The sequence below is a fragment of the Salvia hispanica genome, chromosome 5 (assembly GCF_029641045.1).
Source record: "Salvia hispanica isolate PSC_SH4W2 chromosome 5, Shi_PSC_v1, whole genome shotgun sequence".
Taxonomy (NCBI): domain Eukaryota; kingdom Viridiplantae; phylum Streptophyta; class Magnoliopsida; order Lamiales; family Lamiaceae; genus Salvia; species Salvia hispanica.
Genome location: NC_142696.1, coordinates 8,808,808 through 8,879,421, shown reverse-complemented (window position 1 = coordinate 8,879,421; position 70,614 = coordinate 8,808,808). Strand labels below are relative to the sequence as shown.

The 70,614-nt window shown below is 36.2% G+C and overlaps 8 protein-coding genes across 12 annotated transcripts; 7 read left to right on the top strand and 1 right to left on the bottom strand.

Annotated features, from left to right (window-relative positions):
- Positions 1 to 2,689: 2,689 nt before the first annotated feature.
- On the top strand, positions 2,690 to 6,789 carry LOC125186963 (NADH dehydrogenase [ubiquinone] 1 alpha subcomplex subunit 9, mitochondrial-like). Its single transcript, XM_048083454.2, has 12 exons — positions 2,690 to 2,849; positions 2,958 to 3,054; positions 3,250 to 3,314; positions 3,424 to 3,509; positions 3,601 to 3,685; positions 3,765 to 3,835; positions 4,770 to 4,901; positions 5,205 to 5,320; positions 5,404 to 5,527; positions 5,668 to 5,736; positions 6,174 to 6,294; positions 6,382 to 6,789. Exons 1-12 carry the CDS (start codon positions 2,780 to 2,782, stop codon positions 6,516 to 6,518), a joined length of 1,173 nt encoding a protein of 390 aa, XP_047939411.1. The 5' UTR covers positions 2,690 to 2,779; the 3' UTR covers positions 6,519 to 6,789.
- A 5,851-nt stretch (positions 6,790 to 12,640) lies between these two features.
- LOC125187095 (uncharacterized) lies at positions 12,641 to 15,836 on the top strand. Its single transcript, XM_048083613.2, has 2 exons — positions 12,641 to 15,254; positions 15,337 to 15,836. Exons 1-2 carry the CDS (start codon positions 12,650 to 12,652, stop codon positions 15,705 to 15,707), a joined length of 2,976 nt encoding a protein of 991 aa, XP_047939570.2. The 5' UTR covers positions 12,641 to 12,649; the 3' UTR covers positions 15,708 to 15,836.
- A 1,635-nt stretch (positions 15,837 to 17,471) lies between these two features.
- LOC125190647 (nuclear transport factor 2-like) lies at positions 17,472 to 23,733 on the bottom strand. The gene is made up of 9 exons (XM_048087997.2): positions 23,572 to 23,733; positions 23,318 to 23,452; positions 21,041 to 21,347; positions 20,061 to 20,365; positions 19,346 to 19,517; positions 19,010 to 19,131; positions 18,869 to 18,934; positions 18,298 to 18,376; positions 17,472 to 18,030 (listed from the first exon to the last, which is right to left on the bottom strand). The coding sequence occupies exons 1-9, from the start codon at positions 23,608 to 23,610 to the stop codon at positions 17,978 to 17,980; spliced, it is 1,278 nt and encodes a 425-aa protein (XP_047943954.1). The 5' UTR covers positions 23,611 to 23,733; the 3' UTR covers positions 17,472 to 17,977.
- Positions 23,734 to 39,143: 15,410 nt separating this feature from the next.
- LOC125188754 (putative inactive histone-lysine N-methyltransferase SUVR2) lies at positions 39,144 to 46,611 on the top strand. Of its 5 annotated transcripts, none has more exons than XM_048085795.2 (10): positions 39,144 to 39,327; positions 40,299 to 40,543; positions 40,833 to 40,868; positions 40,986 to 41,589; positions 42,904 to 44,111; positions 44,240 to 44,505; positions 44,921 to 44,987; positions 45,095 to 45,145; positions 45,870 to 45,963; positions 46,194 to 46,611. In XM_048085795.2, exons 2-10 carry the CDS (start codon positions 40,352 to 40,354, stop codon positions 46,205 to 46,207), a joined length of 2,532 nt encoding a protein of 843 aa, XP_047941752.2. In that variant the 5' UTR covers positions 39,144 to 39,327; positions 40,299 to 40,351; the 3' UTR covers positions 46,208 to 46,611. The 5 variants fall into 5 exon arrangements, with proteins under 5 accessions (XP_047941752.2, XP_047941750.2, XP_088914991.1 ...); XM_048085793.2 differs by having other exon boundaries at positions 40,296 to 40,543; XM_089058865.1 differs by having other exon boundaries at positions 39,144 to 40,543; positions 42,904 to 43,689; positions 43,873 to 44,111.
- Positions 46,612 to 49,763: 3,152 nt separating this feature from the next.
- On the top strand, positions 49,764 to 51,316 carry LOC125189120 (large ribosomal subunit protein uL14). The gene is made up of 4 exons (XM_048086339.2): positions 49,764 to 49,867; positions 49,937 to 50,221; positions 50,878 to 50,919; positions 51,007 to 51,316. Exons 1-4 carry the CDS (start codon positions 49,855 to 49,857, stop codon positions 51,087 to 51,089), a joined length of 423 nt encoding a protein of 140 aa, XP_047942296.1. The 5' UTR covers positions 49,764 to 49,854; the 3' UTR covers positions 51,090 to 51,316.
- A 4,254-nt stretch (positions 51,317 to 55,570) lies between these two features.
- LOC125189119 (heterogeneous nuclear ribonucleoprotein 1-like) lies at positions 55,571 to 59,143 on the top strand. The gene is made up of 2 exons (XM_048086338.2): positions 55,571 to 55,915; positions 57,934 to 59,143. Exons 1-2 carry the CDS (start codon positions 55,688 to 55,690, stop codon positions 58,897 to 58,899), a joined length of 1,194 nt encoding a protein of 397 aa, XP_047942295.1. The 5' UTR covers positions 55,571 to 55,687; the 3' UTR covers positions 58,900 to 59,143.
- On the top strand, positions 59,132 to 62,087 carry LOC125189118 (protein NRT1/ PTR FAMILY 5.2-like). The gene is made up of 5 exons (XM_048086335.2): positions 59,132 to 59,323; positions 59,925 to 60,051; positions 60,136 to 60,353; positions 60,420 to 60,991; positions 61,227 to 62,087. The coding sequence occupies exons 1-5, from the start codon at positions 59,132 to 59,134 to the stop codon at positions 62,059 to 62,061; spliced, it is 1,944 nt and encodes a 647-aa protein (XP_047942292.1). The 3' UTR covers positions 62,062 to 62,087.
- Positions 62,088 to 67,392: 5,305 nt separating this feature from the next.
- On the top strand, positions 67,393 to 70,432 carry LOC125190664 (protein NRT1/ PTR FAMILY 5.2-like). The gene is made up of 4 exons (XM_048088014.2): positions 67,393 to 67,725; positions 67,921 to 68,138; positions 68,222 to 68,793; positions 69,409 to 70,432. The coding sequence occupies exons 1-4, from the start codon at positions 67,596 to 67,598 to the stop codon at positions 70,247 to 70,249; spliced, it is 1,761 nt and encodes a 586-aa protein (XP_047943971.1). The 5' UTR covers positions 67,393 to 67,595; the 3' UTR covers positions 70,250 to 70,432.
- Positions 70,433 to 70,614: the final 182 nt, after the last annotated feature.

Below are 70,614 nucleotides of genomic sequence, written 5' to 3'. Positions count from 1 at the left end.
ATATGGAAGAGAATAAACAAAGGATCAAATAATATAATAAAATAATCCCTTCTCCCAATAATAGGAGATTTTCGAAAATCTCCTTGATACAATCATGGGGGCCGAAAATTTATGAAATAAATTAGGAATATTCGGACTTTGGATTTAATTCGGATAATTATCCCAAGTAAATAATTAAATCCAAGAAAATAGGATTTCTCCTCCAATAATGATATGGGTCGAAATTTCCAAATAAATAAATAGTGCTCCTATTTAATTCTCACTCATCCCTTAGGAAAAATAATTCACCACAATATTATTTCACCACACATCAAAATATTCACATATTCGAATTTCACCTCCACTTCACATTTTCCAACGACTTTGACCATTCCACGGCCCCGTCATATTTTCCACATCTTTGACTTTTCAACGCCACGTCATATATTTGACTATTCAAACAAATCTCAATTCCACAACGCAACTAGGTCACAAAGCAATCATGCAATTAATTCACTCATCAATAATACCATAGCACTAAAGGCATTTAATGCAAAAAATTTATAACCCGAAAATTAGGGTTTGAAAAAATGGGGCGTTACATAAACCCTAGAAAATGTCCCTTCTTAAAGTCTCATTAGTCACGACCACCTGCATTTATTAACCGGCGGTCGTGACACGGCAGGTCGCCGGCTTCGTGTTGGAGCCAATGTGTTCGGGGTTTCTCGGTGCGATGGCAGAGAGTCGCCTGCTTCCAACTTGGCGAGTTTTGGGATTACGTAGGTCGCCGGCTTCGCGCTGCCCCAATCCGGCGAGTCGATAGGAGGTATGGGCATGCATAACCGGCAGGTCGCAGTCTTCGTACGGGTACCAAGCTGGCGGGTTGTTACTTCTGTTCGGGAGTGAGTTTTTGCACGCCGGGGGTCACCGGCTTCATCTGAGCTCAAATCTAGCGAGTTGTTGGAGCTGTGCAATGAAGAAGTCGACCTTCTACCCTCTTGGAACAGCACAGCAGCTCCACTTTCTCTAGCTTTCGTGTAGATATGTAGGCAACCATTGATTCTTGTTGTGTGGTAAGGAGAATTTGCATGGTGACACTGAACTGTTGAGGCGGTGGATGACAGGATGAGAGCTTCCACATGCATGAATTAAGGCATAAGCTCCATTTTCGTTCCATTTCATCTCCTACATTTTGGTTAGGATGGTTTCATTTTTTATTGATAAATTCCTAAAAGGAACTAGTGTTTATATTATATGAATCCATAAGTCAATTATCATTATTTAAAAATTTGGATTCATCTTCAATGATACCAGTTTTTTTTATAAAGAAAAATAGGAAAAATCTGATACCAAAATTTTTTTAGTTAAATTCGTTGTACAAAACATCTTAGCCCGAGGAGCATGTTTTATAATTAATTCTTAATACTAGTATTGCATTGCAAAATAGTGTACGCTAATTTTCTACATTCGACATTGTGTAATTATAAACACTAGTTTAAATCCGCATGTTTTTTCATTCACAACATAAATTCAATTGAGTAATTATCAACATTAGTTTAAATTCGCATATTTTTTCTATCACAACATAAATTCAATTGAGTAATTATCAACATTAGTTTAAATTCGCATATTTTTTCATTCACAGCATAAATTTCAATTGAGTAATTATCAACATTAGTTTAAATTCGCATATTTTTTCATACACAACATAAATTTCAATTTAGTAATTATCAACATTAGTTTAAATTCGCATATTTTTTCATTCACAACATAAATTCAATTGAGTAACCTGTACACAAAATCTCAACTATATATACCTACTACTACTGCTGCTATATTTATACAATTATTAAGTCAGTATTTCTTGTAAGAAGGGTTAAAATTATGTTGTAAGAAAGTATTAATACTCCATCCATTCTTGTAAGAAGGGTTAAAATTATGTTGTAAAAAAGTATTAATACTCCATCCATTCTTTTAAGTGTCCACTTTAGCTATTTTCGTCCGTCCCTTATTAATTGTCCACTTTCATTTTTACCATAAATGATATTTCCTCTGTCGCATGAAAAAATGTCTCACTTTCCTTTTTAATTTATCCCACTAAAGATGTTACATTTCCATTTTTAGAAAAAGTTCTCTCTCACAATAATATAAATATTATATTTTCTCCTACCACCTAACACACAAAATAAGACCTCCTAAAATCTTGTGTCGTCCCACAAGTGTCCCGGTGCCGTGCAATAGGTAGCCGCGACCCAGTCGTGTCCTCGGGCAGGAACCGCGGCTTCCTATTGTGGACATTCTATGTAAGTCTCACATTCTACTAACTTATTTCATTTCCATTTTATTATAAAACTAATACTCCCTCCGTCCACAAAAAATAGAGCACAGTTACCATTTTTAGTTGTTCACAAAAAGTAGAACACAATCATTTATAGAAAGTTTTCAATAAATAATAACCCGTTTTCAATAAATAATAACCCTACACATCATTCCACTAACACTATTTTTCATTTACTTTTTCTCCTTTTCTCTATATACAAATTGCTTTATTTTTTGTGGATGAATGGAGTATATAAAAATAGGTCCATATTCCATAATTATTTTTCGATTTACTTCCTTTTACTATATTTTAATAAAACTCATGCTAAAATTAAAATGGATAATTATTGGAAGAGGCAGGGAGTACTTATGCTGTAAAAGTTATTTAGAGAAAATAATTTCTACTCCTACTAAACAGCGATAGAATCCGTTGGAACTCCCATTTCGTCGCTCGTCTTTCAACTCCGGCTTGGAAGTAAAGATGCAGTCCGTTTACCGGCGTTTGCGCCACCACCACTTCCACCAGTCACCTGCACAATTCACCCATCGGTGTAAGTTTCTCCTCCGAATATATGCGCCATCATACTCGTTATAGGTCCAGATATATACCTTAAATAACAAATTGAGCTAATTCATGAATGTGATTCATCGATTTTCAGTTAATGGAGCAAATGATTCGAGGTCCGCTTCTACTCTTGCCACCAAAGGCGTGGGGCATCTAGTTCGCAAGGGCACTGGTGGAAGATCATCCGTTAGGTAATTTGGTTTTTCAAATCCCTAATTTTACTTGCACCTGATTGTTTTCTGGTTGTCATTCTATGGATTCTACATTTTCAATTCTGTTCTCCGTGCAGATTATTACTAGATTTAGACTATTAAATTTCCATCTAGTTTTAGTTTTCTCTAATTTTGGCAAATTGATTCAAGTTGGACTATATTGGTGTTTGGCAGTGGCATTGTTGCGACGGTGTTTGGTGCTACCGGATTTCTTGGGCGATATTTAGTGCAACAGCTCGGTTTGATGCCTCGCATTGTTTTAACTTAAATCGGTTACTGCACTGTGCTACTTTTGAAGATTAAATTTTGATTTTGAGTTGCTTTTATGTTTTCTATTTATTTTGTTAGCTAAGATGGGTTCCCAAGTGCTAGTTCCTTTTCGAGGTTCTGAGGATTCTCAACGACACCTTAAATTGATGGGTGATTTGGGTCAGGTGACTGGCTTCTTGCATCGACTTTCGTATCCAAGACATTGAAGTTTGTTTTACTTAAAAACTGAGATTTTGAACTTTCCACGTTATGCAGATTGTTCCCATGAAATATAATCCAAGAGATGAAAATTCCATCAAGGCAGTCATGGCAAAGGCCAATGTTGTCATTAACCTTATTGGTATGATAATAAGATCATGTGACAACATATAATCTTTTCCTTTTCTATTATTTTATGTGTTCAATGTTTTTATGAACAGGAAGGGAGTACGAGACCAGAAATTTTGGTTTCGAGGAAGTGAACCATCATATGGCCGAGAAGCTTGCCGTGGTATGTTGTATTGCTATATTTTTTTACTCCAATAATTTTCACTTCATCACGGCACTTGTTCAACTTATAGTTCCAGCATGTAGTATATTCAAACTATAGGGTAATTACATCATTCATACGGAATGTTTCTTCATTGTTTCATGTTGGTACAAAAAGTTTGAGGTTTGCATAAATAAATAAATAAATAATACAAAAAGATTCATTTTAATTCAAAACTTTCTGTACCAACATGATTACATGAAACAATGTTGAAACATTTTGTGCCTCACGTAAGCTAAAAGTTGACATTGTCTAAACACAATTGCCGGAATGTATTAAATTGAAATGTGGATGAAACTTTTTGCATTATTAATGCAAACTTCAAACTTTGTGTACCAATTGAAACAACGATGAAACATTTTATATGGATAATAGAGTAGGCCACTATTAGGTTTTCATGTCCCCCCTTTTATTACCTCTGGAATTAGTTCCTCCTGGCTGAGGTTAAACTGGATTTAGGACATACTAGTCTGTTGCGTTAAGTACTCAAGTCAGTTTCTTTGGAGTTCTATAAAAACTGAGAAGCTCTAGAAGGGGCTATTAGAAAGTTCATAGAAACTGTTGCTATGCACCGTGTTGCTCATCTTCATTCTCAAAGTCGGAATCTAACTAATATACTTGTTCATAGAAAAGCTGCTGAAAGCTTTAGATACCTGTATGTGTATAAGTTGGTCTTCTTGATAGTTCAAAAGAACTACCTTTACTATTCTTTGTTAAATGAATGTACTCATGTAGTGGAAATGTCTCTTCCCGGGGAAAAGGTTTCACTATTTCTCTCTTAGTGAGAAAATGCTTTTGAAGCACATTTCTGATTTCCACTTCTATTCTTCAGCATTATTGCGGATTGTTTCTTAGGGACAAACTGATATAATGATGATGCATCATACACACACAGATTGCAAAAGAACATGGCGGTATCATGAGATACATCCAAGTTTCAGGCTTGGGAGTATCTCCATCATCTCCATCTAGACTGCTTAGAGCTAAAGCAGCTGCTGAAGAAGCTACTTTACGAGAACTACCTGAGGTTAGTTTTGCACTATCTGTTCTTGTTTCACATGGATTTAGAGAATTCCCTGTTTACTCTTCCTCTCTAGATAGATCATTAGAATCTTCGAAGCAAAGTTCGAAGATAACGGCCTCATTGTTATAGAATTTAGATGCTTGTAAGATTATGTATTGGCTCTCAGAAGTATGTAACCAATCATGATCATATTTTGCTTCTGCAGTAACTCTGATGTTTTTTATTTCTGTGGCTGTAAATGAGGCGCTTTTAACTTACTAACTGTATTATTGCTTTATTTTATTCATAGATCTACTTATTTGTCAGGTCACAGTTATGAGACCTGCTGTGATGATTGGGACAGAGGATAGAATATTAAACCCATGGGCACACTTTGCTAAAAAGTACAGCTTTCTCCCACTTATAGGGGGTGGATCAACTAAGTATGCACTAAAACTATATTTTGAATTTTTGGATGATTCCTAAATCGTTATGCCAATATCTTATATCATCGTGCCGTTTGCAGAATTCAGCCTGTATATGTAGTGGATGTTGCTTCTGCCATTATTGCGGCCTTAAAAGATGATGGATCCAGCATGGGCAAGACTTATGAACTTGGTGGACCAGAAATTTATACCATACATGAATTAGTATGTCATTGAACCTACCTCTTCAACCCCCCAACCCACAAAAGAATAAAGAACAAATAGTGATGTAGTTTGGAAAATCAGTCATTCCCCTTCTTTACTTTTACCTAGAAATAATAATAATGAATTTTGCATGTCTGCAGGCAGAACTTATGTATGACACCATTCGTGAATGGCCTCGCTATGTCACAGTTCCTTTTCCTGTTGCTAAGGCAAGTCCTTCACACACATCATTACGTACATCTCTGTTGTAGATATTATGTAATTAAAACTCATCTCTTAACACCTCTTGCTGGAGCTATCTAAATGAGCACTTGTTTTTCAACTTCCAATCTAGACCATTTGCTAGGAGATGTTAATAATGGAAAGTTTACAAGAGAGAATTTAATGCAGTCATCCACCCTACATTGGCAATTATGGTCTGTATCAGGCCTGTTTCTCTACTTGTATGCCTAATTTTAGGCATCCAATTTTGGTTATTGAATGAAGATGCGACAAATTTATATGCTCCCCTAAGAAGTTCATTTTTGAAATTGAACTTCTAGTGTCAGCACTTCAAGTAGTTTTGTTCTGGATTATGTTACACTCTTTTATGTACTTCCATACTCGCATTCAATCTTACAATTGTTTATGACATGTTTGGTTTCAGGTACTTGCAACTCCCCGCGAGTTATTGCTGAACAAAGTTCCGTTCCCAATGCCTGTCCCTACCATATTCAATCTCGATCAAATTGAAGCCCTTTCCACTGATACAGTGGTTTCAGACGATGGTAAGCGTCTTTCTAATTGTTGTGTAACTTCTTCTAAAGTTGAGTTCTAATAATACATGTTTCATCTCACTCTATTTTGTGCTCCAGCTTTGACATTCGAGGATCTGGGAATCACGCCACGCAAGCTGAAGGGTTACCCAACCGAGTTTCTTATACAATACCGTAAAGGTGGACCACAGTACGGTTCAACGGTTAGCGAGAAAGTATCGCGGTCATGGGATTGAGGTTGAGCCGTTTTATCCGACATTTAAGGTAGGGATGTTGTTGCCTGCATTCCTGCTCCATTCTCTATGATAATGAATGCAAATTTGTGTCACCTCATTGTGGTGGTGGTGGTGATGGAGAATGCGAAATAGTTGAAACTTGTTAAGTTGGTTTAAGCCTTAATAAACGAATGAGATCAACCTCGTTGAAAAGTGGATTCTTCAATGGATATTGCTAATTTGTTTTTAGCAAGATTATATTTTTTTCAAGGCAAAACAAACACATTTTTTATTCGAGCACACCGGAACTAGAAAGTTGACATGTGATTTTTGGTACCGCCATGATTACTGTAGGATTAAAATTTTGATGTCAGCTATCGCCTTATTTGTGGCTTAAGGTTGTAACTTGTAGGTTTTCAATTTGACTCTTTGTATATCTCCAAAGTCTTTACTAGGCTCCTGAAAGCATTCTAAAATGTGAAATTTCAGATAAAAGAATTAAATTCGCAGTCGAAAAAAAAAACGAGACACTGAAATTTTTTAGAATAAAGGATTTTTGCATTTTTTTTTTCTCTTCTTTAGGCAGAATATATAAATAATTATTTATATAATTAATTTACATAACATATCACAATCGAATGTTTTTCCCCTAATTAATCAATATAATGATTAATTTTTTCATGAATTGAGCAATCATATTTAATAATTAAAAATAAAAATAAAATGAATTATTGAAAAAGATGGAGCCTCTCATATCCTATACATTTTTAGTTATTTAATGAAATATTTTTCTCATTTTTTTCTCTTTTTTAGAAAGTATACATATGTACTCCCTCCGTCCGCGAATAGGAGTCCCGGTTGAGTTGGGTGCGGGCTTTAAGAAAAGTTTGAGTGTAATAATTTAAGTGTGTGATAGTGGAATGTGGGACCCATTTATATTATTATTTGCTTTATTCTTTGGAATAATGAAATCTAACATTAAGAGAGAAATTGCAATCAAAGTGGATTAAAATTAATTGCAGCTTCTAAATTAAGGGAAAAGTGGGGTCATTTTTTATACTCCCAAGATAAAATGTCTAACCGGGACTCCTAATGGCGGACGGAGGGAGTACATTTTTAATTATTTAATCAAATAATTTAGTCAATTCATATTATTTAGGAAAATAATACTCCTCTCATCCCATAATAAGATCATGTTTGGTTGTCAGGATTCTGTCTGGGAAAGTGATCTATTCCTTAAATTTTAAATTCATGTGTCTGTTTCAGTTTTTAATCAAACTGGGAAAGTAATCAGAATCCAAAAACAGGGAAAGTTAGTACAACTTTCCAGGATTCTGAATCCTAACTTTTCTTAGGTATTCTATTTCCCAGATCTAGGATTCTTACATATTTAAGCAATATAGTATAGTTTTATTATTATTATTATTATTATTAGACTAAAGGTCCTTTTTGGTCCTTAACATATGGCGATTTTTTTATTTTGGTCCATAACATTATCTTTTGAATTATTTGGTCTTTTTGTTATGAAAGATATTTTTGGAAATTTCCATTAAATAGTACTACCAAACATGTGATTATTTTTTTCTTCTCTTCTTTCCTTTTTCTCCATTTTCTTCTTTCTTTTTAGTATTTTATCTTCCTTTCTTCTTCTTTTTTTCTCCTTAGTTTATGTTTCCTCTTTTTTCTTTTCTCTTATTTTTTCTTCTTTCTTTTTAGTGTTTTATACATACATCTAATTGCATTCATAATATAAATCAAGAACAAAACACCTAATTAAATTAATTATTTAAAATAATTAAATCAATTAAATATTTTTAATTAAATTATTTTATACTCATTTTAGGGTTGAAACATCTAACTAAAAATATTCAACTCTTAATATCATTATGAATACAATTCACAATTTTAAATTTTTATTGAAACTATATTGATTAGTTATTAATTTAATCTAAAATAATAATAATTATTATTATTATATAATATTTTGTGATTCATAATTTGAATAATTATATTATAATTATTTATTAATTTCAACTAGTTTTTAGTATTACAACAATAATATTATTACAATAATTAAATATAATTATAACTATAATTATAATTAAGTATATTTGAATGGTATTAAAAAATAAATTAATTATTAATTTAAAATAAGACTATTAATATTGATTAATAATAATAATATAAAGAGTGAGAAGAATGAGAGAAGATATTATAAATTATAATATCACTTTTGGTACTTAGTTTTGTGTATGTCCAAAATAACCTCAATGACACAAATGGAAAAAATGTATTTGTTCAGAGGGCATTTTGGGGTGAAAATTGCATCAGGTACCAAAAATGTGATTTATAGATTACCAAAAACGATATAAAATAAAGATCATGTATCATTTATGTGCGAAAGTGAAAGATCATGTACCATTTATATAGTTCACTCTTAATAATATGGTTATCTTAAATGGGTCAAATGAAGCATTAGTTAGTCACAATAATAATGAATAAGGTACATAATTTATTTATTATGCTTAATGAATCTATAGTCGAACATAAGCAATACTTGAGGTCATAAAAGATCTCTGTTTTTAGGGAGTTTCTCATGCGCATCATTGACATAAAGAAGTTTTAAGAACTTTGCAATATACAATTATTTAAGAAGGAAATATATGTGTCATTATTGCTGGCTCCTTGCATGTTCGTTTGTTGTGTTTAAAATTATTGGGGATGTATCAAAGATCTCCGTTCCAGATGATTTCGTAGGATGATTTTATCAAGCATAATTTCGCAAAATAGTGTATATCTAATTCTAGGTATGCTACTACAGATTACAGAATACCTTTTATTGTCCTTTTTGTAGACGATATGCCACGTAGAAGCTCAAATTTGGTACTCCCCTGTTACGGCTAAAATGACACATTTTTAATTGGCATGAGAATTTGAAAATTGTTGATTAATAATTAATATGATTAATTGGAGAGAGAAAGGGTGAACGTAAATATCTGTAAGCCTACGGGGTCTATATTGCATCGTCTGTTGATTAAGGGAGAAAACATAATAGTACTACGAACATTTCCTGTAAAATACTGTACTATAAGAAAACGATAATCATTTATTCATTCAACTTCAAAATTTAAGAAAATGAAAGTGAGTTCAGATAGCTAGCTAGTATATTTAGATGAATCACTGTTTTAAATTTGTTTCAAATCAAGCTCTTTTGATGTGTACCAGTAGTCAGTCCCCCTGTGGGTCACAAAAGCCATTTAATCCCCCATTAACAATAATAATAATAATATTTTATTAAATAAACTCCAAATAGTATTATATACGTTGATATAATTACATTACGAACTAAAGGGCCCCACACAAGCATGTGCAACAGCCCTCATCCATATATGATACCCTCCTTATATATTTTGTCTTTAATTAATTACCATTATTAAATGCTATTATCATGATTTCACAAAAAAATGTTATTGTCATAATAATTATCACTAGATTTAACATCATTAAGATGAACCTACAAAATTAGTGGCTGCCATATGAAGTTATTTTGTAATCATATGTGAATATAATTTTGTCCCAACCCTTTTCTTCCTCAACATTTAACAATGTTTATTTTTGTTTGGACAAATAAAATATGTTGATAAACGAGATAATCGCGGTAGGGGTGGCAAAATGGGTAGCGGGTAACGGGTAATTTCCATCTTGACCCGTTACCCGCCAGGTATCAGATATCCACTACCCGACGATAACGGGAAATGGAGCGGGATTGGGTAGTGTGTTTTAGAGTTTTGCGGATAACGGGTATACTCGCTACCCGCGCGGGTATACCCGTTAATCCCAATAATACCCGCTATCATTAGTACTAGTCATATATCATCTTTTAATACTCCATCGCGCGGGTATACCCGTTAATCCCAATAATACCGCTATCATTAGTACTAGTCATATATCATCTTTTAATACTCCATCCGTTCCATATTAATAGAGACGATTCAAATAGTTAAAGTAGAGAAAAAGTATAGTAAGAGAGATCATAATGTGGAGAAGTTTATTTATATTACTATTATTTTTTCTAAAATGAGTGAAGAAAATGAAACGTCTCTATTAAGGCGAAACAGAGTACTTTATATAATCTAAGAGTTCTTTTGAAACATTTTCATATTCCAACAAACATACAATTGAAAACTCACTGGAACTAGCTATAGAGTGTCCCCACACTTTTATTCTCAATTTATTCAAAGTTTACCATCGATATTAATAAAGTAAATTAGGGAACATTGACGGCTATTATGTTTTTCAAATATTTTATTAGGATGTCGAGTCGGGTATACGGGTACCCACAATGTCGTGTACGGGATACCCGACACGGGTATCGGGTAATCCCGGTATGTCGCGGGGCGGGTATTGAGACAATAAATTTGGCTAAAATCGGGTACGAGTACCCGACTTTCAGGGTGCGGATATCCGCGGGTAACTCGTTTCGCCATCCCTAGTCACAATAGATAATAAATATGTAGATAAATGAGATAGTCACAATCACAATAGATGGCGTGTTCTATTCGCAGACATAACATATTGTCCCTTAAAATAGAAATTTCGTGACAATGTGGATTTTAATGCAAAATTACTAAAATAAAATAGAAATAAAATACAAAATTATTGAAGTATTGTTAATAATAAAAATAATTCACCTCGTAAAAGATAAATATTTATCAAAATAAAAATATATTAATTTTGTAGAACGAATTAAAATAACAAACAAGATTATTATTTGAAGACGTAGGGAGTATACGGAAAAACATAAGAACTAGAGAGAGAATGATTATACTCAATTTTCCAACCTTTCTCTCTCTCAAACATACACAAGCACTCACTAAACTAATAGTGAACAATAATAGTAGTGAGGAGGGGATGTAAATTCACATGGTATCCATGATTCTCCCACTTTGGTTAGCCAAATTAGTGACACTCCACTCTTTTTATTTTAATCTCTTCTCACATGTTTGCATGTGAAATTCAGGAATTTTATGCTTTTATTCCAACTTCATCAATAACCAACCTTCATTTTTCCTTGTTCCTTCTTTTTTATTGGGGGAAATTTGTTCTTCTTGTCTGCACTTAAGTAGGATATTTGTCATTCTTGGAAGATGCATCATCTGCACATATTATTTTTGCATATGTTCCATTTCCATTCCCTAATTACCATCAAAATATGAGACACACATCTGTGCATTATTTACGGCAATTATAGTATCATTTTGATTAACAAAGTCTAAATAAAAGATCCCATGTAAAAGTTACGGAATCTTGATTGAAATTCTAATTTACCTGTACGTTTACTATAATCCTGTTCACTTTAATAGAACAATTTGCCAACCATATCTGACGGTGCGATTTCTATCATTTAATATTTCATTTTAGCCTTATCAATTTGTAAAAAATCCATATTTCAATAATTTTTTAATCACAATTTTTATAAATGAATATATAAAAATATAGTTCATATTTTGCTATTTTTCACACATTTTTCTTTCAATTTCTTAAATTTGTGTTGAGTCAAAGTAAGACATTTAACATGATGGAATACCTATTACCTAATTGGAGTATTATGTGTAAACGATTTATGTATAATTTATCACTATCGTAAACTTAAAATACAACATTCATAATTGACCTATGAGTTATAATAATTACCATCTCACAGAACCACCCCTAACTGAAATTAAAGTTAAACACACACAACTTCTGCCTTTACTGGACTTGATTTTGTGTCATAATCTTGCAGTGAAAAGTTACTAAATCTAGGTAAATTCGTCCACGTTAGTTGTACTTAACACTATAAAATAAAGAAACAGCCACATATGATAAATTTCATCAAGTTTGACTGCCAATAATTAATCCCAAAAAAAAAAACTAGGAGAAGTTACAGCAAGAACAACACATTCTTTCCATGTTTCATGTCGGAAGAAAAGCCAAAATTTCTTGTCACTTTTAAGTTTTAACAGCCTGTTGCAGAACCCAAGATCTCACGAGGTTGTAATAAAACTAAATAAAAAAGTACCCACCATTTGAATAATCGCATTCAATGATTTGATCACTATCTTGTTAATATAGAGCAAAATGATGAAAAAGTGATCCAAATCAAAATCAACATGATCAAATCAAAACACAAGCTCTTGCCACTACTCTTTCTCTTGTTCTCTTGCAACTATATCTCCTCCTTCTCCACCGACAATGATGCATCTCTTCTTCTCGACATCAAAGCTACTCTCATTGATCCACTGGATAGTCTAAGAGATTGGAAATTACCCGAAAACGATGTCGTCTCAACTCACTGCAGATGGAGTGGAGTGGGCTGCAGCTACAATGGCTTGGTTGAGAGTCTCAATCTCTCCAACATGAATCTCTCCGGTAATCTCCCTGACTCAATCCACGGCCTGACCGGCTTGCGCCATCTCAATCTCAGCTGCAACGCCTTCGCGTTGCCATTGCACATTTCCTTCTCCAATCTCAGTACTCTCGAGACCATCGACCTGAGCCAGAACTATTTCATTGGCGCATTCCCACTCGGCCTTGGGCTGGCGAGGAGGCTGGCATACGTGAATGCATCGGGGAACAACTTCTCGGGCCCTCTCCCAGTCGACATTGGCAATGCCACGTCGCTTGTGAGCCTTGACCTCAGAGGGAACTTCTTCCAAGGCTCCATTCCTCGAAGCTACGGGAAGCTGGCGAGCTTGAAGTTTCTCGGCCTCTCCGGGAATAATCTCACCGGGAAGATACCAGCCGAGGTAGGACAGCTGTCCTCGCTCGAAACCATGATCCTTGGATACAATGCGTTTGATGGTCAGATACCTTCAGAACTCGGAAATCTTACTAGTCTCAAATATTTAGACATTGCCATTGCCAACTTAAGCGGCCCGATTCCACCCGAAATCGGGCGCTTGATCAACCTCACCACAGTATTCCTGTACCAGAACAATCTGGAAGGGAGAATTCCGGCTGAGCTGACTAAATTGGGAGGAATTCAGTTTCTAGACATGTCTGAAAACATGTTGTCTGGAGAGATTCCGGGAGAGATCGCGCAACTGAAGAATCTGCAGCTGCTGAATCTGATGGGGAACAAACTATCCGGCTCTGTTCCGCCCGGCATTGCCGGATTAGATCAGCTCCAAGTGCTAGAGCTCTGGAACAACTCCCTCTCGGGTGCTCTACCCCCTGATCTCGGGGAAAAGGCGCCTCTCGAGTGGCTCGACCTCTCATCTAATATGCTCTCGGGTTCAATCCCGGCCTCCCTATGCAATGCAGGCAAACTGACGAAGCTCATTCTGTTCAACAACGCCTTCTCCGGTCCCATCCCCGACACTCTGGCCAGGTGCGGGTCGTTGGTTCGTGTCAGGATGCACAACAACCGCTTCTCTGGGGCCATCCCGGCTGGCTTCGGGAGACTAGCCAGGCTGCAGAGGCTGGAGCTCGCCAACAACAGCCTCATCGGCCAGATTCCATCCGATCTCTCTGCTTCTTCCTCGCTTTCCTTCATTGATCTCTCCAGAAACCAACTCCGATCCCCGGTTCTATCTTCCATCCTCTCGATCCCAACGCTCCAAAGCTTCATCGCGTCGCGGAACAGCTTGTTTGGAGAGATCCCGAATCTGTTCCAGGACTGCCGTGAGCTGTCAGTCCTGGATCTTTCCTTCAATAGCTTCACTGGCGACATTCCGTTAAGCATTGCCTCGTGCGAGAAGCTAGTGACTCTGAATCTCCGAAACAATGGCCTCACGGGCTCCATCCCGCTCCAGATCGCATCCATGCCTACCTTATCAGTGCTCGATCTATCAAACAATTCTCTCACCGGAGGAATCCCCGATAATCTCGGGAACTCACCGGCTTTAGAATCGATGAATCTGTCCTACAACAAGCTCGAGGGCATCGTTCCGTCCAATGGCATGCTCAGAACGATCAGCCCCGACGATCTCGCAGGCAACCCCGGCCTATGCGGAGGCGTGCTCCCTCCCTGCTCGCACTCCATAGCAAGCAGGGAGCGAGGCGTTCGTGCAAAGCATATAATCGGAGGATGGATAGTTGGAATTTCGACCTTTTTCCTCTTGGTAATGGCGGGAGTGGGAGCTCGGTATTTGTATCGAAAATGGCGGGAAGGGAACTGTTTTGATGATGAGGAGAAGAGCACAAGTGGTGAATGGCCTTGGAGGCTGATGGCTTTCCAGAGGGTGGGATTCAACAGCAACGACATCCTCTCCTGCATCAACGAGTGCAATGTGATAGGGATGGGGGCGGCGGGGACGGTGTACAGGGCCGAGATACCGAGGCTGAGCACGACGGTGGCGGTGAAGAAGCTGTGGATGGGAGGGGACGACGTGGTCGGGGAGGTGAGCATGCTGGCGAGGCTGAGGCACAGGAACATCGTGAGGCTGGTGGGGTTCCTTCACAATGACAGCGACGCGATGATAATATGCGAGTTTGCCAAGAATGGGAACCTGGGAGAGGCGTTGCACGGGAAGCAGGGGCTGCTGGTGGATTGGGTGTCGAGGTACAACGTGGCGCTTGGGGTGGCGCAGGGGCTGGCGTACCTACACCACGACTGCCATCCCCCGTTGATCCACCGCGATGTGAAGTCGAGCAACATCCTTCTGGACGAGCACCTTGAGGCCAGGGTGGCTGACTTTGGGCTGGCCAAGATGGTCTTGACAAAGAATGAGACGGTCTCCATGGTCGCAGGCTCGTACGGTTACATAGCCCCTGGTTAGTTAGTTAGTTAGTTTGATCATAGATAGATAGATTCAAGTATATAACTAATTGAAGCTAACTCTGTCATGTGTGTTAGAATACGGATACACGCTGAAAGTGGACGAGAAGAGCGATGTGTACAGCTATGGAGTGGTTCTGATGGAACTGGTGACGGGGAAGAGGCCGTTAGAGGCAGAGTTCGGAGAATCGGTGGATATTGTGGGATGGATGAGAAGGAAGCAGCGGTTAGAGGAGGCTCTAGATCCGAGTGTGGGGAACACGAAGCACGTTCAAGAGGAGATGATGTTAGTGCTGCGGATTGCTCTTCTTTGCACGGCAAAGCTTCCCAAAGACAGGCCTACCATGAGAGATGTGTTGGGCATGCTGGCAGAGGCCAAGCCTCGAAGGAAAAGCTCAGGAGGTAACAAGGAAAATCCAATCTTCACCACCACATCACCTCACCTGTAGATGGACTGTTTCACCTTTTATTTTTTATTTTTATACTACTGGTCTCTATCTTTATGGTGGAAGGAAAGAAAAGGAAGGGAGGGAGTAACAATGACAAAATCATGCATTTTTTTTCAGGAATTAGCCTCCCAAGATTGAGGCCTTTTTAAAACTTACAAAAAAGGATAAATGCAAATTTCAAACGCATCTCCGTTTAATGAAATGATAATGTTTTGTTCATATGAGGAATTAAACGGTTTCACATCTTTAAAACGGCAGAAGGCTTTGGCATCACTCCCAACATAACAGATCACAAGGCAATTTTCGAACAAACTGTTCTTCATCTTCTCTTCATGCGATTTTCGTTGTTTTTCATCCTCGGTGAATTTTTTGTCTAAAATAATAAAGAAATTATGCAAGATGCTGACCTGATAGATTTTATGTAATTTATGAAAAAAGTTGGTTGTCGATTAACGTTCTATATTGGAGTACTCCCCCCATCCCACAAAAATATAAACATTTGGGACGGCACGGAAAATAAATGCACAATTAGCAAAGAGAGATTAAAAAAAAATTAACTATAGTATTGTTAATGGAAAATAAGACCCACCTTATTAAAGAAAAAGAAGTTACCAAGAAAAGGAGGAGGATATTTTTAAGAAACATCCTAAAATAAAAAATATCTTTATTTTTATGAGACACTGAGAAAGTAGGATTTAGAGGGAACATCTTTTTTTGTCCACGAACTTTACCAAAGTATCATTTTAGGTCCGTGAACTTTGAAAATATCATTTGAGGTCCATCAACTATGGATTAATATCATTTGAAGTACTTTTTTACTATTTCCAAGTTTTTGGACGAAAATACCCTCAATATCTTTAAGGGTATATATATTTAATAAACTTATCATACACTCATATTTTTTATAAATATCTTTATTATATATTTTTGATGAATTTTCTAGATATAATTTGACTTTTAATATTATCACTTAATTTTGTGACATGCAAGAAAAGATTATTATTCAATTTTTTATTATTAAAGAAAAGTTCTTTATTCAATTTTAATATAAAAAATTGAAGAAGCAATTTTACTTGCATGTCACAAAATTAAGTGACAATATTGAAGGTCAAATTATATTGTAAAGATATTTATAAAAAATATGAGTATATGATAAGTTTATTAAAAATATATACCCTTTAAGGTATTGACTATCGAGGATATTTTCGTCCAGAAAAACTTGGAAATAGTAAAAAAGTACTTCAAATGATATTAACCCATAGTTGATGGACCTCAAATGATATTTTCAAAGTTCACGGACCTAAAATGATACTTTGGCAAAGTTCGTGGACCTAAAAAAGATGTTCCCAAGAAAAGGAGGATATTTTTAAGAAACATCCTAAAATAAAAGAATATCTTTATTTTTATGAGACACTGAGAGAGTAGGATTTAAAATGTTTCAAAATAGCAAATCAAGAAGAAAAGTACTCCCTACGTCCCACAAAAGATGTCACACTTGTGGGACAGCACGGGATTTTAGAAGGTTTTTTTTTGTGTGTTAAATTAAGAGAGAAAATATAATTTTTATATTCATGTGAGAGAACTTTTTCCAAAAAGAGAATGTGACATCCTTTGTGAGACAAACAAAAAAGGAAAGTGTGACATCTTTTTTGGGACGGAGGGACCACAAAATTGTCAACCATGCCTAGGAACATTTCAGTCGAAAAAAATGCACAAATACTAAAAACAAACAAAACAGACTTTCCATGATATTTTCCAAGGACGTGCAAAAGTCAAAATTCAAGACCATTTATGTAGATCACTTCAAAAATAAGATGGGGTTAATGTGTACAAATAACATGGGAAATGGTAGCAAGTGCATACAATGGAGCAACCAATTTGTGTGTCAACTATTTCCACTGGTTTTCATGTAGATAGAAACTTCAACGAGCTTCAGGTAACTTACAAATACTGATAAAAACATACCTAAGGCGCACCGGTGCAAAATGGACCCCCCACCCCCCAAAATTGGAAGATGAAGCAACCAAGAGGACGAAAACAAACCCATAAATGTGAGAAAATTTGAACCCGAAGGCCACTCATAAGATCTCTCAAAATAAGTTCACTTGAAAGAAAAAAAAAGGACACCAACCAAAAGGAAGCATTTGCTTCAGCAATAAAACTGAGTCATGTCAACATGCAAACCACTTTTGTTATTGGATGACGCAATCACTTCTACATCATGTGCACCGGGAGCCACCAGTTCTCTTTTAATATCGGTGGCACTTCGCTCACCTACCGGAACTCCTTCCACCACGCCCACCTCTGCCTCGTGTCCCACTCCCTGAACAAGAAAATTTTAATCCAGGAATAGTGTCAGCAAGTTGAATCCATATATCTTTTGAGGTTAACAAGTGCTCAACATTCCATATTTTTTGGAGCCTAGAAGTTTCTTGAATGAAGTGAGATGAATTCAACAGAAAGGTTACCAGGCAGAACTCAATATGAGGGCAAATGGAGGAAGGAAAGACGGGGGAACATGATTATAAAATAAAAGCAATTATGGGGCATATCAAATTTGTAGTTAAAATTAGCAGGGAGAGATGTATACTTCCACCACGAGCAGGGCCACTGTTTGGTCTTCTCTCCTCAACATATACTTTCCTTCCACCCAATTGAATAGGAGAAGCCTGTCAAAAACAATTTCAAGAGACAAGATACACAGTTAATTCAAACTAATAAGAAACAGAGTGTTAACCACATTTCTATTTTTTTATTAGTTTACAGAAAAGTCAGGGCTCATGTATGAATACCAGCATAATGAAGTTCTGCTATAACCAGAAACAGATTATATTTTTATTTGAAGTTATAAATTTTAACCAAATTAAAGTTTATGTAAACATATCCAAAAGCAAAACACCTCCAAACAGTAATTACGACAGTCAGAGCATGGTAACAGTCCACATGCCTTTGGTACTTGTTTAAGCTCCACATTCCCCATATTTATAGCTTAAAAAATCTAATTTGTCAAACACCGAATTGCTAAGTAGGGGAGCGCTCCTAAAATGCCCTCAAAATTGCATGACTGAAAAAATTTCCACCTTGATCGCCATACACTGGATAAATGAATTTGTTCTATTATTCTTCTTCAAAACTCAAATGTACTATAATAAATTATATACCTTGAGAGCATTTCGAACACTCTGAATATCTTCAAACTCAACAAACGCATAGCACACACCAGTATCCTGTACACCAAGATATCTTCAGAGATTCCACAACTAAATTAAGTTAAATACAATATTATAGGAAAGGAAGAATACCATGCGGTTCCTCAAGAAGATTCCATCATGCTTGATTCTCCCAAAATTCTCAAACTCTTGCTGAAGATCAAGACTTGTTACTGAAGATGGCAAATTTCTTACATATACAGATTTTGGTTCCCCTGACAAAGTAAATGACATCAAATGGAATGAGCCAGGGAATCAATTCAAAAGATAAGCAGTCCAAACATTCATAAGGAAAAATGTTTAGCAAATATTATAAGCCATATTGCCTGGTCGATCATCCGTCAATGCACCTCCTAGTTAGATATTTAGGCTTTTGGTATGTAAAAATGGTTTCATTAGCACTAATAAAACGAAATTTCCAGCTCTGACCTTCTTGTACCGGTAAGGATTCTTCCGTTACGTCCACACCAGATGAAGGAGGAGTTGAGATTCGCTGCTGCACCACAGGCTGTGAAATATGGTTCCAGTCTGCAATAGGTGGTCTTGGCATGTAAGCTGGTTGCGAAACTGGTGGTGGTTGAGCTCTTCCTTTAACCCGTAACTTATAATCCAAATAATGGTCAACAATTAGAAAGAGTTATTACAAGAAACTGAATTAAAAGATGGAAGCAGGAAAATTTTGAACAAGAACATTTACTAGGAAAAATAGTAACACTATAAGTGGATGTATATGTTAAGCCTCAATTCTCAAAATGAGAAAACCCACCAGAAGGTGAAGAAGATTGACATATATCAAATTTCTAAGCTTAAAATAAGCAAAGATTAGTGTCACCTGACTGAGATATTAAAAGTGCTAAGTGTACAATTGTAAAATTGTTCTTATTAGACTTGCAGGAATAGTAAGTGTGGAACACAGCCACATAATCAAAGTGTAAGCTGATCTTACTCAATGCTCGACTAATGCCTAGTTTTCATGGTCAATAATCGTGTAGCAATTTCACATTGAAGATTTGCATCCAAGTTGCTATCAGGTAGGACAACTGAGTCACATTCTTGGACCTTTGATACTAAGGAAATTTACGATAGCTTAAATATAGCATTTGACTATAATTTTAGATGTAGCAAAGTAAAAAACGAAACGTACTATAGAAGCATAGGTGAGTTTCTCTGGTTCTCCAATAGGATCCTCCACAGAAAGCTGAGGTTCTTGCAAAGTAGTTGGTGGATTTTGAAGAACATGACGTATTTCTTCAATAGGAGATTCCTCTTCAAGTCTGTCAACTTCAAGCTCTGGCCCCTGCTCCAGCTCTGGTTCCAGCTCTTGAGCAGTATCCTGTCGAAGATGCTCCTCGTAACTGTACTCTAGAGCTGGCTCAACGCCTTCAACATGAACAGAGTTACCGTAATCGCCTATCTCCTCCTCCAATGCATAATCAGAAACTGTTGTAGCTGTTGAACACATTGTATCAGACTATTGATAACACATCTAGACTTGAGCTACAAAAACATGTTGGGCACCAAAATGTGCAAAGACTTTCCCATCATGAAGTCCAGAAGTTTCCATATATAACCAATGTAATGAGAAAAAAAAAACCACATGGAGTAACTGATTTAAAAAGCTTATGTTTTTCAGAATTAAGACTTTTACGCCATGTATCAAATCTAACACGGAACACCTACTTTCAGGAAGAGAACTGTGAGGTCATGTGAATATCAATCTTTGGGCCAATGTAGCATTAGCGTAGGTTAAAATTGAACATGCATCTGTATCATACACTTAATACGCGTAATCTTGCTTAAAAGGATGCACGAATAATTATTTTCAAACTACATAATATGAGAAAAAAACTGAGTACAAACTTCCAGCGCTACTTTGAATGAAGAACATGGGAGGTTTTAACTTTGGTGAATGGATACAATTGTGTCTAGGTATGTTCATACTACAATTGTAGTAACAAAATCACTTTACAGCGGTTTAGACAATATCTAATCCAAATGATGTCTTGAGTTTTGGTCCAAACACCAACCATAAAAAATTTTAACAAACAAAAGAACCTCTGCTGTGCCACTTAGTGATAAGGATGATATTTATAAAATGAAAAGACCATGTGCAGTCAATTATACCATGTGGGTCAGGAAGATGAGATGAAATAGTTGGGTGATAATCAACATGCTGTTCCTGTACTGGAGCTGATGGTTGGTGCGTCACCTCATCATCGGCAAAATGGAACATATCATTCAAAACAAAGTAACCTTTCTCTTGAGGAGCAAGGAAAAAAGTCTGCACAAACTTTCTCCAGTAATTGAAGTCTCTTGACTTGACAGAGCCAGTAACAACTACAAGAACACCTCCATTCCATGATTCAAGTGACTTTATTGTCTTTATCTCAATTCCGGAAAAATTAAGAGACATAAGCACTTCATGAATTGTCTGCAGGAAGAGAGACACTTTTGCATTAGTAATTACTAATAAACTAGACACAGATCATGTAATCATTGAATAAAATCCAGAAACGCTCCATTTAGGGCTGCATTCAGGTACTTGACCCGAACCCAAAAAATCCAAAATATATCACCCGATACCCGACCTGCATATGCTCGGGGTACCCTAATACCTGATGTGGGTGACCGAACCCGACTAATCATGTACCAGTAAACCCTTAATTTTTTTTTTCATTTTCTTTTGTTATACTCCCTCTTTATCACATTTTTCCATTTTCGTCCGTCCAACAAAATTTGTCATATTTCACTTTATACACCATTTTTGGTAATGGACCCCATATTCCACTAAGTCAATCCCACGTACATTTTATTATAAAACTAATACTCTCTCCGTCCCATAAAAGTTGAGACAAAACTTTCGGGTACAGTGATTAAGAATTTATATTAAATAAATAGGAGAGATGAAAAAAGTATGAAAGATAAGAGAGAGTAAAGTAAATGATGGAATAAAATAAGAGTGATTAGATGTTTTGTCTTTAGTTAAAAAAGGAAATGACTCAACTTTGTTGGGACGGACTAAAAAGGAATACGACTCAACTTTTATGGGACGGAGGGAGTATATAATAGTAGGACTCACATTCCACTAACTTTTTCAACTCACATTCCATTACATTTCTTACAACCCGTGCCCGGTCCAAGTGTGACAAAATTAATGGGACGGAGGGAGTGTTAAGTTATATTGCAATGATTATAATAGTTATAAAAATTAACAAAATACATATGGTGCAAACTTCAATTTTAATTAGTGATTTAATTTTATCCCCGTTCCATGTTAATAGAGTTATTTTTCTATTTCGGGAAGTTTCAAGTTAATTGAGTCATTTCTATTTTTGGCAAAAAGTAATTCTCCCTTTTACTTTATTCTCTCTTACTTTTTTCACCATTCATTTAACACACTATTCTTAAACTCCGTGCCAAAAAGAAATGCCTTTATTAACAAGGAACAGAGGGTATATACTAACATTAGACACTAGGTAATTTTCATATAAAGAGGTTAAGTTTTTTTAATATTACTAGTATTTGTTATGATTATGTACTGATTAATTAGACATGGACATCAAAACAATACAAGCTTCCATCGTTACCTGATAAAACATAATGAAACAATTACGCGTGCAAACATGAAAGATGGCGACACAATAAATGTGAAAATATCCACCGCAACACACATGTAAAAATCGCCCAACAATCTGGCCAGCATAGCCAAAAACAACAGAAAGAGGGTGTAGGTGGCGGTGAATAGGGATGGTGGTGAAGAAAACTTCAAGCTGAAGAGTGGGATATGAAGACACTATTAAAAAAAGAGATTAAATAAAATAACTCTATGGGGCTACCCTAGATAAAAACACACACTTATAAGCACAAGCTCATAATCGGGTACCCGAAACCCAAAAATCTCTCACACCAATTACCCGAACACGTAATTTTGGGTATTGGACCCGAATCGGGACCCGACAACCGAATTAGCAGTCCTAGCTCCAACAGACAAATCCAAAGCATAAGTAAGGGAGTATTAAAGATTAGATAACAGTGCTCACAGTGAACAAATAGACAGCAGCTGCGAGTGAAAATGTTTTTTTTCTCTGAAACTAAAAGACACTTAAAAAATAGGGGAGAGAACATGTTCAATTACTTTTCACATAACAAATTAGCACTAAGCAGCTTAAGCCACAGCGAAGAAGCACATAAGATTGAAGAACCACTGGATCTGTTTCAGCATTATGCTTCCAAATAAAAAATCTATGATCCATGGAATGAGATCCACATCACAGTTGAATATCAACATAGAAATGCATAACGGAAAGGCGAAAAATTACTTTTGTAGTTAATAAACAACTAAGCAGATTTAATCGCTCGCAACATAGATTAAGATCTGCAAGGCGTAAAAACGGCGCATACCATCACATCAGATGCAGACTCGCTGATTTCCCCATCAACTCGCATCATGGAGCTCGAATCATTGTAAAACTGGTGCACATACTCCCGCTGGTGCTGAAACACCTGATAGTACTGCTGAACGAAGTACGAACCGACCTGGAGATTTCCGAAAACAACAATTAAATAAAAAAGGCATAAAAAAACAGTGAAGAGATGAAGTCACAATTACTCGCGAAGCATGCAAAACAAATCCGAAAACCGAAAGTTGGAAGTACCTGCGATGCAGTAACCTGAGCTGAGTACTGGTTCACCATTCTCCGATTCAATCGGCCGACGGCGATGCTAAACCCTAGATCGAGGTTTTACGATTAGAGTTGCTCGCGTTTATTTGAATAAATAAAAGGAATTTATCCCGCTGCTTCTGTCTGTAGGAGAACGGCTTTTTGGAAAAGTGACGATAAATTCTTTTATGTACATTTCTTTTTTTTTTGTTAGTGTTTTTATTTCTTTCATTGGGCAGATCTTGACCGTTCATTGGAACATTGTATCAATGGATGCGATTAATTCTTTTATATACGAAGTATATTTTTTATTTCTTCAGTGTTTTTTGTCCTATTTTTTTTCTTTCATTTGGGTAATGTATAATGTGTTACGAACGCAATCTTGATAGTCCACTGGAATATTGTACCAACGGATACGATTAATTCTTGGTAATTAGTCGGATATTATTATTACTAGTGTAACACTTATTTGATGCACGCGCTATTAAGCAATATCTACCTAGCACGACTTAAAATATTTTTTCTATATATTTGATATTGTGAAAATATTTTTTCTATACATTTGATATTGTGAATAACCTAAATACAATACTACTAAGAAACATTATTCATCACAAAAGATTAATACATAAAAAAAATATGAAGTATATACTAAAAATATCTTAATTAATTATTATAAATATAAAATTAAATAAGATTAAAATTGAATCAGATATATTTATTAATTACAATACTTATATAAGTCTCTACAACAAATAAAAATATTATTCTTAACAACATGCACATTTCAATACTAAAACAATATTGATATAAAATCAATATAAAAAATTTAATATACAATTAAGAAATATTAGGGGGACAATGATATAACCTTAAAAAGATAAAATGATGAACTTCAAAACAAATTAAACACACATATTGATAAGGCTCGTTTCATGCATGTGTTATGTGATAAAACTACACCAAATTCTGTAATCTAACGTGCAAATGTTAGCCAGGTGTGTGTGAATTCCGCCATATTCGGAGAATGAACGGATCAATTGGACGGATGAACGGATCAAGAGGAATGAAGTCGAAACTGCTGTGCTGAGTGGATCAAGTCAGAATCAAATGGAGCTAGCAGGAGTTCCCCACATAGAAGATTGAGCATAATCCAAAATCCCCAAAAGCCAAGGGCAAGAACGACATTTTGAGAGGACGGTACCCTAGGGATCAAAGACCTACGCCTCTCTATAAATAGAAAGCCTAGTGCGAGTAGGAGGAGGACACGGATAAGGAGACGCATACAGAGATACATTTAGAACTCAGCTTTCTTCTAGGGTTGAAATGGGAGCTTACTATACTTGACGTTCTTGATCTTCGTCACACACACACTTAGGTTCTTAGTTTAGTTTTAGTTGGGTGGTAGTTTATCAAATTTGAAGTTGTGTACACCGTTCCGAGAAGGAACAAAGATACAATCTGTCTGTTTCGTTGTTTTGCTGCTACAATTTGCTTTAGGTTACTTGTTGCTTGTCAACTTGGTTGTATTTTTGGAAGTTTTGAATTTATGAATTCACCTTTACTCAGCATGTTTAGTTTCTTTATGCATGATCTGTTGGGGCTACCGTAGCGGAAGAGACGGAAAACAAACAGGTTCTTAATGGATCTATTTAGGTGATTATGCATTTGATTCCAATTTCATGCAATAAACATAGATCTATAGAACACACATCAAATATTCACATAAACATGCATATTCGACGTGAATTAAATGTTACCTCATAATCCGATATCGGATTGACGTTGCTTGCTGCACCTCCGGGCGATCCCTGGTTTACCGACCATGTATCTTCCGTACTATTCCCTTGTCATTGATCATCCATCCGTGTGGACGGATCTTGAATAATCAACAAATAGCTTTGAAGAGATCTAGGAGAACCAAACACAAAACACGAGATTGCCTCGATCTAAACCTATAAATTAGGATAGATCAAGAACAAAAAAAGAACCCTAAATCTCCCACGTGCTAGGCACGAAAATCGAGCCAAGAGGGAGAGAGACGCCAAGAATGGCGGCTAGGGTTAGGGTTTAGTGTGTGTTGTGTATTGTGTGGTGTGCTAGGGTTTCCCATACTCCTCACTATTTATAATAGACTTAATAGGCTAGTAAGGGGATCCATAGAATGATTTAGGTGTTGGGCTCACTCATTAGATAATTAACTAATTAAATCAAATGACCCATGATTTAATATATTATCAATGGAATATTATTTTGTTCCACTAAAGAATAATATTGCACTCCCACCTAAATCACCAAATTACAAATAACTTGGGTCCATTTTATTTTATAATATTTCCCGCGTTTAAGATTATCTTGATCCATCAATTTAATTCTTTTGTCTGCTATGTGACTAGAATTAAATTCATTCTCCAAAGAGTTTTTCTAGTTTGAAACTTTATTTATTATTCGTGGAATAAATTCCAACTGCGCAGTTTTCTGAATAATAAATTCCTTTTTCAAACACCTCTTGGGGATCACCCCTTAGGGATTTAATCATACCACACTGGGCACACGAATTCTATGAAATAATATTCCAATACCTTCATGTTATTCAATTACTACCACCCAAGATATCATGAACTTGAGTTACATACAAACTCTCACATATTGATAAGTCAAAGTGGCGTATGACTGAATAAACAATATTGATATTAATTCCATAGACTAGAAAATACTAAAATTTCTGAAATATATTCTTACAGTAGATAGCAATAAAGAATACATTTCATATTAGATCCTTTCAGTGCTTTACCACACCGGTGTTACTAATCTCGTTTTAGGTAAGAGAGAATTATCACAAACACCGCAACCGTACCAATAGGTAGCCAAAGCCTATCTAGGTTGTGAATACGTTTTTCTTCTTACTAGATCTGGCCAAGTCCCCTACTGGAAAACTCATGAGGAGATTCATCGAATTTCCTTACTTGACCTTCTTAGTAAAAAGCCTTAGACTTGTTTATCATATTTCAATAATAAACCATTATATTATATTATTTATTCTCATAATTAGGTAAACAAGTGGACGTGGCGTTTCTCGTATACATGCACAAGCTGATTGTACAAAGGCATGTACGCTCGAAGCATCTTTTAGTATACAAACCCCAACAATCTCCCACTTATACTCAAAGAATGCTTTCGAGTATACCTACCGCTTTTATTGGCCTTGTGCTACACATTCACACACATTTTCTCTCACTTATACTCAAAGCATGCTTTGGCCACTATCTACTCAAAACTATAATTCTTTAAAAGAATCTACCAACATAGTTTTCTAGAGTACATAAAACGAAAAGATACTTGTAAATTATAACCTTAATTCTTGCTAAGGAGCACGATTATTTGATCAAAATATTTCTAGGCCCTTTGATCCAGTGGAATAATTTTATGTGCCTTTCTCAAGTGCACTTATACATATTCCTCTATCAAAATCCATTATTTTGATCCTTCTGAATTTCTACTAATTAAAGTAGAATACTTATAGCAATATATAAAGTTTTAATCATGTCGAATATGATTCCCAAAAACTTTAATTATATAATACCAACCTAACTTGGTATTATCCTTGCTATATAATTTGTGATGTAAATTTATGTATGAACATAATTACCTCATCACAATGACTAATTGGAAATTAGTCCTTATGACAAAATAAAACCGAATGACTGCATTCTTTGTTTTATAGTCATAAATTCCAAGAGTTCATTTATTTAACCATTTGTTGTGATCTTTAGAAATACTTTCTTTGGAAATCCAAAAGCAATTCTAATTTTAATAGCTAACTTGGAAATGTCTTTTAATGTTATTAGAGTCTTAGAAAGTGTGCAATTCATCACTTCTTTCATTCTAGGGTGTGAACCCTTTTAACTCTATCAAACATTACCTTAAGTCCATTTATGAATATTCTATGAGACAAAATTTAGCTCTCACTTTTAAAAGTAGAAAAATACCAGTCTCAATATTTTTTAAGGCTATTAAAACAATTTAAACAGTGTCTGGAGTTAAATTCACTCTAGTTTAATAAAACGAGTCATGACGCTCTTATTAAAGACTTAGAATTTAATTATTCATTAAGAAAAAGCTCCCACTATTTTAATTATCACTTTCACAACAAAATAAATAAAACAATAACTAATCAAATAGTCAACTCTAGGCTTGGAACATTAAAACAAATTTAATGTGCATATTATATTTACTATATAAGAACTTCTAGTATTTATAACAAATACTTATCTTGTTTCTAGTTGAATTTATTTTACTTGTCTTGCAATCGATCATTGTGATTATTTTTCTTACACCTTTATTTGAACAAACGCGATCATAAGATCATTTTATTTTGTATTGAATCCATGTCGAACATTAATGTTCTATTGACTCATCAACAAAATAATGGTTCAAAAGACTTAAGGAATAAAGAAACTTAATAATCAATATTTCTAGAAGAAAACTTCATAATAATTGAATCAACAATTTTAATCACAAGTAAACAATTTTGATATTAACCATGTACATTGATGTCATAAATAATTGGATGATCAAAACTTCATTTATCTAATAATGAAAACATTATAAAATGAATTGATAATCCAAAAACATAATTGATAAACTAGAAATAAATTTCCACATCAATAATCCATATGATATCAAAACCAAACAATATCAAAAACTCTTAAAATTCAACAATGTAAACATAAAAGCAAAAATAAACTCTTCTGACTTGAACATGGTCATCTCAAAAGTCCACCCCTTCTTTTCATCTTTGTTTGAGCAGTGACACAAGCTTGTTATAAAGCTCCAAAAACGAAAACTTTTTGTCGCTAAACAAAATTTCATTTCTAACTTTATTAAAGCTATCTGGAAGCCCATCAAGGATCATTATCTGTTGGGTTTCTGGGTCAACTTTCCCCCCCGACAAGTGAAGTTCATTGAAGTAGCCAAGCATGACTAGGGCATATACCCCCACGTCTTGGCCCTCTTCAAATACATCATGCCTTAAATGCTTCACAGCGATACCAGCTCTTGCCTTAGAGGACTTTTCTTCAAACCACGTGGGCTTGTTGACCAACGGCCTTTTGGGTTTGTCAAACCTCTCAAGGGCATTGCAAACATTGGCTAAAACGAAGCCCTTGAGATGATATTCCGCAGTATGCCACTGATCACGAAACTCCTTGTCCTCTCCTTGTAGATGGTATGTGGGCGGATGATTCTTGCTGAGAATCAATCTCAAGTCATTGATCAAACGATCAACATCAAGCTTACTTTACCATTCCTTAAACAATTCAGAGTCACGTTTCCTCGAACTAAGTATGGCATAGTAAATATCCCAAGTATCAATCATCTTTCGTTCAAGCTGAGAACAAACACCAATAATATAAACATGTAAAGTTTCAAGGAATTGCAAATAACCACAAAACAATTCATCAATTTTACATCCACAAAAATCAAGCACAAACGTTCTTCTACTAGGAAGCCGTGTCATATTCATGCAAGAAATCCATTATTTTTACTGGCCACAATGTCGACAGATATTCCAGAGACCATAAGAATGGCATGACTGACTAACACTGCTAAAGCGTATAACCACGAAATTAAGCACTAAGGATTCTTTACTTGTGCGTGAACTCCTCTAAAGAAAGGTCGAACCGGACAAGAACCTCCTCCTATAGCTCCCTCTAAGCATTATTAAAATACAATCCTTATAATTTCGCAGCAATATTGCTCCGGTAAAGACCAGTCGTGATATTACTGAAAACCTAATTTTACGATTTTAATAACCTTTATCTAGAGAAGTCCAAACTTACGAACTGGTAATGTTCATCCCGTAAAGACAGGCCGGTCACTACTTCGTACTAAGACCAATTTTATGGAGGCCGTATACAAACGTGTTGTAATTATCGCTTCATATTTTCTTGTTGGTGGTTTTAATAGTTTAATTATCACTCAAGCAGATAAGACAGGTGTCCACATTCAAAGAATAATTAAACATATACTAGCTATGCATGCAAGGCAATAAGTACATAGGCGATGCACGAGTTAAACTAGATTTTAACAAATAAAATCATAACTCAAATTAAATATCCATCATTCATCAATAAAACATGTAAACACATTTACACAAGGTTCACATAACCATAATGACGAAACTTGATCATTTAATTAAGCATCTAAAATAAATAGATAGAATTAAAATTCTATCTTCACATAAACAAGATTATCTAGACATTAAGTCCAATCTTCAACAATCATACATTATTAGTTAAAATAACGTATCTTGATTATTAGAATTACCTTTTAATACTATTAGGATTTACTTAGATAGAATTAATTCATCATTATCCTAAAATTAATGTCTAGGTGTATATCATAAAAGATTAGCTAAGTCTCAATTTAAAATGCCCACTTTGATATATAAATCCGCATTTATCCAATCAAGACAAAATCCATTTAAAACACACCAATTAAATTCGAGAATTAAAATTCTCATAGCTTTCATAAAATCACATGACAAGAAAAATCTTATTACATCTTTAATTCATATTGACGTTTTCTAGATGAAATAAAATTCACTTTTATCAAGATTAAAGACAAAATTCAACTTAAATAAATAATTAAGGATTTTAATAGCAAAATTAATGCTCTATGAATTTCTTACATCTTTAAAACAATTCGATGTTATCTAGATGAAACAAAATCATCTTCATCAAAATTAAAGATACAATTCAAATTTTAAACTAGGAATTGAATTCCAATTAAAATCCAATTAATCATTTAAAACTTTAATAATTTAGGATTTAAGTAGCATGTTAATGCCAAATGAATTTTTCACTTCTTTAATTAAACCGATGTTATCTAGATGAAATAAAATTCACCTACATCATATTAAAGACAAAATTCAAACTAGGAATTAGATTCCAATTAAAATCCATCCAATTATTATACATGTAATTTCGAAATTTTAAGGTTTATAGAACAATTGAAAACTTATGTCTTTTCCTTAGGTATATTTCTAGGAAATAATTCCATAACACACCAATTAACATAAAGAAAATTTCAAACAAACCTTAAAATAAAACATGAATGCATGCTAAGAGAATATCCTTTAAAATTCTAACCGATTATCCGATTATGGAAATGCCAAAAATTAGATCAATCAAATATTGAATTTCCTTATGTTAATTATTATGATATTATCTAGATGGAAAGAATCCATCAAAATAAACTAATTAACAAATTAAATCAATTCATTTGAACTAATTATTCCAATTGGCAATTTTTAAAGAAGGCAACATAATCTCTTTAAATTAGAATCTTGATTAAACAAATAATTCATTCTAATTTACCGCAAGTTATAGAATTTATTCTAGGTTTAGGATTTTAAACCACAATTATAAATAACTTGTTCGTTAAGAAACGAAAACACGAAAAGGAAGAACGAGACGATGCGACCAAAACCCTAATTAGGGTTGAACATGATGATGAGGATGTAGATGAGGATAAAGTTCATGGGGTGCCAAAAAAGGAAGATTGGAGGAAAGAAAAATTAATATTGAATTTCTTGAAGATTTTTTATGAGGCAGCTAATAAGATTTATAGATCTTTATATGTCACATCTAATTTATTTCTTTATGGCCATGTTTGGTTGGTGGGAAAGTAAAGTTGGCAAGGAAAATGATTCCTGGGAAAATGAATCCCGGGAATATGATTCCTAGTAACTTTACTTTCCTGTGTTTGGAAAATATCAAGATTTTAAATTTATATTTAATCTAAACACCAAACTAAAAATATACTTATTATTATTTTATTTATAAAAAAGAATAATATTATAAATTTTTTAATAAATTATTAATTATAAATAATAATTATTATATTATTATACTTATTATTATGATGGATAGTTTAAACATGGAGTATCCATCATAATATATAATAATATAATTATAATTATAGTTACATGCAGTATTATACTCATTTATTATAAAAATAAATATAATAATTATTATATTATAATTATAAATTTATGGATATTATAATTGAATAAATTTTATAAATTAAAATTGCACTATGAATTTATTGATTAATTATTAATTTATAAAATATAATAATTATTATTTATTATACAATTTATATTATATAATTATATTTTATTTATTAATTATTAATTACTATTATGAATTAATATAAAATATAGTTATAATTATGATAATTTTAATAATAGTTATTTATTATTGTGAAATTAAGTACTATGATTTATAATTTTAAATTATTTTTAAAATATTGAAATTAATAATAATAATAATAATAATAATAATAACAATAATAATAAAACTACACTATATTGCTTTAAAATGTAAGAATCCTAAAACTGGAAAAAAGAATACCTAAGAAAAGTTAGGATTCAGAATCCTGGAAAGTTGTACTAACTTTCCTTGTTCTCGGATTATGATTACTTTCCCAGTTTGATTAAAAACCGAAACAAACATAAGAATTTAAAATTTAAGGAATCAGATTACTTTCCTAGACAGAATCCTGGCAACCAAACATGGCCTATGAGATTTACAAAGTGCAAGCATTGTTGATAGCTTTTATAGAAAGTGATGATTTTGAATTGAGTATCATGACAAAGAAGATGAAAGAAAAAATTGACAAAAATATTGGAGGGATCCTAGGAAGATGAATAAGCTCATTTTCATGACTGTTGTGACTGATCCTAGGTTGAAGTTGGTGAAACTTTTATTGGCACATATGTACGGTGAGACTAACTCATTTGAAAATGAAGTTGAAGCTTTGTCAAATGTTACACGTAATGATAACGATGTATTGAAGAATGAAATGAAAATGGTTGGGTCCTTGTATGAGAGTTTTAACCAAAGGCATAAATGATATCAATGATGTATAGAAATATCTTAAGGAGGATATTGAGACTGGTAGGCCAAAATTTGACATTTTGGATTGGTGGAAAAATAATACTCCCTCATTCCCAAAGAATATGCACTTTGGATTCGGCATGAGTTTTAATGTAAAATTGGTAAAGTAAGAGAAAGGTAGAGAGAAAAAGTAATTAAAGTATTGTTAGTGGAGAATAGGTCACACCTCATTAGAGAGAAAAAAGACTTTCCAAAATTAGAAAGTGCATATTCTTGTGGGACGGACTAAAAAGGAAAAAGAAAATGTATATTATTGTGGGAAAGAGGAAGTAAATATAAATATTATGTACTCTGCCAAGTTGCCCGTGATATTCTAGCGGTATCTATCTTCACTATAGCATTTGAGTCATCTTTTAGCACCGGAGCCCGAGTACTCGATCCATTTAGTAGCCCTTTAAGTCCTAAAGTTGCCGAGTATCTTGTTTGTGGTCAAAATTAGCTTCGCAAGTCTTCCAAATTTAGTGTTGAAGAAATTATTGAAAACGTCCAAAAGATAGAACAAGGTATTTAAAACTATAATTTTTTATGCATTGATGTCTACACAAGATTATAGGTGTCATTACCTTGTTTATCTTTTGGACGTCTTCAAGAATTTCTTCAATACTACGATACGGTGACGCTCGAGAATTCTCATGGACCGCAGTTACAAAAGTCAGTCAATTGCGGAAGTCAATCAATTGTTCGATCAAAGGCGTACAATTCAATTCAGGCAAAAACAACAGCAAGAACAAGCAACGCGGTCCACAAAGTCATATGCATACCATCTTAGAGAAAGATCGTCAAGGTGAAAACTGGGTGGGTGGTGATGCCTCTTCTCACTTGAACCAGGCGTGAGTGCTACTTCTAGCATATCAATTGGAGGGTCCTAGGGATACATCTCCTTAGTATGTACTCAATTTGAAGGAGGGAAGCTGAACGCAACATATGAAGGGACCACCGAATAGCAGCCCTGCTCGACGACTCTGTTGGAGGTGAAACACGAACCACAACCGCATTAGACCGGTGACTCAGACATGTCAACTCAGAGTCGACCGGCGCCGAAATCGAGCAGCAATGACATCGGGTCTGGACAGCGAGCTTACTGACGGAGGCCGCCGACAGGCTGTACTGACGAACGTCGCGCGGTGGCGAAATCCTGACGATGATTCTAGATAGAAGAAGGGCAGTCACACTTTGGGGATACCACACTTTCGGGGATAGTTTCGGCAGATCAACGAAAATGAGTTACAGAAAATTAATTTATTTGGACCAACACAGAACCCAAAACTGACTTACTAAACACTAGACTACAATCTTCATAATGTGGGCCACACCTAATATAATGAAGCCAAGAAATAAATCTGACCAAAACCCAACTAGAAGACCGAACGAGTAATGTTATTGCGGAATGTGGATTGAATATTTGTTTTTGTTGGTTGATGGATCATAGATATAATCATGTCAGGTTTATGGTTTGTACTTTTTAAGTTGTAACTTTATATGTTTTTTTTTCGATTTTCGATTTTAGTTTTTTCATATAATTTCGATTTGTTCGGTTAAGTCTAGGTTTTTATTTTTTGGATTCGGTTATATTTTGAAAAAAAAAATGAATCAAAACTTGAATGTTCACCCCTAAGTGTCAGTGTTGAGTGCCAGGTTCAAATATCTGAATAAAATAGTTTGATTAGGAGGTGGGGAAGGGGGTAGAGAAGCATGGTCGCCGCGACCTTCGTCCCAAGTGGACAAAGTCGCCAACTAGTTCCGTAACCACTCATATTGGCATTGGAACCATCCATATCAGCTCCAACAAGCTGGCTTGCGATCTCGATCTCGTCGAGATCGGCGTGCGACCTCGATCATTTTGTAGATGGAGCCTGAGTAGGATCTAGTTCCACCCACCTACTTATCCATATGACTAACCAAACAAATACGCTTGCAGACTTTATGGGTGTCATTTAGGAAGAGAAGCATGGTCGCCTCCAAAACGTCGCTCGATCTGTTGTTAGTCTGCCTCATTTCATTGTTGAATAGACTGCTAAACTTTTGGATATCTTTGCTTGCTCGTGTGAAATGCAAGCGAAGAATCTTTATATTACTATCAACAACTCGGCCGCTTAACATTGTAGAGGTTGGTGACCCGTTCCCAAAACTTCTTCCCGATTTGGTTGGTGACCGTTCTCAAAACTTCTTCTGGGTTTAGTTGGTTCTATGACCGAATCTTCCAAAGTGGCAACCCATGCCTCGAATAATTTATCCGTCTCGGCCGGATAGTATGGATTGCAGACATTGAACGCGGGAACGTCGTCCGGTTAAGTTTCCTTTTGGAAGTTAGGACATCGACTAAGTCGGGTTCGCCGTCTACTCAAATGGTGCGCCGATGTGCTGCATGTCTACTGGATAAGGTTGGTAGAAAAACGCAGTTGGAGGATCCAGACATGTTGGCCATCGCAGATCCTTAGGCTGATACGCTCGAATTTTGCACTGTTTTTAGGCCATTATTTGGTCCATTTTTAATGTCAAAGTTGCATTACATGTCCATTATTTGCATATTTTATCTATTTTGGTATTTTGACATGTTTTGTGAGAAATGTGCATATTTGAACTTAAAAAGGGAGTTAAAACGCGAAGTAGGAAATCTGGAGAGCTTCAGGTGGCGTCCGATGACCGCTGCAACACTTCCAGCGACCGCCGGCGCTTAACAGAGACAAAGACACGCCCGGCGACCTCCGGGAAGTGCGTGGCGACTGCCACAAAGAGTCAGAAGCTTCTGGACTACGCGCGGCGACCGCCGGCCAAGGTGCGGCGGCCCGCCACAAAAACGCGGTGCGCGACAACTGTCTTCAAACTCAATTTTCCGGAGATCCTGAAGTCCGATCAGGGCGTTATACATACCATTCTCTTCGTCTTGAAAATAGCTTCAAGATGGTACAAGAATCACATCAATCAGAGTTCTGTGGAGAGAGTTATGGCCGTTCTACCAAAGTCGCGCAAAGCTGCCAGCTGCAGTCTAGGCGGAAATTTGAAGAAGGAAATAAGATATTACCTTGTAAAGCCAAATCTTTTCCTTCTACTATGGGGAACGAAAATTACATCTTTCCTAATGCTTGGAGGAAACTTATTACCAAATTTAAATCATTCTCAAGTCTATATATACCCCATAACCTCATTCATAGAATTCAACCCTTCCATAGCCCCAAAAAGGGTAGCTTTCATAGCTCCTCCTCCAACCCTAATTCTTCATCATCTTTTTGCCAATTACTTCCATAGCATAAATTTGAGAGTTCTTCATTGTGCAAGGGGTTGGAGAAGGATTTCAAGAACATCAAGAACGACAAGGATTCAACCTACGAGTTTTATTTACTTTAGTTTTATGTTCAAATTGTCTTCCCTTCAATCTATGTGTTTAGCTTATTCCATTATGTGTAACTAAACTCATAGGATTCTAGGTATGTGTTAGTAACGACTTTGGTTATACAATCCTTTTTCTATTTAATATCCGTTTTGTTTTTACTTTGTTTCTTCCCTAAGTGGTTCTGATGCTGCATGATTGAGTGACACAGTCTTGCATGATTTAATATAACTTGCTTCATAACTGTGAGAGAGTTCTAGCGAGTTAGATCCACATAGTAGACGCTACAGTTAGTTTCCCTTAAAACGACACTGTTAATTGAGAGTGATGACTTTTCAAGGGTCTTAGGAGCTTTATGGAGTTACGTGTTAGGATGGACAACCCTAATCTTGTAATCAACGTTTGCATTGCATGAGCATAAGCTAGGTGACTCGTCCTTTCAAAGTATAAACTGTGCTAGGGTATTGTAGTTGGAATTTGTATAACCATAACTGGGAACGCACATCCATGGAATTCTCTTATCTCTCATATTTTTTCTTTGTGATTTAATTGCATTTAGTTGTTTGATTGCTTTTAATTGTTTTTACTTTAAAAAACCAAAACTTCTCTTGTTTCTCTAGATAGTATTTGACGCTTAGTACATAATAGCCAGTTGCAATTATATTCCCCGTGTTCGATATCCCAGTACTAACCTTTAGCTATACTATTCCTACTATGTATACTTGCATGTATTTATAGTGCTAAAAAATAGTGCATCAAGTACCCGATGTCGGGTAATCCTGCCCTGGTCTGCGTTGGCGTGCTCCACCAGCACCATGGGTGCTAGTTGTTTGTCCTACATATTTTGCACAATAAGTTATGAAAAGTGTAGAGAAAATTTATATATATAGAGAGAGAGAGTTTGGTGTGAATTATTTTTGGGAGAGTTATGTATTGAAAGATGATTTTGGGATAAATTGGAGGAAAAAAATAAAAAGAAAAAAAAAAATGGGAAACGGTTATAGACGGTAATATTTGGGGAAGTGTGATTTTTTTTCGAATTTTGGAATTTTCTTTTATTTTTTTTCAAATTTAAAAAAAATAAAAATTCAAAGTTCAAAACGACGCCCACTCGCATACCGAGCTGTGATCTCCGCACTGCGATGCTCTTTGCGTCGAGCCATGTGCAAAGGCGACTTGATCGCGACTCATCCCGAGGGGACAAGACATTTAGTTTGACCGAACATCGCTGCGAATGCTCTTAATTGGAAAAAATAAATATTATAACACCAAAATAGATTTAATGGTTCAATATTAAAAAGTTTAAGTGCGATTGATGGAAAATGTTGCATTTTATACACTCCCTATTTTAACAATGAGGATCACCTATGTCATTTCCTACTTCATCTACTACTATATACACACAAACATATGCGGACACACGTTCAAGAGGAGAGGTACTTAAGCCCTTCCCAAACTTTTCTTTTTAATATATTTCTATTGTAAAAAATTTCAAATTTTTTCGAAAAGTATCTTCAGCTCTCACTAAATTGATGTCTTTGAAGGCTAATTGTTGGAGATTTAATAGAAGGGAGGGGCTGAAAATTAAATTCATAGAAAAAACTACCTACATTTCAGCAATGCCCGCTCTGTAGAATTGGAAAGAAGGAGAAGATAAACGGTTAAACTTAAAAAAAAAAAAAAAAAACTGTTAAACTTAAATGAATAATAGAGTTGAAATGTCAATTGTCTAATTATTCATTAAATACGTGGCTGTGGCACTTTTTTAGATTTAAAATAATTTAAAAAGTGCCACTAAATTATAGTTATCATCCATCCAGTAGTAACACTTGTAAAATTATATCCTAAACTGACACTACCATTTTTTATTCAAATGACTATTGAAAACTGAAAAGGGTTTCTCAAAATAGTTAAATTTGTGTTAGGATTAGTTTTATGTAAAATATATGTATGTATTTTTATAATAATAATTATTATATATTTCTTTTATTCTAAAAATATATATAAACTTATAAATGACAAGAGTTTTGATATGCAATTAGAAAATAAGAGAGGTGAAAAAAAACAAGGGAGGGGAAAAAAAACAGTAGAAATAATAGTAGTGGATTGTGGAATCCACATTATTAGTCGTAGTAATATAAAAACTTCATATTTATACTCTAATTTTGGGGGACGGCCAAAATAGTAAAACTAATTTTTTTTTAGGATGGATGAAGTATATTTTATATATATACTCCCTCCCTCCGTGAAATGTTTTTCATATCTTTGGGCGAATTTTAAGAAATGTGAAGAAAAGTGAGTGAAAAAAGTTAATGGAATGTGATCCCACATTTACATATTAGTTTTACGATTAATATGAGTGTAATGATTTAGTTGAAAGTGGACTCAATAAAAATAGATAAAAAAAAAGTGGACAATAAAGACGGACCAAAATGACAAAAATGAACAATATTTCACGAACGGAGGAAATATGTATATTTTGTTAACAATAAAATTTTTTAGTAAAGCCCCTACTAAAATTTATTTCTGCGTCCGCTACTGCACACAAACATGAGTGATGGAGATGGAGTATATAGTAGTAGATGGAGTAGGAAATTACATAGGTGATCCAAGTATATACTCCCCCCGTTTCATAATAATAGAGTCATTTTGTCATTTTGGTACGTTCCATAGTAATAGGGTTATTTCTCTTTTTAGTAAAACTACACATTTTTCCGCACCTACTTTACTCTCTCTTACTTTTTTCTCTTTTCATCTCTCTACTTTTATTCATTTCTCACTTTATTCTCCCTTTACTTAACTCACCAAACACAATTTTTCTTAATCTCCGTGCCGGAAAGAAACGCCTTCATTACTATGTAACGGAGAGAGTACATCACTCATGTCACATGTCGGTAAAGATCACCTACTCCACTAATCCTAATCCATTCCTAGTGATCCTTACCGCACTCCTGTTTGTGTGTATATATAGTAGTAGATGGACTAGGAAATTACATAAGTGATCCTAATAGCAAGGATCACCTACTCCACTAATCTTAATCCATTCCTGCTCCATACTCATAACAAAATAAAATGGATTCACTATCACTTATTTTAATTGCTCGTGTTTATAACATTATTTTATTTTGTTATCGGTGTGGAGGCGGTAAGGATCACCTACGGCAAAATATGATTCATCTCCTAATACACACTCACAAACATAATAAATGATGGTGGGGTTTATCACTTATGTTTGTGAGTGGTGTATTAGGAGATGGATCACGATTTGCCGTGATCCTCTCCGGGAGAAGTGTCGTAGGTGATTCTAATAGCTGTGTTAATGCCAGTAAAGGTGAAAGTAAATCCAGTATCCCAAAATCGAATATTGACTATTTTCTCTTTTACTACCAGCAAACACTGTATCTACTGCATTTTTTCCCTCTCAAACTCGCACTCAACAGTCGTCGTTGTATCTGAATTGTAAGTGACGGCAAGAAGAATTCGGCTTAAGTGATTCACTGCAACTCGTGGCTACTCTCTTTAACAATTCTCGTTTCATTTTTATTTTTGATAAAAGCACCCAAAATTTCTTTGAATGCATACTGATTATTTCGTCCACGATTCTTTAATTTAAGCTGTAAAGATTTTCTCTCGCATATTGTGTGTACATTTCCTGGCAACAACTTTTTTTGCTTCAGTCGTTAATTTATTTTTAATTTCCGTTTATTTTGTGTGGATAAATTTAGGGTTTATGGGTTTATGCACCGTCTTTTTGCGCGTGTTGAGAAATTCTCAATTTCCACACGCCTTTATTGTTTTGACTACGTTTTAGTATTGCTATCCTTCATTGCGGAAGGTGGAGTGATTTATCTGATTTATCAGTATTACTATCATCTGGTGAAGCTTTTATCAGTATTTATCTGATTTAACATGCTCTGTTTGCATTCTTAGTATATGTCGATAAGTCGATTAACATGCTCTCCTTACATCTCTCTTGTCTTCCATTTGCATGCTTATCTTGTGTTGCATGTATAGAACATATGGCTCCAAAAATTTGTCTGTTGGTAGTTTGTAGTGTTGTATTAAAAGATACATAGAAAACAAAATGCATTGCTTGCTTCATGTTCTTCAGTAAGTTTAGGGGCTTAGGATTACTCTCAAACTTTGATTTGTCTCTTGCTACTGTTTCTGCCACTTCTATGAATGTGGTGTACCATCTCTAATGATTTTGTGGATATTATTTGGCTCGTCTGCTTGGATATTTCTGTGGTTGTATGATAGTTTGATTTGTAAAAGCACTTCATCTAGCTCGTTGTTATTTACGTAAAGTTTAACCTAGAATTGAATGAAAATTGCTGGTTCAAAGTGATGTTTTTATCACACTAAGTACTAATTAGTTTACAATTATGTGTTTTCTTCTTATCTATACTTTTTAATGTGCTTGCTAGAAGAGCTTACTGGTGTATTGAAAGTTTATGAGCCTGCTTCATAAAAAACTGCTGAGATGAGCAGCAAGCAGACAAAAGCTAGGGTTGCCAATGCCTTTCGTGCTATGAAGGACATTGGAATCTCTGAAGCTATGGTGAAACCGGTTTTGAAGAATTTGCTAAAATTGTATGACAAAAACTGGGAACTTATTGAAGAGGAGAATTATAGGGCACTTGCTGATGCTATATTTGAGGGACAAGAAGCCGAAGTAAGTGATATATGCTATGTCTTCTGTTGAAGTTCTGTTTCCGTATCTTATTTTTTTTTTTAGTCAATAGCTTACTTCACATGACTTGCTGATGCTTATTCTCTCACTCAAGCAAACAAGCATTCATTGAAAGATAGTGGACAGGGAAGTATGTTATCTTTTAATAGAATTGCTTATATTCCAATCTCAACAAAAGCTTCTGTTCCTTTACAATTACTCTGCTAGTAACTAAAGCAATCTAATTATACAAGAGATTCAAATGTGCTTATATTTTGTACTCATCTTTCAGGCATCTGAGTGTTCAAAGAAGAAAACGAATGCTGAAGTAGGTTATCCTTTTTACACTATGCTATCCCTTAAAGTTCAATTTTCAAGTGATATTTTTCATTCATTTTAATTTCCTCGATCTTGTGATTCTATATGGCTTGATTTTCCAAAATAGGAAAGGTTGGAGCAACAAGCACAGGCAGCTGAAGAGTCGACACAGCCTTTAAAAAGGGCACGACTTAGATACCAAGATGGTCAAAGCACCTCCTCTGCTGCAGCTACTGATAGTGGTCCCACGATGCCCCTGATCATTCCTAAAGATGAACCAACTGAACCACCTAATATACGCTCACCAGAGGTAAATGCATCTCAAGGCTTGGTTTTGTCACCTCAGCCCAGTGCTGAAAACAGGAGAAGGACTGATCCTCAGTTACTCGGTAAAGTAAAAGGAAAGCAGCCTGCTTATTCTGAATCATTGGTTGTCCATGAGGTATGTGACCCCTGCCAGCCCAATAGCGCCACAAGTCCTTCTCATGCTATGAAGCTCAGAGACAGAGGAAAGCAATCCATCTGTCCTCAAACATCATCTGGGGATAAGATTTTGTTTCCACAAGGTTCTCCCCAGGCTACTCATAAGAAGGAGTGGAAAGTCGTGCGTGGTTGTGTTCCGGCTCCCAAAAAGAAGCGTGCTTCAAATTTTGCTTTAATTATTCCTAAAGAAGAGCCTGTTACAGATGACATGCCACAACTCGTGCTTCCTGTTGCTATCATTGGTCCAGGTTGGAATTTCCTATGGGGCTGAGTGCTAAATAATACGGTTTCAGATATTGCTTTTTTTTATATTGCTTTATATTTTACTTTTACACTGCCATTAGTATCACAATTACTGTTCTAGTCTTCGCTGATTGCCTTCCTCGTTACTCCATGCATTGTGCTGATTGACTCCCTTGGATCGTGAAAATCTACTCCTATGAGCCCCAAAAATGCTTAGTTTTCAGACTTCAGTGTTATTCAATTATCTGCCATGGTGCTTTTCTGTGGTGGTGTTTGTAAAAACACCATTGCCACAACGATTTGTGGCAGATTTTTATGGCTGCACCATGGCGGTCGTTTTGTCATTTTGAGCCCATTAACCTGCAACCAAATCCCTTCCCCAATTTAAAATAGGGTTTTTAGTCTCTAAAATCTCAAATCAGCCTCCAAAACAGCAAAACCTGAAAACCTACATCTATCTCCCTCTCAAAAGTCAAACCCTATCCCTGCTGCTCAGTAACTCACTAACTAGTAGTATTAATTATGTTTGCTATTTTGTTGTAAATTGTAGTAATACATTTTTATAACTTATATTTATAGTGAATAGTTTCTGTAACTTCAAAGTCTAATTTGTTATAAAAATTTTCCGCAACAATAACCTCAAACAAAAGAATATGATGCAGTAAAAAAATATAATGCTGGTTGCTATAAAACAATATGAACCAGTAAAAGAATATAATGCAGTAAAACAAAATTTCTGTACCAGTAAGACTTTGATATGTCGACTTGTCGAGGATGACTATGCTGTGGCTGATGAGGATTTGAATTTAGACATAATATGTATCGATGTATGGCTTTTCATTTTAGTTATTGTCCTAAGCTTCAATTATTACACATAATATGTAATAGTTTATGACTTTATGTTTTAATTGTTGTTCTAAGGTTTCAGATATTATGTTTTTGTCATTTTTATTTGTTGCATTTCATATTTTATTTTAGTTTTTATCTGTAACATTGTTGTATTAGGGTCATAGTTTTGGTTGCAAGGGAGCCTTGGTTGATTATGGTACATTACTTTCTAGATTCTGATATTTCCTTTTGTGTGCTAAATGTAAAGGAATGTGGTTGTTGTGTAGCTCTAAGTATATTTTATAGGTCCTAGACTAGAATTTATTTGAGATAAGATAACCAATGAATGTTCAGTAACCTTCCCTACAAGGAACATAATGACCTATTGATGATTTTGTTGTATGTTGCTTACTGTTCGACACTCTGTAAGAAACTTCTGTAGAAGCTGTAGTTTAATACTCACCATCAGTACCTCTGCGAATAATTTGCAGAGCCATCTATTAAAAGAGATTCATCTGATCAGAATGGTTCAGTTAGAGAACTGTCTTGTTTTGAACCCTCAGCTTCACCATCCGTAAATGGAAAAGAAAGAAACAAGAGAGCTGCTGAAGCTATAACAAATGGTGAGCTTGAACTGGCATCAAGTCAGTTTGCTTCTAACCTAGAGATTGCTTCCTCGCCTCTTGGGGAGGTGAAAATTTCCTTGAGCTGCAACTTGCCTCTTGTGAGGCCTGATTCCGATATGCCTAGTCTTGAAACAGTACTACAACTGGTGGATGATAAATGTCTCAGATCACACAAAACTTTGGGCCCAAGCTTTTCTGTGATGAATATTTTAAAAGAAGTTTGTCAGTGCTTTCTAAATTTAAGATCAGATCAGAATAGTGTGGGCCCTTCAACCATAGACATGCATCCAACTCACTTACCGAGTAAATCATCTGCTACAGATGATCTTGGTGCTGGTGCACTGCGGTTAAATTCATTAACTGGAGCAAATGATCCCCAGTCTAATAGCAATTTACCTTTATCTGAAATACAACCGGTTATTTCTTGCAATGGCACAGATGATGGCTCTCATCTGGAGGAGATGAATGGTGGGGATGGCCATGCAACCCATACTGAGAACAAAGAGCGTCATGTAGAAGAAACAAATGGTCTGAGCTCGGTGGTTGCTGATCACTCAGTAACTCCTGAAATAATCAAGCCACTGCATGATCTTTTTGACATAGCAAAGGGACAGGAAAAAGTTATAATTTCACTGGTGAATGAAGTAAATAGTGAGTCTCTGCCATCCTTCTACTACATACGTGAAAATGTTGTTTTCCAAAGTGCTTCTGTGAATTTCTCCTTGTCCCATATTGGAGATAGCAGTTGTTCTGCTTGCTCTGGCAATTGCTTGTCATCTTCTGCACCTTGTGCATGTGCACATTTAGTTAGAGGTGAGTTTGCATATACTACAGATGGTCTGGTTAAGGATGGACTTCTTAAAGAGTGTATTTCCATGAAACGTGATCTGAAGAAACAAAACCAGTTTTTCTGTAAGGAATGTCCTCTGGAAAGATCAAAGAGTGATGATACTCCTGAACCGTGCAAAGGTCATCTGGTGAGGAAGTTCATCAAAGAATGTTGGTTGAGATGTGGCTGCAATAAACAATGTGGCAACCGTGTGGTGCAGAGAGGAATAACTCGCAATATACAGGTAACAGTTTACTGTTGGCTGCAGCAAATTTGTATCCCAACTCTGGCAATTCTTTGTATCAGTGTCCACGTCCTTTCCCTATGATTACATAATATTCTCCGTGTGTTTTCCTTGCCGGGTATGATCAGGTGTTCATGACCCCGGAAGGAAAAGGGTGGGGTCTGCGTACTCTGGAGGACCTGCCAGAAGGTGCTTTTGTTTGTGAATTTGTTGGAGAAGTTTTAACCAATTCAGAGTTCTTTGGTCGCATTTTGAGGAGCACTAAACAGGAGAAATATTCATATCCTATGGTCCTGGATGCTCATTGGGGGGCGAAAGAATCGCTGAAAAATGAAGAAGCGCTTTGTTTAGATGCTTCAAATTATGGAAATGTTGCAAGGTTTATTAACCACAGGTAAGTTTGTTTCAGTACTGAACTTGTGTTGCAGTTATTTGATGACTTTGTTTGTGTTCTAAAATATGAGTTTTGATTGAGTTATTACGTTGGGTTGGTAGGGTCGTCGGGTTGTATCAGCTAGATTCTACTCTGGATAAATGGTTTCATAAAAATTCTATTTGTAACCAATGGAATTTTGGTTGTTGAAGCTAATTATGTTCTCTATGATTGAGTGTTGATCTTCCTTCACTTGCACTGCTGGTGCTGGTGCAAATCTACTTGCTCAAACAATTTTTGGTGCTCGAGTAAGTTGAGTACATTCTGAAGATAAAACAAGTCTTTCTCGAATTGCCTATGTGCTTCCAAGATATTTTGATTTTCTGATTCTAATTGCAGATTTTCTTAACACCAATTCCCTTTTCTACCATTTTAGATGTTATGATTCAAATTTAGTGGAGATACCAGTGAAAGTGGAGACTTCTGATCACCACTACTATCGTGTAAGTAGTTGGATCATACTTCAGATATATTTCACCCAGTTATTGTCTTTTTTGAGTTTTTGTGACCAAATTCTGGATAATATTATTGGATGTGTCGCTAAATGCAGCTTGCTCTTTTCACTGCAAGAAAGATAACGGTTATGGAAGAACTCACTTGGGTAAGTCTAACTATTTCATAAGTCATGCTCTATCATAATATTTTTCCTTGTTGCATCGTAAAGAGGCATAGCGTGAAAAGGCTACAGATCATAAAGGAAAAATTATGACTGGGGGGAATTTTATGGCCGATCAAGGTTGGAAAATGCCAAATGCCTGAACTCTCTTTTAAACTCCTTTTTAACATGGAATTGTTGGATATAGGCTTCTAGTAATATTTTTGTTGTTTTATAGGGAGACGAAGTTACTTAAGAGATCCTTTTTTTCTTTCGAATCAATAAAATCGTGATAGTTTTCTTGATTTGAGTTCGGATGTGAACCAGTGTATTAGGATTGTGTCAAGTAGGAAGTAACAGGATATATCCCTCTATTTAATTGGCAGATAATTTTTGTATTCTCGAAGACACAAAACATTTCTAAGAAAGAGAAACATATTTCACCTAAAAGTTTGTTCAAGGGAGCTGTTTGCCTTAAACAAATAATGGAGCATTTTATGTTATGTATGGAATGTTTAATTTCTTTCAAATAAAGTAGGCTTTTAATTCTCAAGGTCTTTATAAGTTCTTACACTTGCAATCTTATTATCTGGAAGCTTCCATTGTGATCTTGTTTGACGTATAATGAGCTTATTCTACTGTGGCATCATTGGAGATTTAGATGTTATCTGTATGCTGATGCATTAAATATAACTTGGAAAGCTTACAGTTTTGGCTGTTGCACTTTCAGGATTATGCGATTGATTTTGACGACCATGATCACCCTGTTAAGGCATTTCACTGTCAATGTGGTAGCAAGTTCTGCCGCAACATTAGGCGGTCAAGTAAGAACGATATTTTATCTCTTGCTGTCCCAGCTTACTGCTGATCCGTTTGTTTGAATACATGATGTTAAAGAAATCATCTCGTGTCCTCTAAAATGATTTTTGGCAACTTATCATCATTAGTATTCTCACATAAATTAAATAAAATGCTGGCATGACTCATCATCTAAAATTTGGTATCTGTGTTGTTTACTTTTACCAGCTTCTAACCAGAATGTTTTGTGGTGTAGGAAGTAGAGCTTAAAGAATGTGACAAGGTGGTTGTAGCAGTCTACCCTGATTGCAATTTTTCCTGTTGAACTCGGCTAAGTGATCTTTGTGGATGCCATTTTCTGGCTTCTTCTTTCATGTAAATTCCCTCCTTGAATTGATATGTTATCTGCAGGCCATATCTAATCTCCATTCTTGGATACCTGTTTTGATTTAGTGTTTCCTTGTGCAAATACTTACTCAACGGCCCACCCAAGAATGTTTTGGATTATTACTAATATGTAGTGTTTCTAGTTGAAAGAGTGCGTAGTAAAACAACTGCTGCAATTAAACATTGCTACTCTACTTATCTTTTCAATTTGTACCTTGTAACTGTCCCTCGTGTGTCTTTCTCACACTCGATGAGCTTTATTCAAAGTTCTTTTTTTTGTTGCTTCATTCTAAGTTTTGGATGTATATCGGATGCATATAGTAAAAGTTACATAATTCTTAATTAGGTTGTCTCCGGCGGTGCCCCTCCCATTCGCCCCTCCCACGCGCCCTTCCCATGCCACGTCAGCACTAGCCCCTCCCATTCCACTGCCACATCACTAGCCCTTCCCACTCGCCCCTCCCACTCGCCCTTCCCACAATTAAATTAATTCACAATTAAAATTTAAATTCACGGAAGACATCATCCGACAAAAATACGAACGGGAAATACGAATATTTCATTAAAAAAAAACATACATAATTCGAAAAAAAAAATTACATAGTAGAAAAAAAAACATACATCATGCGAAAAAAACAACAACCACATCAGTGTCCACCCCTCCGCGTCCAAACCTCTTCGATGATATCCTCCTGAAGTCGAATATGGGCATTTCTTTGCCGCATGTCGGTAAATGCGCGCAACCGCTCAACCTCTCCATGAGGTACACCCATGTTCACATTCGCGGTGGCCACGCCGTGGCTGGGTCCGGCACCCGTGTCATCTTCGCTGTTCCACTGAGTCAATTCGTCCCCTTCACTTTCGACAATCATGTTGTGCAGAATGATACACGCGTACATGATGTCGCCGATGTTGGGGATATACCACTGCCGTGCCGGACCCCTCACCATCGCCCATCGATTCTGGAGCGCACCAAATGCGCGCTCAACATCCTTGCGCGCTGCCTCTTGCCGGGTCGCAAAGTAGCTCTTCTTTGGCCCGACCGGATGCTTGATCGACTTCACAAAGACGGGCCAGCTTGGGTATATCCCATCCGCCAAATAGTATCCCATGTTGTGCTGGTTGCCGTTGGCGATGAAACTGATGGCGAGACCAACGCCATTGCACCTATCGTTGAACAGGGGCGACGACTGGAGGACGTTGAGGTCGTTGTTCGACCCGGCTACTCCAAAAGAAGCATGCCATATCCACAGCCGGTAGTCAGCTACAGCTTCAAGGATCATCGTGGGATGCTTGGCTTTGAAGCCGGAAGTGTGTATCCCCTTCCAGGCGACGAGGCAGTTCCTCCACTCCCAATGCATACAATCGATGCTGCCCAACATCCCAGGGAACCCGTACACCGACCCGTGCATATTAATCAGCTGCTGGCAGTCTTCGGGGCCCGGACGTCGAAGATACTGATCCCCGAATATCGCTCTAACGCCCGCGCAAAACTCCAACAGACACTGGACGGCGGAAGATTCCCCAATGTGGAGGTACTCGTCGAACATGTCGGCCGGCCCTCCGTACGCCAGTTGCCTGATTGCGGCCGTAAACTTCTGTATTGGCGTGTGTCCGGGTTTGCCAGCCGCATCCTCCCTGATCCTGAAAAACTCGTACCTCCTCTCTAATGCACCAACGATATGCATAAACAGAGGACGATGCATCCGAAAACGTCGGCGGAATAAGGCATCCCCAAAACGCGGCTCTGGAGCAAAGTAGTCCTCATACAACCGCTGATGTGCAGCAATGTGGTCCCGGGGTACATGCCGTCGGCGATGGATTGGCCGAGGCACGGCCGCCGCCGCCTGCTGCCGCCTCTGCCGGATCCGTCGATCAATCGCCGCTTGCACAGCGAGATCCAATTCATCATCGCTAAAGCCATCACTATCACTAGCGCCTCCGCGACTACCACCCGCACGACTACTCGCCATTACAGATAATTGAAAAAAGAGGTTTAGAGAGAGAAACTTGTCAACACAAGTGGTGTGAATGAAATGACGTTGGAGGAGCCCTATTTATAGAGTTTAAAAAAAATTAAAAAAAATAATATGTCGGACGTCCGAATTGGGACGGGCGACCTTCGCCACAGTGGCGCCCGTCCGACTCGCCCGTCGACGGGAGGGGCGAGCTCATCGCAGGGGCACCCGGGACGGGCGTGGGCGCCCTTCCCGCCCACTATGGCGCCCGTCGGGTCGCCCGTCCCCGACGGACGAACGGGAAGGGCGCCGTAGGAGATAACCTTAGAAAAAGTAAAAAGTATTGTCAACACATGACAACTTATTTAGGAATAAACTCTGTTGTAAGTTTTTAAATGACATGCTGTATATATATTTGACCCTCTCTCTATCTTATTTTTCTATTTTTTTTTATTTTATCAATTATAAATTAAAATTCGTGGTATTTATAAAGTTGTCTATTTTTATATGGGGAGGGAGTATAAAAGAGTGTTTCAGTTTATAACTATAACTATATTAAAATGATAATTTGAGAACTAATTAGTTGAAAGTAGAAACGATATAAATTGACATTACAAATCATATTAGTTGTTGATATCAGCAGCACTAAACATAACTAAACATATCAATTGCTTACAATTGATATGTTTTGTGTTGTCCTAAATTCTCATTTTAAGAGAGTTCTCAATTTAACCATTCCCTACACTGTAATAATTCACTCACATAAAGATCTACCATTACATCATCTCTAACCATCAAATCTCATATTTTTTTTATAGAAATCTTCTCTAATCATATTACAAATCAAAACTCATTTTTTCACGGAACAATACCAAATATGAAATTTTTTAAGTCATATAAAAATGGTGTAAAATTTGAATTTGATATATTCCCTCCGTCCACGAATAAGAGTCCCGTTCACTTTTTCGCACTTGTTTTATAAAAATGATAATAAATAGTTAAAGTGGTCAAATGATAAAGTAAGAGAGAGAATAATGTAGACAGCCTTATCTACATTATTCTCTCTCTTACTTTATCATTTGACCACTTTAACTATTTATTATCATTTTTACAAAACAAGTGCGAAAAAGTGAACATGACTCTTATTCGTGGACGGAAGGAGTAAATCATTACAGTAAAATTACTTTTTAGTATAATATATACTCAAAAATGGGAAAATGATTTTGTGTTTGATTTAAATGATCGAAGATGACATAAACACGATATAACCTAATGTTTAAAGTGCTTGCTAGCTAGAAATGTATTGATTAAAGTGCACACATATTTTAGTGAAATTTTAGTTTATATATTATCGCGTATGGCATTGAAGTATTAAATATTACTATATTTTAAAGAATAAAATTTGCATTTAGAAACATTCTTGGTATAGTAAAATTTTCTTTCTACCTGTTTTTGTGTGGCCCATTTATGTAGAGCCCAATTAGATGAAAACCCTAGCCCACTTACGACTTGAAGCTTCCCTTAAAACCCTAACGCCTCTCTTCCGCATACATTTCCAGAGAGAAGCCGAAAATGTCCAAGAGAGGTATGATCCAATTCCAATTTACCGAAAATGTCGTTTTGATTAAATTAATGGATTTTTTTGTTGTGATAGGACGCGGAGGTTCCGCGGGTAACAAGTTCAGGATGTCGCTGGGTCTGCCGGTGGCGGCGACGGTCAATTGCGCCGACAACACCGGCGCCAAGAACCTTTACATCATATCCGTGAAGGGAATCAAGGGTCGCCTCAACAGGCTTCCCTCTGCCTGCGTCGGCGACATGGTTATGGCCACCGTGAAGAAGGGGAAACCCGATCTCCGTAAGAAGGTCATGCCAGCTGTCATCGTTCGCCAGCGCAAGCCCTGGCGCCGAAAGGACGGCGTCTTCATGTATTTCGAAGGTGATGTTGTTACTCAAATAATTTCATAACAAATATGCCTTGCTTTTATATCTTGAATCTTAGTTTGTTCTTAGCTCGTTTTGATTTTGCTATCTCAAACATTCTGAAAATTTATTCGAAATTTTATTTTTTAATAAAATATACTACATTCTTAGCAGATTATGTTATGTTGATGAAATTCGATATTACACCATTCAGGCTAAATGTTTCATCTTTGGTTTGAATTGTTACAAAAGTTTCAAGTTTGCGCACATAATACAAAAGGTTTCATTTATACTGTAAACTTTATGCCTATGTGATTTACAAAACATATACCAAATGAAATTTTTTGTGTAAAAATAAATTTTTTTGAAACTTTTTGCATCCTCCTTATGTAGTTAACCTTGCCTAAACTCCAAGTTTTTTGTACCATCTAATTACCCCTTTGATATTGTGGGTAAAAAATGTAATATTTTGATCGTTGAAATTCTTATTTTTACTATGATCAACACGGCAGGTTTCATAATACAGCTGCTTGAAATGCTTATGCAAATACATAGACTCAGAAACCTATGAGTTTATTCTTATGACCCTTCAACTTACACCCCTAATATGAATGAACTTGAAGTATTGCCTTACTTTTGATTTTACTTAATGCATTTTCTTTACAATTGCAGACAATGCTGGGGTTATTGTCAATCCCAAGGGTGAAATGAAAGGTAATGTTACATTTATATTTTGCTCCATTGTTTTGTTTATACATTTTGTTGCAATATGTTAAATTTTCTGTATTATCTGTTTTGTAGGGTCTGCCATTACTGGTCCTATTGGTAAGGAATGTGCTGATCTTTGGCCTAGGATTGCAAGCGCTGCCAATGCTATTGTCTAGGGAAGTTGAATCCTAAGATTCTTCAAATTTTGAGCTTTTGTGAGTTTGTTAAAAAGTGACTTGGAGATTATATGTTTTTTTTGGAATTTCTTAAGATATTTACGAGATTTATCTTATTTGGGACCGTTAATCATATAGCTCAGAGGAATTTTTCTTCAATGCTATATATTTATATGCTGTGGCTTCTGATTCTATGATTTGTTAATTGAACGTTATATTTAGCTGTTGATTCTATTTGCAGATCTTACACACATTTTACTGACAAATCTGTTGCATATTACTTGTAATTTCAGATTTGGATGGGCAGTGATATTATTACTGTAGTGGCTAATATCACTGTAGTGGCTGATAATAATATTTCAATTTAAGCTTTATATTAAATTGTGAGTTCAATTTAATTAGTAAAAATCTAATAGAGGGAGGCTAGATCCAAAACCTTCCAAATATCCCTGACTGGGGCCCAATATGTAACTTATTTTAAATAGGAGAATAAAGGAGACGGAAAATACACTTATTTTCTTTCAAAATTTTCGTCCACTCCTATATTCGACATGGGACGATTTTTTCTCTTTTCCTACTCCGTGAGAAACTTCTGTCTTCTTTATTTAAGTCCTAGTAATAAGATCAGCGCACACAGATATCAGAATACAGTTCGGGATCTAGTCAGAAGATTTGTGGTCGAGTATCGAAGATCTTTGCGTGGAGAAGTAGCAAGCCATCTACGATTTTTTGGACAATCAGGAAAGTATAATTCTACTCCGTAGAAAAAAATGTTTTAGGTTTCAATTAATTAAAAGTATGTTTTAATTCAAGTTATGAGCATGATGTATGTGATAATTGCACGAATAGAATTTGTGTGAATAATCTGCTAAATAGATCTTATTCTCTATTTATTTGTGCTTCCGCTGCCAACCCCATCAACATTCTATGATGATTTTTTGATGTGCAACATAATCGTGAGAGGAGGTTTGCATGTTAGAGGAACTTAGTTGTCGTTATAATTAATTCCCCTTAAAACAGTTCTGTTAATTGAGAGCGAGAACATTAGGAGTCTTAGGAGCCTTTGGGAGTTACAAATCTAGGATTGACGCCCCTAGTTTCTGTTATCTACTTTGTGCCGCATGAATATTATTTATGTGACTCGTTCTAGTAAAGTATGAACTGTGCTAGGGTGTTGTAGTTGGAACACGTATAAACCATAACTGTGAAATCCAGTGGCGGAGCCAGACTTTAACGATGGGGGGCCCAAACAACTACTCCCTCCGTCTGCAAAAAATAGTCTCATTTATAGACGATACGAGTTTTAATGAGAAAGTGGTAAAATGAGAGAGAGAATGTATAAAAATGTGGATAAAGTAAGAGACATGAGATAAAAAGAGGTAAAGTATTAGAGGAAAATTTTCTATTTTTATAAATGGAACTATGTTTTGTGGACATTACAAAATATCAATATGAGACTTTTTTCGTGAATGGAGGAAGTATTAAAATGTATTTAGTATGTTCAGTGTTCGGAACAATTCGAACATAAGCTATATAAAAAGTTCTGTGTTTTAGAAATAGATAATAAGAAAAATATGAATATATTTTTTAGGGCATAGCATTGATATTAATTTTACTTATGTTATATATTTATGAATACAATTTGAATTCGTTTATGAAAAATTACTAGAGAGAGCAAATCAATGTATGAATGCAGCAACAGTAACCGAACTTGGTATCAAGTGGATGAGTACCCTGAATCCACAACTGCACTAACTACTTATGTGTTTAATGTATAGTAAATATTCAAATGGCTGGGGGGCCCAAGGGCCCTACCGTGGCTCCGCCACTGGTGAAATTAAATCTCTGGAATTTCATTATCTCATTTGTTTATCTCTGTGTTTTATCTGCAATTATTTGTTTTTAAAAATAAAAAAATCTTCGTGCTTCCAAATAGTAGAAGAAACTTAGTAGATGATAGTCAATCTGTGATCGTTTTCCCCGTGATCGGTATGTGGTACTAACCTTTAGCTATACTATTTATATTCTGTATACTTGCAGGTTTATTTAGTGCTAATAAAAAGTGCATCAACTCCCTCTGTCCCTAGCTAAGTGATTCGCATTTTTTTTTGGGACGTCCAAAGATAAGTGATTCATTTCCTTTTTTGACATTCACTTTGTTACTATTTCCTCTACTATATTCCTTTTTATTACTTTATTCTCTCTCTTTAATAACAAAATTCCATATTCTTAAATCCTCTGTCGAAAAAAAATACTCCTAGGAGAAGTATATAATGAGAATTGTATAACAAATAAAGATATGATTAAATAAAAAAATACACATAAATTGATTATTCCGTCTCAACTAAGTTGATGAAGTTCTTATTGGTACAGAGGGATTCATATTATCATGAACTACGTGTGATCATGAACACACAGAAGAATTTATATAATCATGATTTTTGTTAAGCGCCTTTTAGAAGGATTCATGCAATCAAGGAAGATGTTTAACATTGTCACCCTTTTGGAGAACTATTAATGCGAATCTTAAGGATTTTTAAGACGCATATATTTGCCCCATACTTGTTCTTGTAAATATTTCAACAACCCACGCAAATCCAATAAGAAATGAAACAATAAAAATGGTGGAAAAAGGAAGAAGATGATGGTGTTATGATTTAGATATATGCTACAAAACAATGAAGACAACCCAAAGTAACTTTCACCAAAGCAAAAATCTAATGACTCCACAAAACTAGCAATACAAGAACTGAAATTGCATACCTTAACATTTAATCTAAGCCCGACAATATATTAAGTGCAACTACAAGGAATTTTGATAAATTTTCAATAACGAAGAAGGATGCTCAACGTTGAGACTTTGTTTGTTTGCAAATGAGTTCAAAGCCGCCTCAACTAAACCCTAACAAAAGTATTTATACTACAGGTTAAAAGTGCAAAATAAAAGAGCCAAAAGAGTTCAAAAATGCAAGTTGCACAAAATGCTCGGTCGGGCATTTTCCCTCTTGCAGAAAAGCCCGGGCGGGCGAACATACTGGAATTCGCGACCAAAAATAGTCAAACCGTCTGGTCAGGGTTTTCCCTTGAAAATCGCCCGGTCAGACATTCTTTCTTGAATCCTCCAAAAGTATTGTCTTCGTCTTTGAAAGAGCTAAGCGTGAGTATCTTAAACGCCCCAATCGGGGTCCGGATGAGAGAGTTATGACTTTATACGAAAGTCGCAGTGTAGACTGGATTCAAATGAAACGCCCGGACGGGCGTTGCATCGCTCAGGTCGGGCGTCTCTTCCGTTCCCTTCTCCAACGAGGCCTTGAGCACCATTTTTAGCTTTCGGTCGTCTACCACTCGAGCACTCACTTCGGAGGAGCTTATTCCACGAATGAATGTGCTTAAGTTGTCTTGCATCTTCTTTGTCATTTCCTTCATTATTGGTCAATGGATGTCTTTGATGATCTTGAAATCGAGCTATTTAAATGTTTTTGTTTTCCTCCTCCTCAAAACATAAGATTTTTTTGTTTCTTTATTTGCACAATTTTCTTCTCTCAGTTATGCATGGAAAGAATTAGTTCACAATTTTGATAATACAATTTGATTAATGAGAAAGAGAAATTAATTAAAAAAAAATGATTCGGTTTAAGAGATTAAAGCGAGAAAAAAGCCGGGCAAGTCTATATAAACATCTGATGAGCCATAACCTATATTTTGACACCAAATCAAATAAGAGTCTAATTGACAATTCTAGGTAAGTTCTTATCCATAGAAAATAGTCTTCTTTTCATTTTTTTCATTCAGAAAAATAGTTCCATACTAAAAGTAAGAAGTTACTCCTAATTTATACTACTCATATTTGTTCAAATCTTTGTCTTTCATACTTCATCCATTTTCTTCTTTCTCTTTTCTATTATACCCACTTTATCTTTCTCTTTCTCACATTTTACCTATTTTGCATTAAAATTTATGAAATTTACTAATGAGATTATTTTTGGTGCGTGTATGAAATATTATTTACCGATTTTGAAGTTTGTGTCCGTTAAGGATTGATCGACACAAATTTTCTTTTTCATCAGTCCACAATTAATTGACACCCTTACTTTTTATGAATTTTGGTAATAGACCCCATATTTCATTGACTTTACCATACTCACATTTTATTAAAAAAACTAATACGAGTAGGACTCATATTCCATTAATTTTTTCAATCTATTTTCTACTATATTACTTAAAATCTGAGCCGAATCACACAGACTCAATTAGCAGTGGCTAGTAACATTTTAGATAGTTTCGTGATATTAGACTGTAATAACCCTTTATTAAAACTAAATTGATAGGTAATTCTGTTTTAATAATTTTAGGTTATATAACTAAATTTTCCTAATTTAATCAATATAGGATTTGTGTTAAATTATTATTGTAACCAGATAATGAAACAGTAGTAGTATTTGGAAGAATAAAAGTAGAACAGGGTGAGCAAATGATGTCGTTTGTAGGAGCACAGCGTCAAAACGTCGCCGTTTTTGAGCACATCACGAGCTGGTGCCCTAATAAGGGCAAGCTGCGAATCTGAAGCCGAGATTGAATTCTCACTACAACACACACTGATGGACTCTTTCACCGACGAGGCGAAGCTCTTCATCGGCGGCATAGGCTGGGAGACGACGGAGGAGCACCTCAGAGACCATTTCAGCCGCTACGGTGAGGTCGCTCACGCCGTCGTCATGCGCGATAGAGTCACCTCTCAGCCCCGCGGCTTCGGCTTCGTCGTCTTCTCCGATCCCTCCGTCATCCCCTCTGTCCTCCAGCAAACGCATAACATCGAAGGCCGCACCGTAATTCTCTCTCACATGTTTGCTTAATTGAATCTATTTATGCGATCCTTTTTTTTTCTCGTCAAGTGTTCTACTTCACTGAATCTATTTATGGACTTATGGTTGATTTTGTGTTTTTTCTTTTTTTGAAATAATATTTATCATCTGGTATTTGATACGTTAGTGTGTAACGGAACTGCTAAACACATGTTTAGTTGAAACGGATTGATGTATGTAACAGCATTAGCTTATTCATAGCTGCTGAATTCATCAATTCTTTGTTCAAGTGCTCGGTTTCAGATCTCAAGCATGGGTGCTTGTTGTTTTTCTTTGCTAGATTAACTTGTGAGTTCATTAGCAGTTGGGGTGGTTCTAGATTAATTCTGTTGAAAATTACTACCTCCATCTAATAATGATAGTACTGGTAGAGGGCGACACATGTTTTAATGCGAAATTGGTAAAGTAAGAGAGATAAAGAGTAAAGGTGGTTGAAGTATTGTTCGTGTAATATGGGACAAACCAAATTAGATAGAGAAACTTACCATAAATAGATATAGACTACAACCCATAATGGAAAAACAAGACTATTTTTCGTGGACGGAGGTAGTAATTTCCTTGTCCTACTCTTTCTCACAGCGTCTAGCTTCCCTTTTGGTCGTCCTGGTTATTTAATATTAGCGAAGCCTTATTTTTTCCTGAGGTGAAATATAGTCTTTGAGGATTCTATAGAATAGTTCTTAAATTTGTTCTCCTTTTCTTAAAGCGTTTTTATTGCATATCTACCTATCCATTGATAAGTTTGTTTCAGTTTGAGGGGATTTTTATATAGGTTACAGTATTAGGAGGTCCAGTTGACCTGAGGGCTGAGGTTCTCACTTTGCTGATTTATTTCAGCTTTAAATCTGACGTTGCATCTCTTGTCCAGTTTTCTTCATCAAATGTGTTTCCTATTCGCCGTTTTCTAGGTTTCTAAGATGACAGAATATGTTTTTGTGAATTCATCATGTAGGGAGAGGATGGTAGTATACGAGGAGGTCTAGGTAGGATTATTTGATATTTATTCATTTAAGTACTACACTTAGTCTTTCTTCCCACACTCCTTTTGCTTTCTCAGTTTCTTTTTTGTGAAGTAATGGGAAGGTGCTGGTAGTAATTGCATTCTTGGTCGATGGTTTTGACTTTTTAGTAACTTTCTTACATTTGTTGTGATTATGTATGTAAGTGAGAAACACGTAAATGTTTCTCCAAGCTGATAGTTAAGATACTCGGGAGTAACGGGCATATCTTACTCATTGTCCATTGACAAAGATTCAGTGATATTATATTTTGGCAGAGCATGGGGTAGTTTTGATGTTTTTTTCATGTTTGGATATTTAGTGGCTAATTATGGTGTTTTGGGGTGTGAGGAGAAAAATCCTTTGGTGAGTTATAGTTCTCATTGTTTTTTTCATCGATCGAATTGATGTCTGTCATTTGATGTCTGGAACTTGGGATAGAATTAAAATAAAAAGGGTAGCTTTGTGGGTCCTAAAGCTTAATGGTCTGTAGGCATTTTACATTTGTGGTATCATATATTTTTAGATTGGGTCACTGGAGTCTGCTTTTCCTTGTTTTGGGGGTGGGATTAGATATCTTGTCCACTGTAACGTATATTCATTATTAAAGAAAACTTATTCACTATTATGAAAAAAATGCCATCATCTCTAGGATGCGGTAATGTTCTTTTGAGTAATTTGAATAGCTTGTATTGTATCTGCAGTATTCAGCGTTTTCTGTTTCCGTATTTGATTTGATTGTGGCTATATAGCATTCTTTATCTTTCAAAAGCTAGTAAGTTGTGTACATAGTAATGAAGTGTTCTTGTCAGTATTGTCATCTCTAGTTTAAACTGATTGGTTTTTTTTTGGGATATGAGACCATTGTTTGTTCATCTGAGCTATCTCTGATCAGCTGCTTTTTCTGTTTTTTTAATGTAGTTATTGAATTGTGTTTATTTCACTCTATGGCCATCTGAGGTACAACCTTTTTTTAAAATTCAGGTTGAAGCTAAGAGAGCAATGTCAAGAGAACAGCAGCAGACTCTGAAAACCGGAAGCAATAGTACTGGAGGAAATTTTGTAGGGTCTGAGAATCTCAAAAGTAAGAAGATATTTGTTGGGGGGTTGCCTTCTACCTTAAAAGAAGATGAATTTAGGGGATATTTTGAAGATTTTGGTAGTGTAACTGATGTAGTGATCATGTATGATACAAATACTGGCCGGCCACGTGGTTTTGGTTTCATCAGCTTTACCACAGAAGATTCTGTTGATAGAGTTCTTCAAAAGACATTTCATGAGCTGAAAGGCAAGCTTGTTGAGGTAAAACGCGCACTCCCCAAAGATGCAGTCACAGGTGTTGGTTCTCGTGGAAGCTCCAGAGGCTACGGCTCAAACTTTTCTAGTAACGAATCATACAATAGTCCCATTGGAAACAGTAGAATGTTACAGCAAACACAACCAACAAATGGTGGTTATCACCCAAATCAACCTGCAAGTGGTGGTTATCAACAGACACAACCAGCAAGTGGTGGGTATCCTCCTTATTCAGTTTACGGAGGTGCTAGCTATGGTTATGCAGGAAATAACAATCCTGGCTATGGTGCTTATGGTGGCTATGAGGTCGGTGGTCATGGAAGTGCCAATGCTGGTTATTCTGGTCCAGCAGGAGTTTATGGGAACCTAGGTTCACCAAATACCGATTTCTTGAAAAATCAATGGAGTAGCCAACAAGCTGGTTATGGTGCCTCGGGATATGGTCAAACTGCTAACTATGGGGCTTCTGTTCCTTGGAGCAATGCATCGAGGAGTAGTGCCAGTGGTTATGCACAGGCAGGAAGACCTCCGAGCGGTGCTTCTCAGTTTGTTAATAAAGGGTACAACTATAATGGTTATGGGGACGATGCATCTCACGCCTATGCTGGTGGGAATGCAATGCATCCTGATGGTAGTTGGAAACCTGAAAGTTGAAACTCCTAGTCAAGATGGTTTTAGGGTTCAATCCACTATCTAAGCTTGGTGACTGAGCTTTGTTTGGAATATGTATCGAGCCTGTATTTGCAGTGTGCTTAAATCTAGCCGTATTTATCTTCTGTTACATTGTTTCTAAATCATGAATCTAGACACAAATGATAACGATTTTCCAGACCTTTCTTTTCTGCTTATGTAATTATTCAGTTTATTCTCAATACATAAACTGGATATGTTTCTCGTACCTCCTTGGGCTCTTACCAGGGCTTCTATATATACTTGTAAGATAAAACCCATTCGCGAGGGAGGACTCAATGAGTTTAGCGTTTTTACTCGAAAGAGAAGTAGGTGGCTTTCTGTCTCACGTGCAGATGTGAACGATGTATGTTCTCTGTGTGCTGAAGTGATCCTGTTTTCGACTAAGGTAATCGATTGTTTTGGTAAGCTTTGGTTTCTTAATTGGTGTCTGTTTATCTTCGTTTATTGTTACTTGTTATTCTCTGAAATTCTCAAATAGATGTGATATTAACAGAAAAAGGCATAAATCATTTTGAAGGGCGGCAATATTCAATATTAACAAGCGATTTCAGACATGATCTGTTTGTATTATATGAATGACTTATTCTGCATCCGGCATCGTCTATTGAGATTGGATTTGAAGAACATGTTTTGCAATATAGTACTACAATAACAGGACAAAATGCACCATGTAATGACGACATTTGATGAGGAGAGCTGGCCAAGAAATACTCTAGGGACTGATAAGATTATTATAATAAAATCTAATAACAAGGATAAACTTAGATATAGTACTCCAACCTAGTCCATTATTTTACTAACATAGATTGCAACTTTAGAATATAAAAGACCTGCGAAAACTAACATTGTTTGATTAATGTCTCGTTGGAAGATAGTACTATTGGAGAAATTCTAATAATCAAGATAAAAATACGAAATCAGTAGTATAATAGTTTTGTGAGCATAATTTATAATCTCTCTCTCTCTCTCTGGTGTCTGGGATACAGATGGAAGATAGAGGCCCTGCGGGTGGAGGAATGGGTGACTACACGAAAGATGGTACAGTAGACCTTAAAGGTAGGCCAGTCCTCAGATCATCCACTGGCAAATGGAAAGCTTGCTACTTCATTGTTGGTAAGAAGGAAGTACACTTGCTGACTGATTTCTTTCCATTTTTCCATCCATTCTTCATTCCCTGCCACACGGCTCATGTTTCAGGATATGAAATATTTGAGAGGATGGCGTACTACGGAATAGCATCAAATCTAGTAATATATCTCACAAATAAGCTCCATGAAGGCACTGTTGAATCAGCAAACAATGTGACTAACTGGATAGGCACTGTTTGGATGACACCCCTTATTGGCGCATACTTCGCAGACGCTTATCTTGGTCGATATTGGACTTTCATGATAGCTTCCTCCATTTACCTTACGGTAATTAATCTCGTATGCACAGGCTTGCTGACTATATGTTGATGTTGTTGCTACATAACATGACAGGGGATGGTATTGTTAACGTTCGTTGTTTCATTGTCGGCCTTACACCCTGGGTCGTGTGGGAATGGAGTGAAAGAGCAAGATTGTGACAAGAAGGCCTCAACTCTTCAAATAGGTATATTCTACCTAGCCTTGTACATAATTGCAATAGGAACTGGTGGAACCAAGCCTAATATCTCAACTATGGGGGCTGATCAATTTGATGACTATGAGCCTAAAGAGAGGCTCCAAAAGCTCTCCTTCTTCAACTGGTGGGTGTTTAGCATCTTAGTGGGAACTCTTTTCTCCAACACTTTCCTTATCTACATCCAAGACAATGTCGGTTGGGCCGTTGGCTATGCTCTCCCTACTGCAGGCCTTGCAGTGTCCATCGTGGTCTTCATTTTCGGGACGCGCTACTATAGGCATAAGCTCCCACCGGGCAGCCCATTAACTCGGATGGCAAGGGTTCTCGTGGCCACCGTGAGGAAGTGGGGGGCAGTTGTCCCCAACGACCCAAAACAACTCTATGAGCTCCCCTTGGATGAGTACTCGAGTTCTGGCCAATTCAGACTCGACCACAGTTCCTGTCTCAGGTTTGAATATGTCTGTTGTGGATTATAATCAATGTCGAACTAATTTCTAGTGCCGAACTGTTTTTGGGTCATTTTTATAAAATCCAGATGTCATTTTTACAATCGTGACCTAAAAACAAACTAAGATTGACATCTGTATTATCTAAAAATGACCTCTGTAGTGTGATTCTGTGCTCTGCAATAAGATTAGGTTTTGCATATATCACAACTTTGTCTGTTTTGCGCTTTCTTGTAGCTTTCTAGACAAAGCAGCTGTGCAGACGGGCTCGAGCTCACCATGGATGCTGTCGCCTGTGACTCAAGTCGAGCAGACGAAGCAGATGGTGAAGATGATCCCGATCCTAGCAGCGACGTTCGTACCAAGCACGATGGTTGCACAAACGCACACGCTTTTCATCAAGCAAGGGACAACTCTAGACAGGGCAATAAGCTCCCACTTCAAGATCCCTCCGGCCTGCCTCTCCGCATTCACAACCATCTTCATGCTCATCACCGTCGTCATCTACGACCGTCTCTTCGTCCCCTTCGCCCGCAGACGCACCAAAAATCCACGAGGGATCAGTCTGCTGCAGAGGATGGGAACAGGACTGGTGATCCATGTATTGATAATGGCAATGGCTTTCCTTGCAGAGAGGCGGAGGCTAAGCGTGGCGCGGGAGAATGGAATTTACGGGAAGGATGAGACGGTCCCGCTGTCCATCTTCATTCTCCTCCCACAGTTTGGGCTGATGGGAGTGGCGGATAACTTCGTGGAGGTGGCGAAGCTCGAGTTCTTCTACGATCAGGCGCCCGAAGGGATGAAGAGCATTGGGACGGCCTATTCGATGCTGAGTTTGGGGATTGGATATTTCTTGAGCAGTTTGGTGGTGTCGACTGTGGCTGATGTTAGCAAGAGAAATGGGAGGGGATGGATCATGAACAATCTCAATGTGTCTCATTTGGATTATTACTATGCATTTTGTGCATTGTTGAGCTTTTTAAATCTTGTTTTCTTTCTGATTGTTGCCAAGTTTTTTGTGTATAATGTGGAGGTGAGCAGCCAAGAAGCAGAAAGCAAGTTGATTGAATAAGATTTTTCTTTATACTCTTTTTTAAATGTGTATTAAATTTAAACTTTGTAAGTTTTCATCTGCATATTCCCGAAATATGGTGTTCCAAAACCAACCTTGCGCTTGTTTATCTTTGTTGTTCGATTCTTCTTTTCTTTTTCCTTCTCCATTTTAGGGGTTTGCATCATTTGTTGTCAGTACTCTCCCCGTCCCAAGGAAGATGACTCATTCATTAGGCGACACGAGATTTTATATAGCTTTATTTTGTATGTAGTAAGAGAGATTGAATTAAGTAGAGATAAAAGTATGTACTTGTATTTTCAGTAATGAGTTATCTTGGCTGGGATAAATAAAAAAGGAAAGTGAATCATCTTTGGTGGCATGGAGGAAATATTTCAACATGATTAAATTAAATAAGTTTATTTCACCCATTTCTCCCGAAGTTTACATAAATACATTATAATTAGCAGCAATGAATCAACTTGGATAAGTTGCTTAGGTTTTGACATTTTATATACCTAGGCAGAAGGCTTTTAAAAAAGGGTTTTAAAAATTGGTTCCAAAAGTCTTACGTTCAAGACTTCAAGTTCATTAAGTAAATTAACAAATTTAGGCAATACATAGTATGGCATTTAATTAAATGCTTCTTTATTCGCCAGGAAATTTACAGGCTGCAAAAAGTTGATTGTGAATAATTTTAGATTTGAACTTTATGAGAAAAAATAGAGAGTAGATCTTTATATAATATCAATAAATCTTTATTACAGAATTAAGGAGAAAACAAATACAGAGGGAAAATAAAAAAAAGGAAATTTGAATCTTGAAATAAATCGGCTATGGCTTGGATACCTCATTTCGTTTTTTTTTTAAAAAAAGAATTCTATGATTTGAATAATTTTCAACTATAAGTCCAGTCATAATTTCACCAAAAGGCTAATTTTCCTTATCCAGTCCGCTGCTAAATATTTCACGAGATTTATATCATTGAAAATATTACTATCTTGTTATTTACCATGTTTAGAAATTTCCATAAACTATAACAATGTTATCCGGCACGTCATGTTTCCAAAACTTTGAATTTCTCTCGGTATATATAAATCCGGCTCATTGCAATTGCACAATGCATGCACATTCATTCATCATCTTTTCTTTTCCTCTCTATTGCTTAGGAATGTCGCTCTCCGAAGATAAAGACCGCGAGATCATGCTTTTTGGAGTGAGAATGAAAGTCGGGAAGAGCGGCCGTGCCCAACGTAAGCGAGAGATTAGATCTCTGATCAGTTCCGTTACTTGGAATTTCTGATTCGGTTTTATTCATCTCTTCACTTGTTAATCTACCTACATTTTTGTTGAATTCTTGTTTGCCTGTTTTTGTGGTCATCTTTAATTTCAATAAGAAGATATGTGTTATAGTAGTTACGTCACGTTGTGGATTGATTATATATGTCTCACAATTCAAGTGGTGGAATTGTTTTAATTTAAATTGTTAGGAAGTCCATGGACAAAGGAAGAGCACAAGCAATTCCTTATTGGATTGCAGAAGGGTTGGAAAGGAGACTGGAAAGGAATTTGTGAGCATTTTGTCAAGACTCGCACGCCCATTCAAGTCAAATCTCATGCTCGGAACTACTTCACAAAACTCAATTCCCGGCGCCACCATGCTCAATCGGTAGACCACCTAATCAGTATACTCCCTCTGTCTCATACTATATGTCGCACTTTCCTTATTTAGAAAAATTAAGTTCCGTCACATTAATACAACATCTCCTAATTAAATTCTGTGTCATTACCTAAGTTTCCTTATTTAGAAAAATTAAGTTCTCTCACATTAATACAACATCTCCTAATTAAATTCTGTGTCATTACCTAAGTGTGTCATCTATTATGGACGAAGTATTTAGTTGATAACCATAATTGTCTAATGTTCTAGCTCATGAATCTGATTCAGAATTTTTTACATTACTAATTAATAAACATCTAAGGATATATTTTTCACTGTTGTGTAATTTAATGAAAATATGGTATAATTGCATGGAATTAGGTTGCTGCAAGGCCCATGGAAGATGCTAGAAACTTGCAACAGATCCCGGCTAAGCCAGTTGCCCGGCCAGCCTCCGTGCCTCTGCAAGTGACATCCAATGCCAATGTATGCACAACCACCGTTCCACTCCCTCTCACCAATGCTCATGCTCAACCATCAATGCAAGCTCAGAATCCATTTGAAAACTCTCAAAATTTCCTTGTCAACAATTCATTGCCAATCTACGTTCCTCGTCTTTCCTCTCAAGCCATCGCCATTAATGTTGTTCCATCCACGGCCCAGGGTCATTCGCGGTTCCAGGTCATGTCTGCCTACGATAATAATGGAGATAACATCCTAGTGTTGCTTAAGAAATATAGAGTGAATTGATTAGAATTGAAGTAGATTTGTTCAATTTAGGTTGTTAATATTAATCTAATCGTTTTACTTTGTGTCCACAATCGCCAAATAAATTTCTTGCCTTTTTAGTTTGACTAATTATTTACAACTAATGCACCAATTCCAAACATAGTACTCCTAGTATTTGATACTATAAAGGAAAAAAAAGTCAAAAGTCCAAACATTTCTGACAAAGCTTTCATCTATGTATCTTTGAATATATAAAGCGTTGGACTCGCAGAATTCGGTGGAATAACTTGCTCACATATATTGAGTAGGATTAGTAGGAATAATGTATGATGCGTAAATAATTTATTAAATTCATTTATAATAGAAAATGTTGTGTTCTTATCATTATTATGTGGAATAAAAGTATTAAAGAAATTGAATAATAAATTAAATGAATACAAAATTTTTTATTATACTTATAAAGTATTAATTTTTGTTTAATATATAATTTATTTTAATTAAATAATGTGTTAGTATTATCGATCTATATTATAAAATTACCCTTATAAGAATTATATTTCTTACAATATCCATCAAATCTATACATATATAAAAGGGGAGGTTTGAGAAAATTAACAAGAATGCCATTATAATTATATTTAAATTCATATAATAACTTTTAATAACTGTTAAATTAAGATAATATTTAGTTATAAGAATATAAAAGACCAAAAGTCACCACTTGATGTATTAAACATATGCATAGTTATTTTAGCTATTACTCATAGAACTAACAGGCTCCAATGGAACATAAATGTAAAACGCATTATTACATTTAACGTATTAGAGATAAAAGGCTCTATTAAGCATTATTATTATTATTTAATGTATTAGAGATAAAAGGCTCCAATTAAATATGAATATAGAAAGCCATTAGTTACAAGAATATAGAAAGCCAACGTATGCATTATTGTTTGAGGAATTAGAGCTAAAACTTTAATTTGCACCCATCCAAACTGATTTGGGACATTAATGGAAATTCTAAAGTGAGCAGCGGCAGCCGGAAACAACCATTTTACTTAAAAAACTAAAATTATTACTTTTGTTATTATTATTATTAGTTTATATAAATCCAACCCAAAAACCTTGTGTTTCCAAATAGTATATGATGCTTAGTTATGATAGGAGTTGCTAATTTCTCCCCCGTTAGTTGATATCCGATAATCACCGCTAGCTACATTATCTCTACATTGTACACTTTGTAGTTAGTTTTGTACAAATAAATAGATAGTGCACCAATAGTATGATTTATATTGTGCATGTGGCGGTTTTGATAAAATGAATATAACTTTCTCTGTAGAGCCTCGATTGAAGTGTGCAAGATGTCTAGCCATTAAATGCATGAAACCCGATTAGATTATTTTTTAAAAAAAAATCAAAAGTCAAAGTTCTTGGAAATATTTGGCTTGCATAGGCCGCGGCAGAAATTGCTAGACTTTTTCTAGCACATATGTACTTGGAACTATGTTTGAATCCAAGCACGATCATTTTTGTCAGATTAATATTATGAGTTATTCTGAGCACCAAAGTGCTCAGATCTATGCTTTAATCCGAACATCATGAATATTCTAGGAAGTTACGAATTATTCCTAGGATCTATGTGCTCAGAACGTACTATGTCATAATCCGAGCACGTCCATCTTTCAACTAACATAGCACTACAGCACTAGACATGTCAATGAGCTCGTCGAACGGCGATTACAAGAAGTGCGTGAGAAAATGAAGATCGAGATGCAAGAGATAAGTTAAAAGTGTGGATGAAATCAAACAACAATGTTGATGGAGCCGATTCAAGCCTAATTAGTGAACATTTCTAACAAATGAGAAGCAAATAATAAGAGTTTAAACTTTCTAGACTTAATGGCCAATAAAATAATTCATTTACATTAATCTCGTTTGTATTTTTTTTAAATTTATTTATTGATTTGATAATAATTTAGAAAATAAAATAAATTTAAATAATAATTTATAAAAGAAATTACACAATAAAAATATGAAACACAATAAAATACTCCTATTAATATGTAGAAAAATCCTAGGATCCTTAGTACACTCATGTGCTCAAAACTCAAAAATTCAACATAAAACCATTATTCCAAGCGCACACCGTGGTTGTAAAATTCCACAATACTGAGCACCACATGTGCTCGGAAAGTAAAAAAACAACAAGTCTAGTTATTGACCAGGCACGTCCATGTGCTCGGAATCTCATTGGGTGGCACTTGGAAATCAAATCGGAAATTTACAAATGAGCTTAATATGGTGCATTTTCTGTGCTTGGAAAACGCTCGGTATTTAATATTTACGAGCACTTTAGCCTATACCGACTATTTTTTAAACTCGATAAACACTATTTTCTTTTTCTGTAGTCGTTGACAATAAGTAGCAAGAAAATATTCAGTTAATTGGACTGAGTCTATCATGTCCAAACTATTTCCGAACTAGTAGACTTTTTGGCCACAATCCTCCTTTATTTGTTGGATTTTTCAAAGCTAATTCATTAATCATGACATGAAAGTCGTACCAGATATGTTTAGGCCATCACTATCTATTTACTTTGTTAACATCAAAATTACCAAGCATAATATAATGTATCGCCCACATCAATGTAATTTCTAATTTCTATTTTGGACTAATCGAAAGGCATTAGTCGGCAACTAAGATCCTTTTACAAACAATTTCAAACAGGGTTCTATTGTAGTATAAATGATTTTAGCAATAAGCACTATTCCCATTAATATTATATAGTATGATCATAGATAAGAATCCGAGTATTTTAATGATTTATGTAGGGCTGGAAAATATTTCTAGAAGCGTGACAATACTATTTAATAGTGATGAAGGCTACAAGATAGATCAGTCCAAGGACATACTTTAGTAAGAGTATCGAATTTTCAAAATGTTAAGAATGTGACAAATATCGTTTCTCTAATTAATTAAAATCCCACTTGTTGTATCATCCGAGATTGATCGACTTACAGTAAATCGCAAGAATGTGATAAAGGTGTTTTTGTTTAGTAGTGGAAAGTCTTTGAACATGACGTAAAAACTTCTATGTATAATTATTATACACATTCTTTCTCTCAAGAAACTAATTGTAAAGGAAACACCTCTCTCTCTCTCTCTCATGTCGACGACGATGAGGGTGGAAGAGGAAGCACAAGGGGATTATACACAAGATGGTACCTTCGACCTCAAAGGTAGACCAGTTCTTAGATCAAACACTGGAAAATGGAAGGCTTGCTACTTCATTGTTGGTAAGAATTTATTTTGGCACCACAACATTTTTATGGCGATACTTCCTCTGTCCACCAATATAAGACCATATTTGACCGAGCACGGATTTTAAAAAATGTAGTAGAATGTGGGTTGAAAAGGTTAGACGGAGGTAGTATATATTTTGATATATGTATATATTTTGATATATGGATTGCTTAAATTGTACGTTGTAGGGTATGAAACTATTGAGAGGATGGCTTACTATGGGATTGCATCAAATCTAGTGATATATCTCACAAATAAGCTCCATGAAGGCACTGTTGAATCGTCAAACAATGTCACTAACTGGATAGGCACTGTTTGGATGACACCCCTTATTGGTGCATACATCGCAGACACCTATCTCGGTCGATATTGGACTTTCATGATAGCTTCCTCAATTTACCTTATGGTAGTTCATCTAGACAACAAACTTTTCATTTTATTTGTTTAAATTTTTGTGATGTTGATGATGTTTCTACATAATATGATCAGGGTATGATATTGTTAACGCTGGCTGTTTCGTTGTCGGCCTTACGCCCCCCGTCGTGTGGGGATGGAGTGAAAGAGCAAGATTGTGACAACAAGGCGTCGGCTCTCCAAATAGGGATCTTCTACCTAGCCTTGTACATAATTGCAATAGGAACTGGTGGAACCAAGCCTAATATCTCAACCATGGGGGCTGATCAATTTGATGACTATGAGCCTAAGGAGAGGTTCCAAAAGCTCTCATTCTTCAATTGGTGGATGTTTAGCATCTTCTTAGGCACCCTCTTCTCCAACACATTCCTCGTCTACATCCAAGACAACGTCGGGTGGACCGTTGGCTATGCCCTCCCAACAGTGGGGCTTGCAGTGTCGATCATGGTCTTTATTGTTGGGACGCGCTTCTATAGGCATAAGCCCCCTTCCGGTAGCCCCTTGACCCGGATGGCCCAGGTGCTTGTGGCTACCGTGAGGAAGTGGAGAGTGGTTGTACCCGACGAACCTAAAGAACTCCACGAGCTCCCCATGGAGCACTACTCGGGTCGTGGCAAGTTCAGACTGGACCATACATCTACACTAAGGTTAGATAATTAAGTACTCCCTTTATCCGTGAATATATTTTTAGTAAGTTGACCTCATACTCTAGTAACTCACTATACTCATTTTACTCACTCCGTCCCTGAAAATTTGTCACATTTCACTTTTACCATTTTTGACAGTGGACCTCACATTCCACTAACGCATTCTCCCTCACATTTTATTACCATAAAACTAATACTCCATCCGTCCCCAAAAAATAGACTAGTTTTACCATCTGGGTCGTCCACTAAAATTAGACCAAGTCTAAATATGAAAAAATTTCCAAAAATCAATAATCATACACATCTTTTATAATGTGGAGCCCACAATCCACAAAAACTACTTTACCAATTGTACATTAATATCGAGTTATTTACAATGTTGCCTATTTCTTGAAGACAAAATGAGTATTTAAAAGTAAGACTCACATTCAACTAACTTTTTCAATGCACTTTCCATTATATTTCTTAAAGCTCGTGCCCGACAAAATATGACAAAATTTAAGGGACAAAAGAGGTAATATTTTCACACATTTTCTTTCTAAGGTCAAACAATTTCTTAAAATAAATGCGGAGTCAAAAGTCAAAACGTGTCTTTTAATCCGAGCTTCTACGTAGGTTTCTGGACAAAGCTGCAGTACAGAGCAGTCCCAAGTCGAAGTGGATGTTGTGCCCGGTAACTCAAGTGGAAGAAACAAAGCAAATGATGAAGATGATCCCAATCCTAGTAGCAACATTCATACCAAGCACACTCCTCCCCCAAACCCAAACCCTCTTCATCAAGCAGGGCGCCACTCTGGAGAGGGGCATCGGCCCCGGCTCCTTCAAGATCCCCCCGGCCTCCCTCAACGCCTTCGTCACCCTCTTCATGCTCGTCACCATCGTCCTCTACGACCGCCTCCTCGTACCCTTGATCCGCAGATACACCAAAAACCCAAGAGGCCTAACCATGCTCCAGCGGATGGGGATCGGCCTCGTCCTCCACATAATCATCATGGCCACGGCCTCCCTGGCCGAGAGGCGACGCCTCAGCGTTGCTCGCAGGAATGGAATCACCGGGAAGGACGAGATAGTGCCACTATCCATCTTCATCCTCCTACCGCAGTTCGCCCTGATGGGTGTGGCGGATAACTTCGTGGAGGTTGCCAAGATCGAGTTCTTCTACGACCAGGCGCCACACGGGATGAAGAGCCTCGGTGCGGCCTACTTCACCACCAGCTTGGGGATCGGGTATTTCCTCAGTAGCTTTTTGCTATCGACGGTGGCTGATGTTACGAAGAGGAATGGGAAAGGATGGATCGTGAACAATCTCAATGTGTCGCATTTGGATTATTACTATGCGTTCTATGCGGTGATCAGTGTTGTCAACTTTGTTTTCTTCTTGGTTGTTGCAAAATTGTTTGTTTATAACACGGACATGGCTGACCGGGAAACGGGAGAAGATCATGGCGCGGACTGATCTCGATCATGGCTTTCTGGTATAACACTTACGTACCGGACACAGTAAGGCAAGCCCCTCCCAAGAAGCTTTTTTGTTTTTGTTTTTCTATTTCTATTTCTTTTTTTAAATTTCAAAACCTATGTATATGCCCCTATTTGGTATATTAATTAAATAAAAAAATATAAAAAAAATGTATCGATAGATTACATGAGATTACCATGCAGTTTTTACGAGACAATAGGGAGTAACCCACCGATACACAAGAACTCTTTGTATAAATAGGAAATCTGGTTGGTAATACTATCATTTTAATAATTCATGAGGCATTACCGAGTGTACAAGCACTCGATATCATTTTGTCAGTAAAGTACTGATAAGTCGTA

Coding starts and splice junctions, on each gene's coding strand:
- LOC125189119 (XM_048086338.2), top strand. CDS start 55,688: ATGGACTCTTTCACCGACGAGGCGAAGCTCTTCATCGGCGGCATAGGC. Junction 55,916..57,933: donor ATAACATCGAAGGCCGCACC/GTAATTCTCTCT, acceptor TTTAAAATTCAG/GTTGAAGCTAAGAGAGCAAT.
- LOC125187095 (XM_048083613.2), top strand. CDS start 12,650: ATGATCAAATCAAAACACAAGCTCTTGCCACTACTCTTTCTCTTGTTC. Junction 15,255..15,336: donor GTACGGTTACATAGCCCCTG/GTTAGTTAGTTA, acceptor CATGTGTGTTAG/AATACGGATACACGCTGAAA.
- LOC125190664 (XM_048088014.2), top strand. CDS start 67,596: ATGTCGACGACGATGAGGGTGGAAGAGGAAGCACAAGGGGATTATACA. Junction 67,726..67,920: donor GGCTTGCTACTTCATTGTTG/GTAAGAATTTAT, acceptor TGTACGTTGTAG/GGTATGAAACTATTGAGAGG. Junction 68,794..69,408: donor GACCATACATCTACACTAAG/GTTAGATAATTA, acceptor GCTTCTACGTAG/GTTTCTGGACAAAGCTGCAG.
- LOC125189120 (XM_048086339.2), top strand. Junction 50,222..50,877: donor CGTCTTCATGTATTTCGAAG/GTGATGTTGTTA, acceptor TTACAATTGCAG/ACAATGCTGGGGTTATTGTC. Junction 50,920..51,006: donor TCCCAAGGGTGAAATGAAAG/GTAATGTTACAT, acceptor TCTGTTTTGTAG/GGTCTGCCATTACTGGTCCT.
- LOC125189118 (XM_048086335.2), top strand. CDS start 59,132: ATGTTTCTCGTACCTCCTTGGGCTCTTACCAGGGCTTCTATATATACT. Junction 60,052..60,135: donor AGCTTGCTACTTCATTGTTG/GTAAGAAGGAAG, acceptor CTCATGTTTCAG/GATATGAAATATTTGAGAGG. Junction 60,992..61,226: donor GACCACAGTTCCTGTCTCAG/GTTTGAATATGT, acceptor GCTTTCTTGTAG/CTTTCTAGACAAAGCAGCTG.
- LOC125188754 (XM_048085795.2), top strand. CDS start 40,352: ATGAGCAGCAAGCAGACAAAAGCTAGGGTTGCCAATGCCTTTCGTGCT. Junction 40,869..40,985: donor AGAAGAAAACGAATGCTGAA/GTAGGTTATCCT, acceptor TTTCCAAAATAG/GAAAGGTTGGAGCAACAAGC. Junction 44,988..45,094: donor CTGATCACCACTACTATCGT/GTAAGTAGTTGG, acceptor CGCTAAATGCAG/CTTGCTCTTTTCACTGCAAG.
- LOC125190647 (XM_048087997.2), bottom strand. CDS start 23,610: ATGGTGAACCAGTACTCAGCTCAGGTTACTGCATCGCAG. Junction 23,453..23,571: donor CTCAGGTTACTGCATCGCAG/GTACTTCCAACT, acceptor GGAAATCTCCAG/GTCGGTTCGTACTTCGTTCA. Junction 18,935..19,009: donor TCTTCTTGAGGAACCGCATG/GTATTCTTCCTT, acceptor CTTGGTGTACAG/GATACTGGTGTGTGCTATGC.
- LOC125186963 (XM_048083454.2), top strand. CDS start 2,780: ATGCAGTCCGTTTACCGGCGTTTGCGCCACCACCACTTCCACCAGTCA. Junction 4,902..5,204: donor CTTTACGAGAACTACCTGAG/GTTAGTTTTGCA, acceptor CTTATTTGTCAG/GTCACAGTTATGAGACCTGC. Junction 5,321..5,403: donor ATAGGGGGTGGATCAACTAA/GTATGCACTAAA, acceptor TGCCGTTTGCAG/AATTCAGCCTGTATATGTAG.